The sequence below is a fragment of the Sinohyriopsis cumingii genome, chromosome 12, assembly GCF_028554795.1.
Source record: "Sinohyriopsis cumingii isolate HCF-2022 chromosome 12, ASM2855479v2, whole genome shotgun sequence".
NCBI classification, from domain to species: domain Eukaryota; kingdom Metazoa; phylum Mollusca; class Bivalvia; order Unionida; family Unionidae; genus Sinohyriopsis; species Sinohyriopsis cumingii.
Window position 1 is genome coordinate 68,123,503 of NC_142972.1, and position 72,089 is coordinate 68,195,591.

Here is a 72,089-nt window from a genome sequence, read left to right on the forward strand (position 1 = left end):
GCTTGTTTTGAGAATGCAGGTAGATAGCAAGTGGTATGCCCGTGCATTTGTTTTAGGTTCCTTCCTTTCCTAAATATACATAAATGGTATAAACTCCAGGATGAGTTTATTCGCTGATAATCCCGTCATCAACGCTTATAACCTCAATTCTTACTTGGGAAAAAATTCTCATTGGGTAAATACTTGGCTTCTATGTTCAAACCCTTCTAAGACTTAATCCCTGATAATTTCTAGGAAAATCAATGAACCTTATGTCCAGGACTATATACGTTCAACTACAAAAATTAAGGAAGTTGACGCGCACAAATATTTTGAACCTTTTGTCTCTCAGATGAATGCTCATCGCACAAACAAATAGACTAAATAAAGGACACGGCATGGTCAAAAAATTAATGCTTAAACCCAAATTTAAAATTTTATAATACATTTTAGAAATTATAATTACCACTCTTATAAGACCCTTTCTGGAATATGGTAATGTGGTTTGGGACAACTGCACATTACAACGTGAAAGAGGATGGGTAAGTCTTGAATCCAGACGACAAAGACACCAACATAACACTCTTGTATAAAATGAAAACTAGTTCAAACCCTGCTATCTTACATCGCTGATTAAACACCAGCTGTTAGTGATGTTACTCACTCTGACTTAGGTCACGTAAAGAATGTATTGTTAGTGCAGACTAATACAAGTAAGTGCAGACTAATACAAGTCTTTATTACAACTCGCTTCTTCTCAAAGTTTTCAAACATACATCGCCATCGCCACTGTAAAGACTCGCTCTAAAATGGAGCATTGTTCACCTTTTCATCTTTTTATATGTTCCTTTCTTTTAAATGTATTTTCCGCTTTCTTTCGTCCCTGTTTTTTTTTCTTCAAATATGTGCACAATGGTTGACATATTTTAACTGAATGTATATCATTTTAACTCCATTCTTTTCTTTTACCTCGTCATTCACTCACTCCCTGTTGTTCAACCACTTGTTTAATATGCCTTGGCTGAATGTTGATTTTAACCAAGAGTCTCTTCGCGTTGACATTTAAATAATTTTGTGTCATTAAAAGTTAGTATCGTCCGCCATCTATTCATATATATTTAAAATTTTGATATCGTAAAAGGAGAACATGATATAAACCATTGACTTTCGTATTTTTTATATTGTACCGCTTGTAATGACCAGGTACAAATTTATGGAACAAACCATATTTGAGCTTCATCTATCTACTAAATGCTCAATGCGCATATCTTAAACAGGCATGGTTTTGGATGTCATGGTTACTAAACCGTTAGTCAGCATGTAAATACAATAGAGAATAACTTGCAATCGTCATCATCATCATCATCTTATTATTATTATTATTATTATTAGTGGATTATGGATAAATATGACCTTTCTTCAGAATGGAGTACAGTGATTACCGAATGTTTCAAGGTGGCTACCCTTAGATCATTTGTGAGTAATTGACAGGATGACCACCACAGCATGTGACCATTAGACTTGATATTGCCTACTGGATGATGAATCGACGTGAGAAAACAAACAATTGAAGACAATATAAGGAATGGCCACTCGGAAGGTAGGGTGACTGTAATTAATCAGCATATAAGTGAGAGGAGTGTTGTAGTGATAAATATCGCGCCCTCACTGCCAGATATTGTGTGTTTCAAAACATGTAATTTGAAACGTAATTTACAGTTGTACTATGCCTTTTTGGTTCAGGTAAAATCAGAATTAATGAAACTTTGATGCAAATGTTAAATTTTAGGGCGAACATTACGATTATGGACAAGTAATCTTACGCACACACAAAACAATCCATATGACATTCTACAGTAGAGCTGAATAAATTAGTTTATATATGATAAAACAAGTTTTAATTAAATATATACACAATACACAGTTGCCTGTAGTAAATCTGAACTCTGTTTAAAGAGCAAATATATGTATTTGTATGTTATACAAATAAAATATATGTACAGTATGTACGCTGTATCAATTATATACAACTCGTTGAATGAATTTTTCATTACAATGAAAGTCGTATACAGCTGTCCTGTAGAATGTCATACGGATTGTTTTGTGTGTGCGTAAGGTTACTTGTCCATAATCTTAATGTTCCCCCTAAAATGTAATATTTGCATCAAAGTTTCATTAATGCTAATTTTACCTGAACCAAAAGGGCATAATACAACTATATATATATATATATATATATATATATATATATATATATATATATATATATATATATATATATATATATATATATATATATATATATATATTATGTACGCTGTATCAATGATATACCACGAGATGTATAAATTTTTCATTAAAAGGAAACCAGGCTTGCCGACTTTATTAGTAATGAAAATTCATTCAACGAGTTGTATATCATTGATACAGCGTACATACTATACATATATTTTATTTGTATAACATACAAATACATATATTTGCCCTTTGAACAGAGTTCAGATTTACTACAGGCAATTGTGTATTGACCGAGTGAATGAACTCTCACATCGCCGCCGAGTGTGTCCGCTACAAAATATACAAAATATAGTTCTATGACTTTTGTGGCTATTCACAATTACTTTTGCATATTGATATGTTGATTGTTTTCTTTTCTTAGTTTTTGTTTTTATTCACATTGATTAAATCAATATAATGCAAGCATATGATTTAAACTTAAAAGATGGTTTTAATGAAAAATGTAGAACGCTATAAACATATGGTTAGCTACGCCATTTACATGAGCGCTCAGGCATTCACGTTTCGGCGCATGGAAGTTAATGTGAAATAGAAACTAAGCGACAAAACGAAGTAAGAAGAGGTAATTAAAATATTTTAATATATGTACAGTTCATCTAAGTTATTATTCTGTTTCAATAACAGTACTACCGATCATAAAACTCTCCCTCTCTCTCTGTCTCGCGCCCGCACCTCTTAGTCGATTTAACTTAACTTTGACCATTATTCATAATGATCTATATAGCTCTTACGACTATTATTTCAAAAATATTTGATTGCATCATACTGCAAAGATGTGAAGTCACAATCTCCGATAGTCAGTTTGGTTTTAAAAAGCAGCATTCAACAGATTTATGCATATATGCTTTTAAAGAAACTGTTAGCTATTATGTAGAATATGGCAGCCCAGTGTTTGCATGCTTTTTAGACGCTAGCAAGGCATTTGATAGGGTAAGTCACTGGATAGTCTTTAAAAAGTTGATTGATATTAAAATACCTGTCTACATAGTTCATACTTTAGTTAACTGGTATGGCAAACAGTTGTATTGTGTGCGATGAGGAAGTGTAATATCCAGCGCTTTCCGTGTAACCAATGGGGTGAGGCAGGGGGGTATTCATTCACCTGTGATATATATATATATATATATATATATATATATATATATATATAGACGAGTTAAATCGTAAGCTCGGTCAGTGTTACGTGGGGTTACGTCTGCCACCAAATGCGTTGTTTCTTAACAATTTTAGTTTAGCTAATGATATGTCATTGATAAATCCTTCTAGAACAGGTTTAAGGAAATTATTAAAGATATGTGAACAATACGCATTTGAGAATGATATCATCTATAATATAAAAAATCAGTATACATGGTCTTTCAGCCAACTTCTTTCAAATTACCATCTCCTCCCCCTGTGCATCTTAACGGCAATGCTCTTACTTATGTCAACAGTTATACCTATTTGGGTCATATTTTGAAATCCAATCGGTTGGATAATGAAGATATGATGAGACATTACCGATTTGTGTGTACTCGAACAAACATGCTTCATAGCAATTTTAAGAATTGTTCATTGAATATCAAAATTAGATTATTCAAATCTTATTACTGCACTATGTATTGTGCTCATCTGTGGGCAAACTTTAGTGAATGTATGAAAAGAAAACTAGTTATTGATTATAATAATAGTCTTCGTTTTCTATTAGGTCTTCCTAGGTGGAACATGTTTGTAAGTTATAATGTATTCAGTTTTGATGAAGTAATGAGAAAGTATGTTTTCTAAATGATGACAAGAATATCTAATAGTAAAAACTGTATATTGAAATCTCTTTGGAACTATGACATTCATTTAAATTCTCATATTATTAGTAGATGGAACAAATTACTCTTTAATTGTGCCATTTAATTTCATTCTTAACAATACATGGCACAATTAATTGTTGCAGATGTATCTGTATACTTGTATGTATGATATATATCTTCTTTTATGTTTACAATGTTTTAACTTTATAATTATATATTAATTTAGAGATATGGACTTTGTAGCCTGAACTAAAGAATTCTTATCTTGTTATCTTATCTTATCTTATAAGTCCAGAGACATCGTGGGATGACACAATCGGAAAATCCTCCGCACTCTTCTTTTCGTAGATTTTGCCTGTATCTGGCTACGATGGTCCACACAGAGAGAGAGAGAGAGAGAGAGAGAGGCGGCTTTTTGACATTTTCATATTTAATCAATAGTAATCGATTTTTTAACATTATAATATTTTTAAGAAACAGCAACAACAAAATATTAAATGTATCACAGTCTATGTGTACAATGTAACCGAGAAATTTACCGCATGTCGACAGGTTTTCAACTTTGTATCATTGATGATATAACATTGTAGATAAATCCCAAGTAAAGTGTACACATACCGTTACGACGACCCTTACGTATATGTAAGATAATAAAATGAGTCGTGTGTTTAGAACTTGAAAAATCACACTGCATTTGTCGAGTATATACATCGTTTTAGTAATTTATTTTATAAACTTCCATCTTTCATCACACTTTGTTTTGTTGTCATTTAATCCAAGCATCCATTCAGGTCAAATGCTGTACCAGAGTCCGATGCAGTTTGTGATTTTTTTTTTAAAAGTCGAAAATGTATTCATTTTCCTCGGCGAAATTAAAAGCTGCAAAATTTAATTTAATAACCACTGTCAGTGTTTACCCTTTGCAAATGTTTTCAGGGTGACTAAAACATTACTGATCATTAGAAGCAATTAGATAATGGCGCATTTCACATATTTAATATCATCATCAATGATGAATCTGGAACACCGTAGGCCTGGACATAACCTTTTCCATATAACGTAAATAGTGTATATCACCTACATAATTATTGGAGAACTATTTCGTAAAAAAAAACCTGAGATTTTACCTTTAAACCTTGAGATAGTAACATCAGAGATGCAATACTAGGTCACATCATCGTCACTTAAACCTCAAAAACATCTGTATTAACAATATAGCAGATCCTGTACAAACGAGCTGATTTGTTGTTGTTGTTGTAGGTTTTAACGCCATTTTTTAGTACACGATAGGCTATAAATAGCGGCCAGTATTAATGGTGGAGGAAGAACCCGAGAAAACCCCCGGAAAGAACCACCGACCCACGAGAAGCTACTGGCAAGCTTTCTCACATATCCACAATAACCGAATCCGAGACTCGAACCCACGCAGACAGAGGTGAGATGGCAGTGACCCGTAACGAAGAGCGCTTTAGACCACTCGGCCACTCGGGGCCCCCCAGACGAGCTGATACAGCTAATACAGATCCTCTAACAGTAAACAGCTTCAGGTAAATCTATATGTTCAGGTAAATATATCATTCCAATCAGAACATACGGCTTAAACATAAACTGTATTGACATAAGTATATATTATTTAAGAATGTATGCTGACGAAGTCACTGACTTTGCCGTTGGATTAGTTGTGAACATCCAAAGTGGGTTTTTTCCCATCAGACATGAAGAAGAAAAAATCTGAAGATTGATTGAAGTTGTAAACAACACACGTAAAAGACGCATCTAAAAGAGAAAGTAATTTGATTTAAAAGTCTAACATATCCTTATAGTTAGAGTTCTTCATTGTGCACAGAAAATCCATCACATGGTTTAGGAAATATTAGCAAATTAAGAAACGAGAACGAAAACCAGTTGTGACCTCAAGGTCAGGCATGCATTTGGCCAAGTAAATAACTGTAGCCTCATAATGAATGATCCCATGTACCTATGACTAAAATCCATCACGAGGTTTAAGAAACATAAGCAAAGAAAAGAACTTGAACCAAAACCTGAACGCAAAATTTTAGAGCTTTTCCCCCACATGTTTTTGGTTCCCAAACGCAAAGTTTTGAACGAAATGATTACCTACAATTGGCGGAGTGTCACTGGTTTCATAGCATTGGTGATGTTTTAAAATCATTTTAGATGGTTTATTGATTAATAACATTCAAGACCGTATTTGATAAATGGGCTCCTGCTAGAGATGAATTGAGTAATAGGAACAGTGGACAAGAATGCACTCCTTGTGTAAACGTTGGAATTGAGTGCATCGGCACGGTAGGGCATCGGGTAGTTTCATTATAGGTTATTCAAGTTTACTACTCTTATATGAAGCGACAATCCTCTTAACTACTGTGCACTCGATGTAAACATTCACATTTTCAAGGGAAAACATTCCCTGTCCTGTAAAAACTCTTATAGGAAGTGCTCACACAATCAATCCTTTGTTAAACACCAAAACGTGTACAGATACAGCAATAAAACAAAACAAAGTAGGTTACATTTTCCTTTTTTTATTGTTGTTAAAGCAGTTTTCTTCAGCCCTTTGATTTGCAGTATTTTATATTTTCCTGTATAAACTAAAAGTTCTCATTTGTTGCAAGAACATTTTGAATAAGATTCACTCAGGACAAAGTCCGAATTTTTAGGGCTGGATGTTGTATCAAAGAGCGAGTTTAACTGTCACCATCCAGGGTCTCCTTGTCAAACATGTACTCCCCAAGTCCAGTTCCGACACGCTTCAGGTTAGTAATGTGGTCACAAAGCTGCTTAATGGAATTCACCTGTTCTTCTAGGAACTCGTGCTCGATGAAGTCCATCATCTGGTCGACATATAACAAAAAAGTTCACTGATTTGAGTTTATACAATTTCCTACACACTACAAGTATGAACTAAATTCAAAAGGACAAATGGAGTACATTGTGTTAGTCAAACCGGACACAAAATGTTCACTTCACCTTCATTTCATTTCACTCCATTTCCCCCAGCCAATTATGTTTTGATACAACGCATAATTAATAAAAGTAAAACAAGAACAAGTGGGCCAATTTCCCTTCACAAATGAAGATGTAAAGCCATAAACAGATCTTGTATCCTCGTGGTGAATTTTGGTGCTCGCCTAGGATCATAAATTGCACAAATTACACTGCTATTCTGCAGAAAATTCGAACTCGATGCCATGGATAAAAGGTGAACATTTTAAATTTTGAAGCCCAATCAAGAGTGGACTGTGACTCAATGTATTTAGGTCCAGCACTAATAGAGTTTAAATTAATAATTTTATCCAATACCAGACCCAACACACTGACAATACATCCTCAGCAATGCATTCCATATTTTTCTGCAACTTAAACCAATTTTCAGCAATGTGTAGTGAAATGTTAAGTACCACTATTGTCAAATTGGAAAGGTCCATTTAAAAAGTTCATAAGTTCTGATGTAGCTAACATTATATTCAACTAAAATGTTATTGAAGTACACTTCGACCTTACTGACCTCCATTTCAGTTTCAGTCCCAACCCCCATGTAGGTAATTCTTTATACATCTCTTCAAATCACACAATCTGAATTGTTTTGACTTTTTTCTTCAAATTTCGTGTGACAGCAAAAATAATCTCGCACCAAAAGCAATGCATGAATCGCAACCTAATGGTTAATAAATGCACCTAGGATAATTGTTGCCTTTTCTGCCATTGTTCGATAATATGAAAATTACTTTCTATTGTTTCAAAATTATAATAGCCTTATTGTCCTTCTCACTACCGTGAATTTTATGTTAGACGACATTTCTAGATATAAGCGGAAGCCCCTGCATGATAAATATAGGCATGTGCCCAAGGTCCTAATTTAAAACTGTTTGGTTCTATAAGCAACTCCGCCGAACCTAATATGAAGCCCCAGAAACATGCCAATTAACAACAAGCCAATACCCAGGTCGGACTGCAACAATCATATTTGTTCATAACTGGTGCTATTATTCCACAAGTTCATAATTTAAGGGTAATTTTTAGCAAGACTTCTAAGGGTCGACCGGTCTGCAAATACGTCGTCCTACCATTGTATTAAAAGGTGTTTTTTTCTTTGTCAATAATTGTATACTTTTTAGTTTATTGTAACCCGTTTCTAAGGATGCGGATTCCGACCGTAACTATATTATGCAACTACTTCGACGAAGCCAAACAAGTTTAGAGACTGCCATAAAAGTGTTGTTGGTAACATGCCTGTATTTTAATTATCTGACATGAAAATCTGCACCAAAAAACAGACATTTGAAGCATCTGTTTTGAACATTATAAAAATAGAATTTACAATAGGCTTGTTTCCATTTTCTTCTGGCTGGTTGGACAGAGGGATCAATTTTGCTCACATATTAAAGCCCAGCATGGAACGTGAACATGTATAGCTGAAAAGCATTATTACTGACCAAACAGCCATGAATATTTTCATCTACACAGTATAATATGCTAACTGCACAATGGAATTGTTGTACCTTACGAGTACAAATTAATTATCCCATGACTATAATCCAACATTTAAAGTATCATCCTTTTTTCAAGTGATCAAATCTACACGCTGAAATTTAATGTGAAAACTCATTAATTTCACTGATCACATTGTCACTATGACTACTTATACTGTGTCTTAATAGCTTCAGTGCATTTGCCGCAGACATGAAACTATCTACTGTGTGTAATTAATGGGGGGGGGGGGCTCGTGTTTTTTGTAAATACTCAAAAGTATTTCCTACTCACTCAAAGGTCTTGATCATTTATATACATGCTCAGCTCCACGGAGATCGTCTATATACGTGAACTACTCACCTGGGGGTCACCATGAGACTCTGCCACCTTGTGCAGGTCGAGAAGGGCCTGGTTCACGTTCTTCTCAAGCTCGAGAGAAACCTCCATTGCATCCAGTCCAGTACCCCACTCATCCCGATCAGGCTTCTGGATTCAGATTATAAAGAATTAATATATTTACGTGACAATGTGGAGTAAGTGCATATGATATCTTTTTAATTTTTTTCCTGTGCGTCATTTCACTCAAGTCCCCACGCCCGGCTAGACAATATTGCATTTTATCAAACAGCTCATCGTGCAAAAAGACAATGATCCCATCATAAATGTATACTGTATAGAAATCAGTTTGCTACGCAGCTAAATATGTGAAACGTTCATTAGGGAGGTCATTAGTAGTGTCTAATTGATCTAATTTAATCATTTCCTTGTCATTATGGGACGAAAAATTTCATTTCGTTGGACTTCAAACATTATTTCAAAATCAGATTGCAGTTTGTAGGCTTCTAACATGCGAGAAATCGTCCTGTTGGTTTGGGTTTGGGGTTCGAACAATTCCGTTCCTCACAGTGTAAGTAACAAGAAAGAATACCATTGTTTAAATCAGGCACATGCAACTTCCTCCAAGGTATGAGCCAAATAAACAATTTCTAAAACTACGTTATGTAAACAAGTGGATAAAATGACAAATGGAAATCATATGCATGTTTCATACTTCGCTTCTATTACCCTTTCAATCAAGATGTGTGCATATTCGTTCTATATACAGAAAATGTCAATGCAAGATATTTGAATCTTTTTCCTGACCTTGATATCCTGGAGGACGACGCGGCCACCACGCTTGTTCTGATACTTCATCAACTTCTCTGCATGTTCTCTCTCCTCCTCTGAGGACTTCTTGAAGAACTTGGCAAAGCCTTTCAGGGCCACATCATCCCGGTCAAAATAGTAGGACTAAATGAGAAACGGCTATTAAAATCTTTTCATATCTTTCTGAAAAGCAGGATTCTGAGTCTTAATAACTTAAATATTTGCCTTTTTAAAGAACTAATATCTGAGAGTCATTTTAAATCTTGTTTACATGTCTGTTAACCTTTTATTTTATACGTCTTGGCTCAGTTCAGTTAACAGGTATTGTCTTCAAGTACCCTTTTCTGTAAATGTGATGCATACAACAAGACTTACTGAAACGAGAAACTATTTGAAACAAGTTGTCATTTAATCTCTACTGCTCAATACTTCCATCACTAGAACTTGTTACTGAAAATTAACATGTCAAGCCTTTCTGTGCCCATCTCAAAATAATCAGCCTACAAATGGTTAAAACATTTCCGAGAATAATGGTTAATGCATAAAGAAGTCAGCTCTCTCTTTGCAAAAATGTCTTGAAACAATTTATTGCGCATAAATATAAAAAGTATAAGAAATACAGTTAAAAATGACCATGAACAATAGTGCAGAAAACGCTATAATTTAGCAGAAGTGGCTCTCAAACTACATAACACTTGAAACTTGTGTTGTTCTTTAACATCGCCCTGGCAGTCATTTTATTTGCAACTCACCATGGACTGGTAGACATAGCAGGCATACAGCTCCATGTTGATTTGCTTGTTGATACCGGCTTCACTTTCGGCATGGTAGTTCTGACGTGGTCTTGTCTCTGCCATTCTTTAGATGGTAAGAAATTAGCTTGATCTTCTTTTTTAGAAAACAAAATTAAGTTGGAATGTGTATTTGCTTGTACGTTCACTGACGCAGCAAAGCAAATAGCACAAGAATAACGAGAGACTGTCGAGCTACTGCGTTTATAAGACCCTGATGTTTACCTTATCATCATATGACTGGATTATGCGATAATATCCAGGCTCAAGATGAGCACCTGATTGATTAGGATGTCCCAGATTCTACATTGCGACCGCAGCTTCAGGGGTACAGAAAGGTGGAAAAAGTTCGATTGATTTAACCCGAAATTCTGCTATCTGGCCCTTCTTTAAGAATTATCCAACTTGAAATATTAATGCATGATGATAGAAAGTGTGATAAAATGTACCTTTAAGAACCCTTTATATCACATCTGACAGAAACAAGTAAACTGTAGCAACACTGCATGAAAAAATTTGGCATTTTCCCATATGCATGTAAATAAAACGTAAGCAGTGGAGAATTAGTTGACTTTTGGCGGGTATCGTGTTCTGCTTCGTTCATAAATATGGTATAAACTTTCAACACACGCATGACTCCGATTTGGCGTACTTAAAAGGGACAAACCAAAAGCAAATGCGTATTGCTGCCGTTTTTTACATATATTCAATTTTATAGCTTGCGTTCCAAATAAATTTGAAAGTTCTACAACTGAATTAGAGAACTCCATATATCAGTTATAGAACTCGAACAACTGGAGACCTCTAATTTTCCCGCAATACTTTTTCTGATTTGTAGACCACTGTAACATAATTAGAGATCTCTGTATCATAACTAGACGACTTTATAATCTAATTAGTGACCACTATAATAAAATTAGCAACCTCTGTGATATATTTAGAGACTATCTAATTTCATTGGAGAAATCTCTCTTAAGGTAGTAATTCGTCAATCCTCAACACTGCCGGCGTCTAACGATTTTCTCCCGACACATCATCAGCCAGTTAGGAAGACGTCTTGTACTTGATTGAGTCAAGTGACGCTAAAATGACACCCAAGTTTGTTAGTCATCGTACGATCGTTTGACACTAAAAAGTATGCTAGTCATTGTTGGATAAATAATAAGCCTGTGTGCAATATAAATCTGAAAATATTACCAGATGTAGTGAAGTGTGTTGGTGCAGCTTAATCAGAGAAGATATCCCAGCCAAAGAAACAAACCTTGCGCTATACTAAGTTGAACAGTAAAAGACAAGCTATCGCCATCAAAGGTATAGTTCTTCAAATTACTTGCTTGTCAGCATACTTCGCTGCAAACGAACGGTTTGATGTCTAGCCAGTGATCTGTCATTCGTCCATCAGTGTCTCTTGAGGAAACTGTTATAAAGTCTAATGTGATTACAGCTTATAATACAGCACCTGAAAAGCTTATGACGTTAGGTGTTCAAACCAAAGACAAGTATATAATCTAAAATAATACTGATGTAGGAAAAGCACAAGGTGTCAGTGATAAAGAACTGAGAATTTCAAATTGAATGTAGGCATTTTCTTGTGAATTTTGGAGAAAAAAGCTATTGAATAAATGCCCCCACCCCCACCCCCGCATCTTATTCATTGGTAAGAAATTTATCTGCAATAAATCCCAGAAAGATACTTTCATTTTTGAAGAGTAGATTTAGGTTTAAGAACTTAGCGCCTAATACTCGGCAGGATAGAAGATGCTTGTGACTTGGTCTTTGATCAGGTATAATCAGTTTGTGGATGGACTATGCTATATTAGTCAGATAGGTTCTCTTAGGTTGATAAACGTCTCCCAGAACATAAGCAGGTGACACGAATTGCGACGAGCAAAAACAGACATTAAAATTTTTCAACACACATGCTCACGAGATCAACTATAACATGCCACTAGAATTTGACCAATCGGCGGTTGATAAAATCGACACGCCTTCAAGTTTGCATAGGTGAATCTCTGTTATCAGACTGACTGTATTTTCACATACGATTCGTCAGTTTTCTTCTTTTTGGACAGATTATTTCCGGATTATCACGGCAAGTTTTCTAGTAACTGTACTTACTTAAATTTACTAAACTGTCTTTGGAAAGATCTATCGGTAAAACTAAGTAATCAAATAATTTGGAAGGAAAATTGAATGGTATGTTAGAATCCATGAATAAATAAAGTGCTGAGATTAGGCATAGCTTGAGATATAAAATGCAATGAATTGACAGAGTACACATGCAGTGGAGACTAAGTACTATGCAAATTGTATTGTCTCTGCCATTATTGTATATATGTTTCTGTTCATATTTCAAGACAATTTTTCCACAGTTTATTTTATAATTTGAAAGATGGGCTCAATCTTCGACTTTAAAAGTGTGTAAGTTAATTTACGAAAACATTTGGAAATGGCATTTTGAAGTCTTAAGATTTAGTCCTGAGATTTTCATACGAACCATGTCTTATAAACAGCCGCCGTTCTGGAAGATTTTATATTTTTATTAAAAAAAAATTATTGCAAAACCTGGAAATCAGGATGTACTTAGTTTTTTTGTCTAAGCAGGCTAGACAAAAAAGACGGGAACTCATAGCATATTAACGAATACAATTTTAGATCTATTGTGTGTATGTATGATTTGGATTTTTAACGTAGCTTTAACAATTTTTCGGTCATATCGCTACGATGCCTGCAGTGTGACAGTTTACAGTGATGTCTAGCACTGGGGTATCATGTCGCAGACATGTAGCATGATGTCCCACCCAGTCACATGATCCTGACACCAGGCCGACCATTCCTAACACTAACCTCTTAATGCAGAACTCCAAGCGAGGCAGCTGTTGGTACCATGTTTGTAAGTCTTTGGTATGACTCGACCGAGGATCGAACCCACGACCTCCCGCCTCAGAGGCGGACGCTCTAACCACTAGGCCACCGGAGCGGTCTATGTCGATTGTAATATTATATTAAATTTTCGATTTAATGTAGCTACTGACGTACAATACGCAAGGCAAGTTTTAAAAAAAAATTAAAGCGAAACTTGAATATTGTTTTGGTGACGCAGCAAGCTCTAGGCGTAAGACCATAAACTTTACGTCTATAGCGATTTGTCGTTTTCAGCTGAATGTATCACTGGCTTGGAAGATATGTGACTTTAAAAAACTTTATTGCAAAATATTAACCTTGTCCACTGTGATGCGAAGAACACTTAGCATAAAACGCATAAATTTTAGACATGTAGTAATATAATCCCAAACGTTCATTATATTATAGTGATTTAAAAAAAAAAGAATGTAGGCACACCACCATGACACGGGCAACTAAAGTTTATTCAGAACTTTAATAATTAAGACTTGTGCTAGAAATTCTATGATTATGTGGAATTTAATTCGCAGTACCAGAAAGTTCGTTTAACATTTTTCACTTTGTATTCTAGGGAAGTAAATTATTTCTTGAATTTTACAAAACTTGTTGGTTTTTCACTCTTTTCTATTATCTTGCTTAAGACAATACAGTCGTGACAATATATATTTGATTTCACGAGGTATTCTCACCACGTTACACATGTATTCTAATCATTAAAAATAAGAACAATGAAATAAACGAAGAAACGCCACGAAGACAAATGTGAGACCAAGACAATCTGATTATTTAAACTTTAAAATTGAATGTCAGTCGATGGTTAACTTACTGATCATATTTTGTATACCACTGGCACAGGACATCAATTTCAATTTTCACTTTCGCCATTCAAGACTTTCAAATTCATTGAACCTTGTTGTTGTTGTTGAGTTTAATTATAGTGGCGTGCGCACAATTGTGCATGTGCCACTTTTTTCTGACTGCACCGCAGCCTGCTAGTTGTTCCTGGGGAAGGGAATGGTGCCACCTCCCCCATGCTTTTATGGGTTCATGGAACCCTGATATTTTGGCCTCATTCTGTGGGTCCATAAAGGTCCCTTACAATTGAATGGTTGGCTGTCTTTCGTGGGAAGGAGAGCTCGGGAACGGTCCTGGTTGCTTCACATCCCAGGTTTCATGTTGCATTTGCCTGGTGTTTCTTGCGTTTTTTTTTTTTTTCGTTTTTTTTCTTCTTCAAAATGTTCTGAAAAGGGAGGGTGTTCTATGCTGTTTATAGAGGTTGTTAGTAGAAATCATGTATGAAGAGTGATTTTCAAGGTTATTATGGTATAGTCGAGTAGTCGAGGTGTTTAGGGAGTGCTTCCTACGTTATGTTATTTCTAAGTTTTTAGATATTGCCTCTTTAAGTTATTTTTTTTTATTAATGTTTTTAGAGATTGAATGTTATTTATACTTTATTTAGCAAGAGACCGGAGTCCTAGCCGATTACTCGGTTCGTTAAGGACATCTAGGACGTCCGATTTTGCGGTTTCCTTAGTTTTTGATAGGTGCTTCGTAAGTGAATTATTTATTAATATTTTTATAAAATTGAATGATATGTTATGGATTTTTATGTGGGGGCTTCTAAATTTATTTAGCTAGTTACTGGGTCTTTTGGTTTTGTGGGGATAGTAATTATATTTTGTTCCTAAGTCCTGCTGTGTCTATGAATTTATTTATATTTTTATATGCTGATTGTTTATGTTTTTATTATAGTCCATCCTCTGGGTATGTGTGTGGTGATCCAATCTATTTTTGGTATTTGATAAATATTTTCCTAGCGGGTTGATATTTTGGGCATATATTGAATACGTGATGTAGATCTTCTGTGGTGTGGCAGTTAAAGCAGTTAATGGTTCCTGGTTTGGGTCCTATAAACCTTCCAAAACTGCTTGATAGTTTAGTTTTTCCAGTTATTATCCTGTTTATGGTTTTCTGTTCTAAAATAGGTACCCATAGGTAGCTGTATGTTCCTATCTACGGTTTTTTGGGTTTCATGGTGCTTTTCACCTTTAGTGGAGGAGTTCCAAAAATCTTGCCATTGTTGGTCTATATATGTTTGTGCAAAGCTTAGTGCTTCTGTAGAGCTATAGTTAAGCTTGATCGAGTTTTGATCTCCTAGTTTGGTTTGTGCAACTTTATCTGCTGTTTCGTTGCAGGAGATTCCAGTGTGTGACGGTATCCACATGAGCTCGACTAATTGATGTGCTGTGGTGATATCGTCGATTAATTGGCATCCTCTGTCGAGGATTGTTCCCTAGAGTGTGTATTGCGATTTTGGATCGATTTGATAACGCTTAGGGAATTGCTTATAATGACTGCTTTAGGTAATTGGTTGTCTTTGATCCATTGTTGTGATTCAAGTATAGCCCAGAATTCAGTGGTGTAAATGGAGCAATAGTCAGGTAATCTGGATCCCGTTTGTATATTGAATTCAGGGATGACTATAGCTGCTGCTGTTCTTGGTGGGTTGTTTGTTTTTGATCCATCGGTATATATTTTAACATAGTCCGGGTATTTTTGGTTGATTTCGTTTACCAGTACAGGTTTTAGTAAGTTTTCTTGTCCTTCTTTATTGCCTAATTTGGTAGCTTCAATGTCAATCCTTGGTGGTTTTTGTAACCATGGTGATTTGTTCTGGTCTGTATTGTTTGGTACCTGTTTTTTTAGTACAGGTATCTTTTCTCTTAGTTCAAGGATTACTTTGCCACTTGGTGTGGTGGGTATGATTTTGGGTTTGAAGACAACTATACACTTGTTTATAGCTATTTTGGTGGGATGGTTGTCTGTGTGGGTATCTAATCGAATGGAGTATCGGAGGAGCAGTTCTTACCTAAGTAATTTTAAGTGTAGTTATCCTGTTAGTGTTTGTAGTTCTTCTAATGATGTTGAGGGGAGTGTTCCTGTGCATAATAGTAAGGCTTTTCTCTGGATAGTGTCAAGTTTTTGAAGTACAGGTTGCTTAGCCGAGTTATATGCTTGGCAACCGTAGTCCAGTTTTGATCTAATTAGGGTTTTATATATCGTGAGGAGGGTTTCCTGGTTGGATCCCCAGTCAGTCCCTGTGATGTTCCTGAGTGAATTGAGATATTTGTTAAATGTTACAATTCTGGGTGAGTTGTTCTATGTGCTGTTTCCATGTGAGGTGGTTGTCAAAGAACATTCCTAAGAATTTTACTACTGTTACGTATTTGATTAATTGATTTTGTATATAGAAGTTTGGATAGACTAGGTTGTTATTTCGTTTGGGGGTGAATATGATTGCCACAGTTTTTTCATGAGATACCCCATTTGTCCGCCCATCTCTCTATGTTGTCTAGGCTCTGCTGGATTTCTTTAACTAATGTTTTATTGGCAGGATTTCCATTCCTCCATATACCACTATCATCTGCAAATTGTGACAAGTTTATTTTTGTGGAGGCTGCACTGAGGTCAAGGTCGTTTACCATTAGGTTAAATAGTAGGGGACATATTACACTGCCTTGCGGTGTTCCATTTTCAAGTGAAAATTCTTCCGAATGGGTGTTGCCTATTCTTGTGGTAATTTTCTGGCCTGTGAGGAAATCGCCAATCCAGTTGAACAAGCGTCCATTTATTCCAAATTGGTTTAATTTGGTCATTAGTCCATTGGTCCATACTAGGTCGAACGCTTTTTCTAGGTCTAGAAAAACGGCAAAGAGGTTGCGATGGGTTTTCCTATGTGCGTTAAAAGCGAGTTTGATGTCTGCTTCCAATCTGAGAAGTTGGTCAGTGGTGGACCCTTTGTTTCGAAAGCCACATTGACTTATGGAGAGTAGGTTATTGGTTTCTAGGTGGTGTTTTAACCTATTTACGATTATTGTCTCCATTATTTTGCAAATATTGTTTGTAAGGGAGATGGGTCGGTACGAATTTATGTTGTTGGGATCTTTACCTAGCTTGGAGATTGGTATTACTATGGCCTGTTTCCATTTGGTGGGTAGTTGGCCTTTATCCCATATCCTATTAAAGAGTTTGATTATGGCTATTGTTATTTTGATAGGTTGTTTTATTTTATTTTTATAGATAATGTAACCTAACTGATCCTTACCAGGGGATGTTTCGTTTTTTGGATCGTAGGGCTATCTCCCATTCATGTCCTGTGATTTGGCTATTTAGGTGAGATTATTTTGTTCCTTGGTCTTGAAACAATTGAGGATGGATTTCCTCCATTAGTTTTATGTGTTCTTGAAAGTTTTTGGTGTGGTTATTGTTGCTACTCATGTTCGAAAAATGCTTCGCTAGGAGGTCTGCCTTAACTTTGTTTGTTATGGCATTCTTAATTTTTGGGGCTGAGGTAGTTGCTTTTCTTTTTATGGCTTTTATCTTGTCCCATATTTGTTTTGAGTTTGATTTTAGACTCAGTTTAGAGCAAAAGGTTTGCCATATATTAATTTTAGCAGTTTTTATAGCAGTGCTTTTTCTTTATCTTTATATTGCTGGAAGTAGATAGAATTTTTGGTGCGTTTATATTTATTTAAGGCCCTTTTATGTCTCTATATGCTATAGTACACTGTTTACTCCACCATGGTAGAGGTTTTTATTTTGGATATTAGTTGTCTTTGGGATGCATCGGTTAGCTGCCTCTATAACTGTGCATGTTATGTTACCATAATACATGTCAATATTTGGGCTTTCTAAGTTATTTGTATTTACTATAGCAAGTAATAATTGGAATTGGTCCCAGTCTGCCTGTTGCTACCTCCGTTTAGATGGGGTTTCGTTTGGAATGTGTTGAGTGCTCCCAACTAACTAAACATTTTATCTTTAAACAACCACTAATAACAAAATAAATAAATTATATACATAGTGTGATAATTAAAAGAAAGCGACTACCTGGAGGAAACAAATATGGAAGGAGCAAACTTCCGAATTGCTTCAATCAATACTAATGGATTAGATAAAGATAAAGTCAATAAATTAATAAGCTTAACTGAGTATGATGTAATCCTTTTACAGGAGACACATAATAATTTTACCAAATAATTTATAGCCATGATATAAGAACAAATGGACGTAATTGTAATTTTAAATAATTTTAAGCAAGATGATATACGAGCAGCGGTAGCCACAATCATTAAGAACAAAAATGGTTTCAACTGGGAAAGAATAGAAGAAGGGGAAAATTTGAAGGGAAGGGCAATACATATACTTTTAAATAAATTACATATAATCAATGTATATTGTCCAGCCACCAGATACAAGAGACATGAATTCGTCCAAAATTTAAATAAACATATCAACGACTACATAATGGAACAATTAGTTATAGGAGGTGATTTTAACTGGGTGGGGGAGAGTGTAGACAGAACAGGGGGACTATCAACAAATGATTACAGTTTAAGGGAAATAATGGAAAAACTTTTGAAAGACCACAATCTAGTGGATATATATAGAAGATTAAATTTATTAAATACAGAATACACACATGAATACAAAAACAAGGGGGCTAGTAGATTGGATAAATTTTATGCTACTGAATTTGAAGAAAAAATACACAAAAAGGCAGAAATTATTGATTTCAAAATTTCAGATCACAAATTAGTAAATTTAAAAATGAATTTAAATAATAGGAAAACATGGGGGTAAAGGGATCTGGAAACTAAATAATAGAATACTAGAAGAAGAGGCTTTTGTGGGAGAAGTTAAAAATGAATTAATCAAAATAAAGAATGAAAAAGGGGACATTATAAGTAATATAATATCAGATTGGGACGTACTAAAAGATAAAATTAAAAAAACAGCAATTTATCACTCAAAGAGCGTAGAAAAATACAACTAATGGAAAAAGAAGAATTAAAACTAAGACTTAAAATTAAAACATTAACTGATGAGAAAAGAAAAACATATACGGATAGGTTGACTCAAATAGCAGACGAAGAAAGAAAAAGTTTAGTGATAACAGCAGGAAAGTTTAATAAAATTTATAAAAAGGCAGAAGGTCTGTATAAAAGGGAGGAAATGAGAAGAGTAGGAGAGAAAACTATAGATAAATTAAAAGATAATGGAATAGTAATTAAGGATAAAAAAGAAATAATGGGGAAAATAAGAGAATACTACACTAACTTATACACGTCTCAAAACATAGATACACAGGTAATATTAGATTATGTAGAAGGGGTACCATGTGAAATGATATCGTCAGAAAACAGAAACCTGTGTGACGATTTCATCACAAATGAAGAAATAATATCCACCATTAAAGAACTAGCAAAAGGTAAATCTCCAGGGAGAGATGGACTCACTGCGGAATTCTACAATAAATTCCAAAGTGAGTTAGCGCCTATTCTTGAATGTTTATATAATAATATACTTTAAAAAAATGATATAATGTCTAAATCCATGAGGGAAGGGTTAATAACAATTGTATACAAAGGGAAGGGTGACAGGGAAGAACTTAAAACTTGGAGGCCCATCTCCCTCCTAAATACAGACTATAAAATATTAAGTAGAATTTTAGCAAATAGAGTTAAAAAAGGAATGAATGAAATAATAAATATGAATCAAACTTGTGGGGAGAAAAGTAGAAACATTCAAAGTAACATTTTAAATATAAGAACTATAATTGACTTTGTAAATGAAACAGGTACGAAAAGTGCTATGGTACTTTTTGACCAAGAGAAAGCTTTCGACAGATTGGAACATAACTACATACAAAAAGTATTAGAGAAATTTGGTTTTGGAACAAACTTCCTAAACTGGACGAAAATCCTGTATAACAAAATAGCTGCAAGTGTACAGGTCAATGGAGCTGTAACGGAAAAATTTGACATAGAAAGATCAGTGAGGCAAGGTTGCCCACTGTCAATGCTATTATATGTAATAGCAATAGAAATTCTAAGTATTAAAATCAGAACCAACAAAAGAATAGAAGGTATCAAAATTCCAAATTTAAAAGAGGATTTTAAAATGCTCCAACATGCTGATGATTGTACAAACTTTATTAAAGATTCCAATTCCTTTAAACACTTGGAAAAGGAATACGAATCTTTCGGAAAAGCGTCGGGGTCAAAAATCAATCATGACAAAACTGAATACTAAAAATAGGGAACTGGAGGGGAAACCACCCGGGTTTACCACCACACTTAATTAAAGACAGGGTTAAAGCCCTAGGAATTTTTTGGGGGGAAAAAATGAAGAAAAGGAAAACTGCAAAAATATAAAAATGAAAATAAATGAAAATATCAAAATCTGGACACTTACGCCATTATGCATAATGGAGCGAACACAAATTGCAAAAACGTATTTATATTCTAATTTGAATTATCTTTTAAATTACGTAGATGTAGGGAACAATGAACTTGACAGAATTGATAATGACATTATAAAATATATATGGAATTTTAAAACACATTATGTTAAAAATTCTACACCATATAGGGTCATGAATAGGGGAGGGCTGGCCTTACCAAGCCCAATTTTAATTAAATGTTCCAATATTTTAAATAGATTTCAAAAGCTAAATAACCAACCAAAAACTCATTGGGAAGCGTTATATATTTATTGGTTTCGTTTTACCATTAGGAATAGAAGTGATATATACAAAAATAATAAGTTAGTCAAAAAACTGGAAGTACCAAGGAAATTTAGGAATATAAATGAACTTTTATGTAAATATCTGGATGTTGATGAACTATGGGGAATTGAAACGAAGAAAACTTATAATTGGATAAGGGAAAATTTAACCCTAAGAATAAAAAGTAAAGTAGAAGAAGAAAATATCTCCGTTAATTGGGATAGACTTTGGAGGCACTGGGCCAACATCAGCTCACCCAATATTCAAAGTATAATATTCAAGTACTTACATAACGCATGATTAACTAGAGAAGTCGCACTACGAAGAATAATGATTAGAACAATTGTTAAATGCCCCATGTGCAAAAAAGCAAATTTTACGAAATATCATGCTATAGCACAGTGCGAAGAAAGGAAAATTGAAAGAATTCAATTGATAATGGAAATCTATAAGAAGGAGAAATACAGAAAAACTCAAATCCTATATTTAGACGGCAACTTCGATAAAAATTTAATAAGGAAGATTACGGATTATATAACTACAACAATGATGGCATGTGGCCAAGTCATAACAATTACAAAATAATAAATTATAAAAACTAAATTAAGGTTCATTTAAAGATTTGTGGGGCCTGTGGACTGGGGGTGAGGAGAAGGGGACTGGAGGGGGCGCTTCGGAGGGCACTCCTTATGCATGTCACCTTGAAACGGACCGGAGATCCCAATCTCGCTCCCTGACTCTGATGCTCTCCGGGCCGTGAGGCAACAGGAATCTCTATATGTGTTTTAAGATTAAAATAAATGTAACAATTCTAAAGATAAATAAAAAAATCAATTTAAACATAGACACTGTGTGTACCTTAAAACTATCTTTTTAGATTAGGGAAAGTTTTAAATACTCTAAAAAATATAAACAGGGAGGGACATGGAGCCTTAATGGGGAAAGTACGAGATAAGTACGTCATGGAGCTGTCATATGGCGCCACGCGAAGTGAACATGCCTATGAAAGAGTTTTGGAAAACTACCCCATGTAGGAAAACTTGCATGCATAGCATAAAAACAAAGACCCTCGTGTAGTTTTCTCTTCTATTTCTTTCCTTCAACTGTACAGCTCCCGTACTGTACAGTTAATCCCCTTTGTGTGGGAAACTTAAACCCTCTTGGAACTTTGGCAATAATCCAATAAATAATTAGAGGCGGCCTAACTCGAGTTGAGAGAAATACAAATGAATAAAGAAGGAATGTATGGACCCCAACTCGAGCACAGCCGACCTCAATCAATAAATCAGTTATGCGAAGAACGACACATATTAATACTCACATGAAACAATAGGGAATATTTTTCTTTCTTCAATCAAACCAATATTACACCGTTACTTCGCCGAAATTCAAAATTCAAATGAATTAATGTATAAGTAAAGTTTTGATAAAATTATCATCTGGATCCCAAGACAACTGGGGACGATTTGACAATAACTGGCTATCCTTACACAAAAACTATATATACAGCACACATACAATATAGCATATACTCATATAGCACACACGGGATATAGGCGACCTTTAGCCAAGGTCTACATACATATACATATATATATATATATATATATATATATATATATATATATATATATATATATATATATATATATATATATATATACATATATATATATATACATATATATATATATATATATATATATATATATATATATATATATATATATATATATATATATATATATATATATATATATATATTCTTATGTCGCGTGTTTAGGTTCGAATAAACAATAACACAATAATGAGTGAAAACAACAAGCTTTGAACAATTTTACAAATTATTGTTTTACCTGGAAATAATACTGTAAAAATGAAAACTTAAGAACTTAAGGTTTTAAGAATCAAATCCAAAATTAATCCAAGAATAATCCAGAATTAAATTTTAGAAGTCCTAATAATGAAATGTTCTAATGAATACAGCTTCAAGTCCCAACGAAGAATCCAAGATGGAAGGCGATGACGTATGCTGTATCTGGTACAGTGTTGTTGTCTATAGGTCCTTGTAGAAACACAAGAAATTACACTCCGGTGTTGGAAATCCAAATAAAATTTTTAAGAAATGTCTTTGTTCAAAGAGTTCTGTGTGAGCACATATGTATTACAAGGAAAAAAGAATCATTTTGAATCCAAATAATTCGAATTAACATTAAAATAATTGTAAACTGACAACAAAAGAACAGATTGAAATCAAGCGTTTTAGCCCAGACTGAGTGATCTCTCTCTAAGAATCACTATCAAAACTAACTAATGCGCAATTTCGGAAATGCCTGAGTTGCGAAATAGATGGTCACGGATCATGTTTACATACGAAAGATCACGTAGCCCGGTATGACCTTCATAAAAACCAATTATTTTACTCCGAGAATAAAAAAAAATAAAAAGTTCTTTACTTCAGTAAAACTATTTACAAGACTAGGATCACGTATCCAGTACAGCCCCGATCTCACTTTTTTATACCCACAATAAAATAAATTTAAAACAAATTAACTTGTTCACTTGATTGTTACTAATTTTTTAATTAAACTCAGAAACTAGGCCAGCCTTAGGTGTTTACAATTAGAGTAAGGTCAAACAGATTTTCTGAGAAAAAAAAATCAAAATCACGTAAACAAGATTATATCATAATAGCATGTAATGGAACAAAATAAAATTAAAGCTGAGAAACAAATAAAATTAAAATAAATACGAATGAAATCAGATATGCGTAACACTCTCCCCATAAAGAAAAGGAAAAATTTATATTATAAAGCTTTCTTTTTACCATAGATTAATTATACATGATGTTAAAACATATAAGAAGAATTCTTATGAATTATACACAGTGTACATAAAATATTACAGTTCAACACACGGGAAAGTGTATCTGCTAATAAAAAGAATTTCCTTGATGTGCCTGATGTCAAGGTTATATTCATGTAACAACAAACTCTACCTTAGTAGTCTTTGATTTTTATTTTTCATCTTACCGATGAAAGTAAGGGGGTTGTGGTCACTAAACACAATAATCGAAGGAGGAGCTGAACTAAGATAAAATTCAAAATATTGTAATGCCAATATCAAAGCCAGACATTCCTTCTCGATTGTTGAATTATTTCTTTGATGCTTATTTAATTTTCTTAGAAAAATAACACACTGGATGATCAATACGATTTTCTTCATCTTGAATCAAAACTGCTCCAACCCCAATATTACTTGCATCAACAAACAGTTCAAGGAATTGGCTGACATTTGGAGCTGTAAGAACAGGCATGTATTTAAGCATGGCGTTTAACTTGTCAAAATCCTCCTGACATTTTTCATTCCAAAGGAATTTATTTGTGTTTCTCAATAAATTTGTCATGGGTACAGCATTTATAGAAATATTGGAACAAAATGTTTGATAGTATCCGGCCATACCTAAAAGTCGCATCAGTTGCTTTTTATTTACAGGCACAGGGAATTCAGAGATAGCCTTAACCTTAGCATCTATATGTTTAACTTGTCTATGTCTCACGATATGTCCTAGAAAAGTTACAGTAGCACGGCAAAATTCACTTTTGGATATATTAATTGTCAAACTTGCATCTATGAGTCTGTCAAAGAATTACCGAATTGTCGCTAAATATTCTTTCCAGGTGTCGTTGTAGGTGATGACATCATCAATGTAAGCATCACAATTGTCAGACCAGAGGTAATCATATTCGTAAGACGTTGAAATGTAGTTGGCGACCCTTTCATCGCAAACAGTTGTTGTTGTTCTAGGGTTTAACGCCATATTTCAGCACAAGATAGGCTATACATGGCGGCCAGTATAACTGGTGAAGGAAGAACCCTGGAAAACTCAGGGAAGAACCACCGACCCACGAGAAGCTCCTGGCAGGCTTTCTCACGTACCCACGCTAGCCGAGCCTTGGACTCGAACCCACGCAGACAGAAGTGAAATGGCAGTGATCCGAAATGGTGAGAGCTTTTGACCACTTGGCCACTCGGGGCCCCTCATCCCAAACGGCATAACTTTATACTGGTAAAGTCCATCTGGAGTCACGAATGCCGAAATTTCATTTGCTCTTTCCGTTAGTGGAATTTGCCAAAATCCTTTCAGAAGGTCAAATTTGGTGACATTCTTGGCATTCCCGATCTTATCAATACACATCGATTCTTCGTAATAGGAATGAATCTGTTTTTCTCACACTGTTAACCTTCCTATAATCAGTACACATACGGAAAGGTTTATCTGGTTTTGGAACAATTATGCATGGTGAACTCCAGTCACTTTTACTGGGCTCTATAAAATCATTCTTCAGCAAATACTGAATTTCGTTGTTCAAGTATTCCTGTTTGAGAGGGTTCATTCTGTATGTGTGTTGTTTCACAGGTTTGGAATTTTCAATTTCATCGTCATGGAAAATGTTGTTCATTCTTGTAGGAACATCTGGAAATAAGTGCTCATATTCAAATAATAACTGAGTTCATTTCTTTCTTGTTCTTGCAAATGTCAAAGTTTCTGGTCCAGGTCTTTTATAATTTCTGAATTCGGAAGATTTGTCACTCCAATATCAGTAGAATCTGATGGCATTCCTTCACTTAAATCTTCACTGTGTGGGACAGGTACAACTAAATTGCATATTTAACCTGACTATCTCTTTCAATATACTCTTTCAGCATGTTTATGTGCCAGAGTTGTTTTTGTTTTCGCCTTCCCGGAGTATTTATGATGTAATTTAAGTCATTTATTTTCCTATCAACTGAATAGGGACCATACCATATTTGGCCTGAAGAGGATTTTGTAGTATAGCCAAGAGAGCCAGGACTCTATCACCAGGCTGCGAGCTCATTTCTTTCGAATTTCTTGACTTCATTTTTGATGGAGTAGAGTGCACATTTGCTCTAGCGACCTCACAACTTGTACTTAAAATTGGAAACATAATTAAGAAGATTATTTTCATTAGAAAGAAGTTTCTCTTTCATCAACTTCAATGGCCCACGCACAGAGTCCAAAAACAAGTTCAAAGGGACTGAAGCCTAGAAATTCTTGAACTGATTCCCTAACATCAAACAACAATAAATGAATACCTTCATCCCAAACTTTACCCGTATCAAAACAATATGATCGAGTCATACTTTTCAGAGTCTGATGGAATTTTTATAATGCCCCTTGGCTCTCAGTGTGGCAGACAGATGATTCGAATTGTTGGATGGCTAATAATACATAACTTGCTGGAAAATTCCAGACATGATATCTGAGCCTTTATCAGATTGGACAGATTTGGGAAGGCATAATTTATATAAAAGCTTTATCAAAGCTTTTACTATTGTTTTAGATGTTATATTTCTCACAAGAATTGCCTCTGGAAACCTTGTCGATGCACACATAATGGTCAACAGATATTGGTTACCTGACTTAGTCTTAGGTAAGGGACCAACACAATCTACCTTTAATCATTCATTTATTCAAAGGCAGGAATAGGTTGTAAATGAGCCTTAGGTATCTTCTGATTGGGTTTTTCAACCATTTGACAAGTAGGACAAGATCTACAGTATTGACCAACATCACTTTTGATATCTGGCCAATAAAAGTGAGTCAAGATCTTGTGATAAGTTTTATTAATCCCTAAATGACCAACCAACGGAGTTTCATGGACCAGACGAAGTATTTTCTGTCTAAGGTTTTGAAACTACAATTCGATATTTCACTGACAACTCATCACCAGCAGGTACCACGCGAGGTCTCCATTTTCTGATAAGAATTCCATTTTTTAGTGAAATAACAGACATGAACTTCAGTAGGTTCAATTTCACTAATGGCCCTTTGAAACAAACAGGAGATCTCAGGATGTTTCCTGTTCGACGACAACTGATTGTCGTTAGTCACCCTGATTAGAATAAAGAGAATGTGTGGCTAAAAGAGGAACGCTGTGATCAATACCTTCTGATTAATCCAAACAAGGAGTGAAAGTGACCTCATCAAAAGCCTGACCAATACACGTGTCAGCTAAGGGAATACTTTCCTTGTCAACATCATTCTCAAGAGCTTTCTTTGCCATAGCTCTGGTAACTGCACAAGCTGTAAATACATCAGGGAATTCTTTTTCAATTGGATCTACTTTCTGATCCAAACAAGGCATGTCAATTACTGGTGGATTAACCACAACCTTGTATCTAGTAGGTCGCTGCCTATTAATAAATGAATGCTCTCAACGGGTATAACATATTCTGTGCCGACTGTCGCGGGTCTTGAGACTAAGACTAGTGACTAATTTACACAATGGAGAGGAACATTAACAAAGCTGCACTCATCTCCCTAAATAAGAACACTCTCATTAGAAGAAGACTTCTCAGAAAAAGGCAAAATACCTGACAATAAAAGACTTTGAGAAGCTCGTGTGTCCCTTAAAAGTTTAATAGGGATAGCATTGGCCGATTCACCTAAGAGTGATATAGAACCCTTCGATATGAATGGTTCATAATTCTCCATAATAAAATCAGACTAGGGTTTATTAGCCCACACAAATGTATTACCTTCAATACATGACCGTGACCTTTACCTTTTAAAAATAAGAGCATTTGGAATAGGTCTGTCTTGATTCTGGTGCCTATTTTTCAATTTGTAGCAATCAGAAATAACGTGTCCTTTTTCTTGCAATAGGTACACGTAGGAAGAGACTAGGATCTTGAATAAAGCATATCAGAAGCTTCATGTTTAGAAATTGTGCCAGTTCGAGTTTTAGAAGCCTTATATTAGGCTGAAATACTTTTCTGCCAGAAGACTGTTGAATAGAAGTCTTATTTACAAAAGGAACTTTATGAGTTAAAGAATACTCATCTGCAGCTCGAGCAGCTTTTTCCAAGGTTTCGATCTGATGCTCGTCAAGATAAGTCTTAATGTCATTATGGACATAGTTCTTGAACTCTTCAACTAATGCAAGTTGTTTGAGACTTTCATAACCTTGTTCAACTTTCTTGGCTAAGAACCTTCTATCAAATAACTGCTCTTTTTCTCTAGCAAATTCGACACGAGTTTGTACATCTTCTTTTTTTATAGTTTCTGAATTTTTGCCGATAAGCTTCAAGGACTAACTAATAACCCTTTAAGATGCATTCCTTAACCGTATCATAGTCACCACATTGGTGAACTGGCAGTGTGAATGGTAAATACCACTAGATTTACCAACAAGTACACATTGTAATAATTGAGTCAATGCTCCCTTGGCCATTTCAAATTTTCAGCACTTTTTCAAAATAAGGAAAATATTGGTCTACAATTTTTTTCTCTAAATGGGGGCACTAACCTAATATTCTCTGAAACATCGAAAGTTAATTTTATTTGAAGTGTGAATATTCTTTTCACTGGCCAGTTCCATTTTTGTATTATACATTCATATTCCCTCTCTTGCTTCTCTTTCTCCAGCTGTAAATGCATACGCTCTTTCTGTAACTGTATTTGTTCTTTTTGTAACTGCATTTGTCTTTCTTTTTCTCATTCTTCCTTATCTAACTGCACTTGCATCTGTTTCTCTTTCTCTCTTTCCAGTCTCTCTCCTCCTCTTTCTCAAATTGTATCTTTATTTGTTCTTTTTGTAATAACATTTGTTCTTTTTCTTTCTGCTGTTTCATTTGTTCTTTCTCTTTCTCTAGTTGCAACTGCATTTGTTTTTCTTCTTTATCTTTCTGAAGTTCCAGCTTCCTCATCTCCAAGTCCATCTTGCATTTTAATTCTAATTCCTTTACTTTTGTGTCAGAGTATGATACAGACTTACTGATCGAAACCAAAGCACTATTATCCAAAATGTTCTTTTCTACCAAATACTGAACCAAAATATTTCTTATTTCTTATTTTGTTAAGGAAGCCTTCACTTCAGAAAGATCGTATTTTCTGGCAAGTTGAATTAATTCATCTTTTTTGAAAAGATCTACGTGTTCCTGGGTTAGGATTTGAAAGAAAGATTTCTACTTGTGATGACATTTTAGAAAAAGTTTGCCGATTTCACTAAAGATTTAAAAAAAAAACTAAGAGAATTCAAATTTCAAACAACAGTTTTCGGAAATATTCTATCCAAAGTTTAAATATCCGGGACGAGCAACCCAATCATTATGTTACGTGTTAAGGCTCGAATAGACAGTAACACAAAACAGTGAAAACAACAAGCTTTGAGAAGTCTAACAAATAATTTATTTCCCTGGAAACACACTGTAAAAATGAAAAAGATAAGAACTTTCGGTTTTAAGAATTAAATCCCAAAAATAATCCAAGAATAATCCACGAATTACATTTTAGAAGTCCTAATAATGAAATGATCTAATGAATTCAAGTTCGAGTCCCGGCGAAGAATCCAAGATGGAGGACGATGACGTATGCTGTATCAGGTACAGTATTGTCATCTCCAGTTCCTTGTAAAAACACAAGAAATAACACTCCGGTGCTGGAAATCCGAATATATTTTTTAAGAAATGTCTTTAAGAGTTCTGTATGAGCACACAAATATATCCAGAGAAACGAATCAATCTTTTAGAATCCAAATAATCTAAAGAAAAATTAATATATAACTCAAAAACTGGCTACAACAGAAGAAAACTACTTGACATCAAGTGTTTTAAGACCAGACTGACTAAATTCTATATAGACATCGGTGTAAAACATGAATACTGCGCAAAACAAATGCCTGGATGAGGGTCACGTGATCGTGTTTTTAATCACGTACTCTCAAAGTGGCCCTGACCAAAACCAATTATTTTATTCTTAGAATAAAATTTTTAAAAAGTTGTTTACCTCACCAAAACTATTTACGATACTAAGGTCACGTATCCAATACAGCCTCGATCTGACCCTTATTATTTCCACAATAAAAATAAATATAAAAGGAACTTGCTCTTGTAGCTGTTACTAACTTTGAATTAAGGTCGGGAACTATGTCAGCTTAAAGTGTTTACAAATGAACAGTCATTGTCAAACTATCTTCTGAAACAAATTTCCATATCACATAAACAACATTATAGTATAATAACATGTAATAGAATTAAAAATTAAAACAATTAAAATAAATATAAACTAAATCAGACATACGAAACAATAAATACATAGTCGTGAAATATTTGGCATAAGCATATGAATATAATTTGTGATCAATGTATAGCTGAAGTTAAAATGAAGGATACATTAACAATAATAATCATCATGGCGGTCCAGAAATACATGGCATAATATTGGCTTTTGCTTCATGATGGATTATCGGTTTATGAGCTCAGGTAACAAAGGAAAGGTGTGTGTGTTTTCACTGTAATCAATGATACATGCCAGAAAATGTTTGCTGCAATACCATCAGTCGATATTTTGCAAAATACAAATGAATAAACAAAAATATGTGCATCTCATTAAGGGTATTTATCTTACATGTAATAATGATATTAGTCTACACTCTGCTGACATAATACTTGATGTGTGTTATCCCATTAATAGGTAGCACTAGCTTTCACAAGAGCTTTAGTAAAAATCTGTATCTCATCGTCTTCCAAGTTTTGTAAGACATTATGACCACGGACATAATAATTGCTCATTTGTTTGCTGCTCAAAATATGTATGAGTTCCGCAATACATACATGAAGACACTGTCTCGTTTGCGTCTCAAGCCACTCGTTATCGTCTGGTCTTTGGTCGTATTGATGGAGCATAAAAGTGCGTAGGTGGAAGGATGAGAGATGCGGCATCATTGCTGCTTTGCTATCTTTACAGTCCTCCAGAATACGTTTTAGGATCTTTAGAATATGTTTTCGGCAAGTAGGCATTGAGCCGTTACTGTCTGCGCTCAACCATAACATCTTCTCCGTCCTTGAAAACGATAGCCGCCAGAGTAACTCCCCTTGGCGTAACGTCTTGGCTATATGCATGGGAAAACAAATGTTTTCATTGAAAGCAGTAACTTCGAGAACTAGGTAACTGTCTGGCTACTAAATGATAGATTTGGTTCTGGCTTTCGATAGCATTGTTCCATAAACTACCACAATAAATCTGAAGAAGGAAATGCTTGATTCATATCATTAGTCCCCTTACCATATATCTAAAACACTTCAAGATAGAAATCTAACATTGTGTGGTAACTTTGAATGCATTAAGTTAGAAATAGGCAAGATTTATATATTTCAAAGTGCTAATAATATGATTTTCTTAAAACAGAACATTACAAAATGCGAACGGAGAATATGTAAACATTAGAGCGAGATCTTATGTTGCTAAGAGTAATACTAAAGTAATACTAAACGTTTCTACACTTAAAAGTATTCTCAACTCTGATGTGACAGCGCCCGGTGGCCTAAATGGTTGGGGTGTCCGCCTCGGATGCGTGAGGACTCGGGTTCGAACCCCGGCTGCGTCATACCAATGAATTATAACAAAGGTACTCGCAGCTGCCTTGCTTGACGCTCAGCAGTAACCGGATAGTGTTAGAACCGGCAGACCCGATGTACACAATACTGTTTCCCATTTGCATAACTATACTTTACGAACATTAAGTAAGCCAAATTGGACAAATTAGATAGATTCGGGTGGTATTACAATCGTTTCCAATAGTTCGTAACAACACAGAATAAATTATTCATATGAATTTAAAACTCAAGGTGGGAACGAATGCAGCTTTAACGTCGGTACTAAATAATCTGGAACATCATCAATAACAACAAACAGCAGGAACAAAATAAAGAGATTTCGAAGGGATATAAGGACCCACAAACCTTACCATTTGGATTTTCTCTCGCCACAGCGAAATAGCCTTTCTTTAACTCTTCTAGACTGTGTCTCTGTCGCCATCTCGGCTGCCAATCCTTGACTTCATCTATCTCTGGCCAGCCGTCAAAATGGATGGCAGGAACCAAATCAATATCATACACTTTGCCTCCACCGGCTGAATAGTCAAAAGTAAATGCTGGGCTTCCATCATCTCTTTGTTGTCCTGTAGATACAAGAATACTTGGCTGTGTTTAACATTAAATAATCACATCACATAGGTTCAATATATACACTGTTTCGAGTACCAGTCATAATGTCTATTATAAAAATGTTTATACCAGTGCTAACCAGTTGAACATATCGAAATTAATCACAAAGGTGTGGAAAAACAATCCATGAAAGTAGTTGGTTTCTTTTACATATATGTCCATTTATTTACGATATATTCATTTCCGTTTCGGAGACATTGTATCATAAGGAAGTACCGTTTCCTTCAATCCATCGTGTATTGAGTCAGTACCCCATATATATATATATATATATATATATATATATATATATATATATATATATATATATATATATATATATATATTCTAAACTTGTGGGCATAAACAAATTCAGCTCTATCGATTAAATATACATTACAACATAACTATCTTAACTATCTTTTAAAGCAAAATCTTCCTCTGCCAATCCGATGAACAATGCTTATCACCCGGTTCAAATGCAGGTTATAATAAACTTTGATGCAACATTTTCAGGTTTAGTACCCTATATTATAAGCTGCACGGAGCTGGCCCAAACGTTCTGAAGAAATCAGAATTTAACTTCTAAATTTGTTCAGACACATGCGAGAGAAATAAGGAGAGAGGCATGTGTGTTTCATAGTATTTCATGCACGAGGAAGTAATGCCTTTGCTGTCCTAAATTAGTAGTCATAAAGTAACTAACCATGGCTTAATAAATAAGCAAAGGTTGTCGAAAATTTCGTATAATGCGTAAAGCCTATGTTGGTAAGTACTATAAAGAATGTATTGCGATAAACATTAACTATGTTAAATTCCACGTTCATTTCTGGATTAATCTGTTCAACCGGTTTGTAAAATTATATTTAACATCTTAAGTCTATGATTTACTACGACATACTTATAAAATAAACATGGAACATGGTGACGATAGAGGTATAGTAAATTAAGCAGGTATGAATAGGTGTGGTGTTACGCTATGAAAATGAACTGTGACTGGGCCAAGTGATAACCAAATTTCATCCCTTATCTTGATTACTCGATTAGCGACAACTCCCAACATTGGTGTATTACCTTAGAAGTTACTGGGGATTAATAGTGTGGTAGCAGGTTTAAAGGCCAACGTTTCCGTTTAAATCTGTTGGAAGAGGCTGTGTTCAATTCAAGTAGGTCAGACAATTATTACAAAATATAATTGTTTGCGGCATGTTTATTTAGATAACTTTTATTTCGAAATAAACGTTAACGTAGTCTAAACTTACCTTTATTAAGTCTTGAAAAATTTCAATATAATTGTTATTTTGCAATGTTTTATTGCGTTTAGAGAGACTGAACTTTTGTTTAGTTTTTTGTGCCAAATTATTCTCAAATGAATTAGCCACGTTGAAGTTTCACGGGGGGTGACAGTAATGGCGGCTATATGTGGAACTTAGTAAAGTGGGCTTTGTTGATTTTGACGGTTATAAATAGTTGGTTTTTTTAACAGTGAAATGGTTCATACTTGTTGGGATGATGTGTGAATATTCAAGGAATGCAGGGTATAGAACATTACTGGTAGATCATAATCAATTTTGAAAAAATATGTTTTTCCACTGAAACTTTTATTATGATGGAGTAGAGATGGAAGTTTAGTGGTGCAGTTTTGAGACAGTCCCTACCTGATTTGTTTGACTCATTTACTTATTTCAGTGTAGTTTCATGTCCATCTGTTGCCTTCAATTGTAAGAATTGTTTGGCACATGGTGAGTAATAAATGTCAGTGTCACAATTGAGTAGTGAGAAAAAATTAGTCCAAACAAGATTATCTACAAGCATGAGTGGAAAGAAATATCAAGGCAAGCAACAAATGAAAAGTAGATTACAGAGTGGTGCCCTGATGGAGACCTCTGACACAAGTATGAGTGAATCAAGCCTGAGTAGAATTCAGCTGGATGAAATAAAGCAAAGTCCCAGAGGGAGCATTTCAAAAGCAGATTTCACATCTGCTATTGCTGACTTGTTGAAAAAAAGATGACCTAAATGAAATTGTCTCAACTATTGTGAAGAAATTGTTAGAGAATGTGAAGTAAGATCTGAGAAAGGAGATAGTTGTAGAAAGTGAAAGGGTAGTAAAGGAGAGGACAGGAGAGTTGATGGATAGGGTGGAGTCACTGGAATTCGAAAACCACCAATTGCGAGAACAATTACAAGAGGCAAAGAATGAAAATGTAAAATGAGGAGTGACGTGAAAGATTCTGACAGGAGATCAAAGCAAGCAAGTGTAGCTTCAAACCAAACCGAACAATATTCAAGGAAACTGAACGTTAAAGTTTTAGGGCTGGAGGAGGAGGAAAATGAAAGTCTGAGAGAAAGAATTCCGAATTGGTGAAGGAAGTCACAAAGATTAATTTGGACAACAGGGACATAGTGGCTGTGCATAGGACAGGGACAACCAAGGCCAGTGATTGTCAAATTTTGGAGCCTGGATTGTAAACTTCCAATTATCAAGAAGTGGAAGGATTTTAAACAGTACAAAGGAATTAGACTGGTAGAGGATGTGACCAGGATGAATACTGAACTTATCAATAAATTATCCAGGCATCAAGAAATTGACAGTGCATGATACTTTAATGGATCTGTGTATGGTAAAACCAAATCAGGAAAAAGGATAAAATTTGACATCTATGATGAAATTGATGAGAAAATTAGAATATAAGTGTAATATGCAACTCTATGAACTTATGAAATTGCCCAAATAAGTATGTGAATTTTAGTTTTGTTCCTCGTTTTTCTACTCTAATTTGTTTCAATATTTATTTTATATAAGACATTTCTTTCCCTCACCAGTTTTGTCCTTAATATATTTGTTTATTCGCTTTTCCACTGTGTCATATCTCTCCCTAATCAATTCACTCACTAGTTCATAAATCATCTTTCACTCATATACACATTTACTCAGTCGTTTACTCATCTTTTTCAACGTTACTCTTCCACGTTCAATTTTTCAGTTTCCCATTCCTGCTCATTCATTCAATCACCCACCACCTCCATGTATGCGCTCATTCATACTTTCTTGTTCTTCCCTTTTACCCCCTCTTTCATTCATTATTTTGTAATTTACACTTTTATTAATCTGTGCCTTTCGGTTTACAAAATTGTCTTAGCTCCGGAAATGTCTGTCAGAGGTGCATAAGAGTTATCGCAAATGGAGTTGCTTTTCTTGTTGTCCATCGTATACTGTATAAATGTTAAATGCAGCCAAATCTACAGCATGTACTGTAACACCATGGATGATTTTAGTATGGACGTTTGTATTTTGTTTGAGTATGAGTGTGAAAGCCATGCATATGATAAACTCAAGGTGATAATTACTTCATACATTCCTGTACAAGAACATGTATATGTAAAATTTCTGCTGTTTTCATGGATAATACCATAAAAATTATATCTATTAATGTTAGAGGCTTGCAAGGTTCAGTCTTTAAACGAAGGGATATTTTCCACTAGGTAAAACAAAAGAATGTATCTATAGTATGCTTGCAAGAAACTCATAGTACAAAGAACGATGAAATATATTGGGCAGCTGAATGAGGATACAAATGTATATTTAGCCACTGCTCTAGTAATAGTGCTGGGGTTGCAGTATTTTTTATAAATACTTTTGAATTTATAATTCATAGAGAAAGATGTGACAGTCAAGGGAGATTTATTATTTTATACATTACAATTAATGGCAACAGAAAAACCGTCGTGAATTTGAATGGTTATAATGATGATAATCCTATCATTTTTAGAAAGTTAAAGGAGGAGATTTTATTTTTTGAGAACTCACCAATTATAATGTGCGGAGACTGGAATACTGTTCAAGACTTAGATTTGGATACTTATAATATTTTACATGACAAACACCAACACTATAGGGCAGCGATTCAAGACCTGTAGAACGAATTGGAATTAATTGATCCCTGGCGAAATTCCAATCAAGACTTAAAGATGTATACCTGGAGACAAAAATCTCCCTTGAAACAAAGTAGATTAGATTACTTTCTTGTATCGGTGACATTCATATGAATGCAGCTGATGCGTGTACCTTACCAGGGTATAAGACTGATCATTCAGCTATTGTTCTGAGTGTGGCTTTTTCAACGTTTCCAAGGGGAAAAGGATAATGGAAATTTAATGCCCAACTGTTGAGGAACAAGGAGTATACTGATTTGGTCAAAAAGTGTATAACTGACACTGTAAATGAGGGAAATAAAGATGTTTCTCTTTCCTGTAATGATCAAATGTTCTTTGAAATTTTGAAAATGAAAATAAGATCTGAAACTATATGTTATTCTATTAGGAAAACAAAAGAGAAACGGGGAAAATTGAAGAAAATTGAGCAGGAAATAATAGAAATTCGGGGGTGGGGTGGAGTGCTGTCGAATAACATAGATGGGGAAACTCTGGAAAATTTCGAGAGATAAAAGCAGAATTAGAGGAATCTAGGAAAAAAATACATAGGTGTTATATTAAGATCTAAAGCTAGATGGTATGAATTTGGGGGAAAAAGCACAAGGTACTTTTTAAATATTTAAAAAAGAAACTGTCAACAAGACAATAAAGGAAATTATTTTAGATGATGGGACAAATATATCTGACCAAATAGATATTTTAGAAGCTCAAAAACAGTTTTATATGGAATTGTACAAAAGTAGAATTGCTCAGCTTGATGACGAGGCTACTCAAGAAACTAGAAATAGATTTTTTAATCAAAATATTAAACTTAGTCAAGAGGAAAGAGTAATCATGCGAGGGTCTGCTTACAATCAATTAATTCGTATGTCTCTAAAACGGATGGAAAATGGAAAAAGTCCTGGCTCGGATGGATTCATTGCAGAGTTCTATAAATTCTTTTGGAAGTCTCTTGGGGGATTAATATGTAGATCAATAAATTACGGTTATAAAGTAGGAAAACTTTCAGATTTTCAGACTCAAGGAGTCATCACATGTCATCCAAAAGAAGAAAAAGACAGAAGATATTTTAAAAACTGGAGACCTATATCACTTTAAAATATTGCCTATAAGATTGCTTCGGGAGCCACTGCAGCTAAGATTTAAAACATTCTTCCATCAATAATCAGTGATACTCAAAAAGGATATATGAAGGGTAGATTCATTGGAGAAAACACCAGACTATTATATGATATCATGGAACAACTTGAGAATGAAAACAGATGTGGTTTATTATTGTTAATAGACTTTGAAAAAGCCTTTGACTGAATTAACTGGGTCTTTGTGGAAGAAGCTCTACAATCTTTTAATTTTGGTGATTCCGTTTGTAAGTGGTTTAAACTGTTTTGTAATGACTCTAAAAGTTGTGTTATAAATAATGGGCATATGTCATCTTTTTGTAGACTTGAAAGAGGATGTCGTCAAGGAGACCCCCTTGTACCTTATTTGTTTATCATTGAGGCTGAGATTTTAGCTATAACTTTAAAGCAAAATGTGGATGTATGAGGACTAATCTTTGACGCCAGTGAATATAAATTTGGTCAGTATGCCGATGACGCTTTTATTCTTCTTGATGGATCTCATTTTTCTCTTGAAGCAGCTATGAATATCTTGCAAGTTTTTTTTTTCTATTATCTGGACTTAAATGTAACATAACAAAAAACAAAAGCTATTTGGATTGGAAACAGGAAATTTTCTAATGAAAGAATATGTCCCGAAATGGGCCTAATTTGGTCCTCATCTAACTTTACACTCCTTGGCATATAATTTTCTCCAGATTTACAGCAAATGGTTGAAATTAATTATATGAAGAAACGAATAATGGTAAGCTGGAGTCAAAGACATCTGTCAATAGTTGGTAAAGTAATTGTTGTAAAAACTCTTGTTCTGCTCATATTCATACATATTTTTTCAGCAGTTCCAAACCCATCAGCAAATGTTGAAGCAGAACTAAATCGCACGTTATTTAAATTTGTATGGGGTGGAAAAGTAGAGAAAATAAAATGCGATTTACTAGTCTCCCCAGAAAATGAGGGAGAACTAAATATGAGACACATATTTTCATTCATTAGGTATATTAAGATAAGATTTGTTAAAAGATTGCTGGAAAAGGAAAATGGAACGTGGTAGAACTTAGTCAATACAACTATACTCAGAAATAAAAAGGATATTTGGAATTTAGGGAAAAGGAAATTAGACGAATTTTGTAAGTTCATTAAAAACAGTGTTTGGAGACATGTAATTTTTGCAGTATCTAATTGGAAAGAAGAACCGCAAAGTCCTAACCAGTATCTATCCATGAGTACTTTTAATTTTGTTCCCCCTAAAATGTTCTATCAATACAAATCCTGGACAGAACCGGTTTTGAAATTCTGAATGATCTAGTAGATAATCATGGTAATTTAATACCTTTTGAAATAATAAAACAAAAAACTAGAAGCGATGATTTCTTGAAATACTTCTCCTTAATATCCAAAATTCCAAAAGCATAGAAAGATGCCATAAAAAACCATTTAGTGCATAATAATTTTGATAAGCAGGGGGATAAAATAATGAACTTGCGAAAACAAAAGTCACTCAAGTTTGTTTACAAAGATCTTTTACAGGAAGCTAAAAGACAACACACTGCGAAGCAAGAAACTTGGATGCAAATATTTAATAGAAATATACGTACTGAGGAGTTGTCTGAGATTTATAGCCGGGCGAAATGCTGTACCAAGGATACCAAGTTGATCTCTTTTAACTTTAAATTAAACCATAGAATAATCGCTGCTAATGATTTTCTGAAAAGAATTCACATATTAGATGACAACAAACGTACTTTCTGTAAGAGTGAGAATGAAAGTATTGAGCATCTCTTTTATTATTGCAGTATTACTTCACAGTCTTGGTACCATTTTATTGAAGTTTTTGCACCTTTTTGCACAAATATTGTACATCTGTCCAAAAAAGAAACATTCTTAGGAAGTGAACAACTGGACAGTTTGTGTAATTTCCTGCATATTTTGGGAAAATATTATATTTATACTTGCAGATTCAATATGAAAAATCCTTCTATTTTTGCTTTTAAGCAAATAGTTGCAATGCATAAGAACATTGAAAAATACACTGCTAAGGTAAAACAAAGAGGACCAATTTATTCAAAAATGGACCTCAATAATGAACATGTAACATGTATCTGACTTGAGGGTAAACAGGAACAAAATACTTTAATATCACAAAGTCCATGTCACCTAGATTGTGTGCCATATGCATGTGTGCATGCGCGCGCGCGCGCGTGTGTGTGTGTGTGTGTGTGTGTTTTCTTTCTTTGTAGATTATATTTTTTATCCCTACATTATCTGATAACCAGAAATGTTTGATTGTAAGGTGACCTTGAGATGGTTCCCTGACCCAGTGGTCAGCCTGTTATGGGGTTAATAAAAAAATATGAAGAAAAAAAAAGAATTTTCACTATATATTAACACTGACTTACGTTTCATTCGTCGCCCTTTATGAAAATCTACATCCAGTATCACTTGCTTAAACTGTTTGAATGCCATTTCTTTCACTAAGATTGGGTCAAGATAGATGCCTTTCATCAGCGAAGATATCTCCTGAGGAACATTGCGCCCAGGATTAGGAACGACAAGGCAATAACCCAGCGTACTCCGATCATCTAGATATTTCACGGTTGACTTGATACCAAGAGATACGATGAAGTCGAATTCGTTGGCTGCTTTGATCTGAAATAGTGATATGATAATGTTTGTTGATGCTTTATATGTATTTCTTTGAAGGTATAGAAACATATAAGCAAAGGTAAAACAATGTCTTTCTTACAAAATGCAAAATGTAATATTCGTTTAATATAACAGTCGCTACAAGCTACATTCTCAAATAGATTACTTCCTGTTATGGGTTTGATCAATATCACTTCAATTTGTTTTCGTTTCATTGAATACCAGTAATTAATGGATTCATAGTTACTATCTATATTCTTTTATCTTCTACTGTACTGGACCCTTTTCAGTACAATGTGTGGATTCAACTAATTTACACACTTGTAGTCCAGCTACAATAGCAGAAGAGATTTGGACCTTATTATATATATATATATATATATATATATATATATATATATATATATATATATATATATATATATATATATATATATATATATATATATATATATATCAACAAAATAAATCGTGAACCGTTTCGTATAATTCATTGAAAATTAGTAAAATAGTTAAGGATGCCATCAGAAAAATATTGCTTGTGTCTACAGCTAATGGCATAGTCCAGAAATAATTGTGTCAAAGAATACATACAACTAATGTTATTAGCTTTGGTTATTCGGTTCTCGTCAGCTTTTATCGACATGCAATAAAAAATAAATAAAAAGCGAAACAGTTTCCGTACTGGTGAAAATGGATATGTTACCGGCCTAACGATGGAGTTGCTTCTCTTTGAAAACCAATAAGATACGACTGCACTGAAAGAGTAGAATATGAGTATTCATGCCGACATAACCCCGTGAATGGCCGAAACTGGTATCTCCAGCTGCAAATTTTGGTGGTTTTAATTGCAAAACAAAGTTTATTTTATATGCATTTCAATTTATGAAATAGAACTCACCTTTGTTTCGTCAGAGTAGGATCCTGTTCGAAATATGGTCCATTTGAAACTACTGTTTTCATTGAGTTTTCGAAGAAAGTGATCTTCTATCTCTTTTACAACTTTTTCAGCCTTAGAAATCTCCACTTCGTGGATTTTGTTTCCAGCTTGAAGTCTATCCAGTTCAGCTTTTGGATCCTCGCTGTATGTTATATCTGCCAAAGAAGGCACGTTAATTGATACAGGTGCATGCAATGCATTTCGTGACATTAAATAGCCGTTAGTTGTAGGATCGTTTTGGTGACTGTATTGTCCTTCTGCATATTCCTCTTCGACAGCGGAAGATGAAAGTTCCACAGAGTCTCGCCCTTCCAAAATGTTTTTTTTTTGCTCGGACGATTTCAACTGACATTTTTTGTGCTGCGCCTGATCAACGGACTCAGAATGCATGTCGTTTTTATCCATGGCAGTCGCGCCAGATCGGTTACTTGGGTTTTTCTTACAAGAACGCAGGTGCTTTTGCACCTGTTTGAATCCTTCCCCACAATATGGACAACTTGTTAACGCTTTACCTTGGTCTATGGATGGTGCGCGTTCCATATGCTTTCTTTGAGGGGTTAGTTCCAAATCCTGCAATTCTAGTCCTTTGGATTCAATACGCCCGTCCTTAGCCCGAATTTTGCTTTCTCTTTCTTCCTCTGTCTCACGGCGTTTGGTCAGGCTGCCAACAGAAGGCACCCTTGTCTCTTCATTTTCTTGGATGCCCAAATTTTGTGTTCTTCTTTGTGTCATTTGACCCATTTTCAGGTCATCTGCTCCCCTGTTTTCATTCCTCATTTTACATTTTTTATGGTTAGCTAAACATTTGAAGGACTTTCCACAGTCTGGGCACGTTTCAGTTCCCTTTATCTCGCTTTGCTTCGGTATAGGTTTTAGTGTGCTGCCAGAACTTTCTTCAAAGGAAATACGTTTCCATTGTGTTGTATGTGTTTGCAAAGGCATACATGATTTTTCACATTCTGTGCTTAGCTTAGGCGTTGTTGCCTTCATGAGTGCCCCATCTGGGTCTTGCCTGTCATCTAGCCCTGCTTCGTTTCCAGGTATTTGCTTGCATTTATGTCTAGAGAGTTGTTTGAATACTTTCTTGCAATAAGGACAAGTCTGTTGGCCCTTTTCTTTCGTATTGCTCGCCATTATTTATCGTTATTTTAAACCAGGAATGACCCTTTTTTCCTCGAACAGCTGAAACATCAAACTATCAAATAATTGGTAAGATTCAAAACGGAATTTCACCGTAAGGATGAACAATGCCAAAATTCGCTGTCAGGTTCATCGTAATATCGTCTCACAGTTTTGAAATGTCATGAATTTCAGTTTGTATTTACATTGCAAACTTTTGACAAGAAATGTCATAGGAGCTATATACATTTATTATCAAGAGACAAACAACAAAGGCAATAGTTCAATATTTAAATGAATACTAATGCTAATGATAATCAGACCTTTAGTAAAAAAATTTAAATTTACTCAAAGATGACGTAAGAATGCAAGATATCCTTCTTTAATGGACTATTTCTAACGACACATTTAGACATAGCTTACACAGGAAAATATATGTTTATTTTGTTGGTTTCGATATCATTTCAGTCGTGTGTTTAGCACGATAATATGATGTAAAATTTGACACTATTTATATTGCTTTGTCCTAAGGATATCCTGTAAATACAGATTATCTTCCTTAACGAAAGCAAGACTTTTTAGTAAAGCTTGATGGTCGTACATTTTGATTTTGATCTGAAATTCTCGACTCTTCACTCAGATGTAAAACATTATATTAAGAGTTAACACAGTAACTCTTGGTTTATAATAGAACTCTGTGCATCTTATTGTCTTTGAAAACAAAGTTTATGTATTCATCAAAGTTTAAGAAATCCGCAATTTTTCCTCAACATTAAAACATTGTTTGATGACAGTGGGCAATTGTATCTTTAAGCATAAGGTTTCCCGGCATATCAGAACATTGATGGCTGTTGAGTATGTTCTAAAAGTGCAAAGATACAAATTAGCAAATATCACGTTTAGCCAAATAAACCCATCCAGAAAAAGATAACATTTAGTACTACAGTACAAAATATAGTGTGGTTTCTTTCAACGGTATGTTAGAACAAAATATACGGCACAACAGTTTGCAACCCTTACAATATAGAATTAAAATTTGTCTTATAAACCAAATCCCACTTCCGACTCCAAGCATTTCTTTGGTGGTTCATCATCACATACTTTATTTATTTACTTCACTTTTTTTAAAAAACTACAGGCTAATAGAATGGAAGATGATACTAAAAATAAGAAAGTGTTGCATTGTCTGTGGATACTGGCAAGGTATGAATGCCTATTCTGCATTGAAAATTCAGCATATAATGAAATCCTTTCACTGATAAATGCATGATGTATATTCATAGAAACTTTCGACGTTGCCGCTCATAGACAAAGAGTAGTATAATACTTGAGAGTTATGGCCACTTGAGTAGTAATAACCCTTATCTATTAGCTCGTCACTTTAAGATAAAAAAGTAAGAGAAAGATATTACAACACTATATTGAAGCAATTTCATAAAACCTGCACAACTTTAGCCATTGGTTTTTAAACTGTTTTTTGAACAATTGCTGTTGCCATCACCATTCTGTCCTCCATATTATTCAAAGAAATTACCTGACTACTTTAGACACTGGGTTTCAAAATTGTAGGACTCTTGGACATCATGCGGATTCTGGGTCACTTAAAATGTGATCTTAACAATAGGCCGTACTTTCTTACGACTTGGCCTTGTACTCCGAACCTCTAACCTTCGTCCTCACCTACCTACCTAACATTATATAATATCGACAAGGACCCGGGTCCAAAATAACTGACCGCTAAACGTTTTAACTCAACGTTTCAATAGACATCCAATTTTTTTTATGTTTAGATTAGTATTTTTTATATCAACAGGACATCCACACACGTAAAATATAGAAAGTGCCAGAGATTTTCTCCCAGAACTAGGAACGTATGAATCCTATTTCAAATGAGGTTATTAAACTAGCTATATTTAAAAGAATCATATAAATTTGGGTTTAGGAAATCTAAATCTTATTACACCACACCCTTGTCCTGCAGTCTAAGGTTTTGCATAAGATGATAAAGGAGCATCAAATGTAATTAACGAGATAAAATGATACTGCACAGAGAATAACTAATTTAGATAAAATCACATAACGTCTTCCAAACTTAATCATTAAAATTTGACTGTAAGGACTCAGTGAACATTATGATTGAGGTGATTCATGGAACAGATATAAAGCATGGTGGGTTATACTATTTTGGCAAAATCAATTACAATAGAGAGAATGGATTGTGCGACCAGGATATGCAATATCTTATTTCCATCTGATAATATTGATCCTCATTGAAATAAACATGTCATTTGTATCATGTCATTCATTGCAGGACATTTCACAATTTACTCTTATTAAATGGAGTTAATGATAGAAGATTAATTAATTTTTAATAGAAGAAAGACTTTATTACATTTTCAAAGAAGGAAATAATTAAAGCAAGAATTAGCATAATGGCATTATTAGCTAAACAATACATAATACTACTGGATAACGTGAATCGCCATCTTATTAAGATACCAATGATATCATCCTATGATATCAAAGTTTATATGATTAGGTCCAGAGTTATATAACACCAATAGCTGAAACATTATGGGCAATTGATACTCCGTTTTCTTTGAACAGATGTTTTAACTCTAGACCTAAAGGTAAATTCGTTTTTGTTTAATTCAGCTTCTCTAATGTTGTGGGGTGAAGTTTGTAACTATCTGTGTTCTTGTACTTTCATATATTTTTCATACAGCATTTAATTTCTCATATGTTTACCTAAATTTTCAGCAATATTGATTTCTTTAATTGTTTGGATCTTGTTGTCAAGTGAATCATGGTATGCTATCACTGAGAATATTTTTTTAAATAAAAATTACATTCATCAAAAGCACTCGTATATCTTCTTAATTATCTTTCTAACTGACCAGTATGCAGTCAAGAAAAATACTTGTCTAGTCCGAGATTATTGCATGCCATGCTTATGTAGGTTTTCAGTGTCTCAGCAAGAGATGAATACCGTTGTAGAAAGACACTAATACTAATCATTCCCGCCACGCACATTGTGAATATCACATGCCGAGTGGCGAGGAGTATGCGAATGAATTTCCAAAGCTGCTATTGCACTAGAAAGATCTTACGAATGATGTCAGTGTGCTCATTATTTCTATATTGAGTACTTGCAGGGGCATATATGTTAGCTTTGCTATTGTGGTGTGAAATAAAACATTGTTATTTGACCACCTTAACTGTCATCAAAAACCATCCGAAGAAGTCCCCGTAGATTTATATCAGAACCATGTCGCACACAAGCATACCACAGAGTGTTGTCCTTCATGGGGAGTGATCATAACGTTGATACAGGGAAGCGGATTTCTCAGGAACAGTATATATCTAATTACTCGATTTAAACTTCTTTCTCGACAATCTGGATTTGTTCAGAGTGTCCGTCCTAGATCTGCATTTGCGATCCCGCATTGGTGCACTACTGGCCAGTGGATCGCTGAGATATTATTGGACAAAACACAACTTTGGAACTAATGAAAGTCGTGTGTGTGTGTGTGGTTTGGATTTTTGACGTTGTTTTAACAATTTTTCATTCATATCGCTACGATGTCTGCAATGTGGCAGTTTATAGTGATGTCTAGCACTGGGGCATCATGCCGCAGATATTTAGCATGATGTTCCACCCAGTCACATTATCCTGACACCAGGCCGACCAGTCCTAACACTAACATCTTAATGCTGAGTGCCAAGCGATGCGGCTGTTAGTACCATTTTTGTAAGTCTTTGGTATGACTCGGCCGGGGATCGAACCGACGACTTTCCGCATCCGAGGCGGACGCTCTAACCACAAGGCCAACGGTTGAAGGTCGTTACGGTTGCAATCCCGGATCAATAATGACCTGTGATTAAAAAAAACAACAAGTGCGTGCGTGTATAACAACATGACATACACAAACGCGTGGGAAGGTCACTGTCGCAAAACCAACTTTGACATTTCAGATACGCCGCGCGCACATACAGGGGTAACCTTGTGACTGTTCCACTAGGCTGTGTCTGGCAGCCGGACAATTAGCTACCGTTCACGGTGTCACAACAGAACTAAATCAATGTGGCCAGACGAGAGCTCACAAAATGATGTACGCGGCATAAGTTGTTGAGATGGCCAATCACTTGTCTTATTCCATGTAATTAGGGGTCTGATCGCAGACTTTGACGTTTCATCCAACATGATTTCAATGATTGCATAATTATCAGAAGAAAGAATACGACATTTATAAAGGGTTATTTAGCCGGTTGTGTAGAGTTTACATTGCTGACTCCGGGGATCGAAACGATGCAGAAAGACATCCATAAATATCCATAAACTGAACAATGGATCGTCATGATACCCGGAGCTAATATTGTCCTAATTCACGGAGTAAATTTCGCACGAGCAGAAGAACAGAGAGTACTACCTCCAGTGCCAAATCCGCTACAGTATTTCTTTCCAAGAATGCGAGCGTTGAATTTTACGCGCAACGTCACGTTGGCCATGTGGACATTATTGCCACCCCCAAGAGGATTGCACACGCCGAAACAACCGTGTAGTGGACAACTGAATCGGCCATTGATAAACTCAATGATAGAGAGCTATAATTAGTTTGTTAAACCCAAGTCGAGTCTCGTGAGACAGGAAGAGCATCTGATCCAATTACAACTGACCACGTCGCTTATCAATGAAATATCCCATTAGACATCTATGAGCACCGGTGGAAAAACACCAAAAAGGGCCTCCAAGTTTCCATCATGGACGACTATGCCGATTTAATAATAATAATAATAATAATAATAATAATGAGGACTTTTTATAGCGCCTAATCTTTAGAAGCTCTAAGCGCTTTACAGCATTAGACAACACCTATAAGATAAGAAACATAATGTTATTACAAAAACAAACAGCATGAAATTAGAAAAACATTAAAAATAACAAACATGCTGAGAATATTTCAGATAGGAAACATTATTAGGTCTTTAAGTTTGTTCTTGCAGTTGAAATAAGTGAGTTTTGAGAGCCCTCTTGAATGTGATCACTGTGTCTTTGTGTCTAAGTTCATTTGGCAATTCATTCCACGTTGCCGGGCCTTGGTATGCAAAAGAACGCTGTCCATATGACATATGTTTTCATAGTGGGAATAATGAGTATACGATTGTCAGAAGAGGAGCGTAAGTATATTGCTGGTGTGTACACATTGGTGAGGTCGGATAGGTATGTTGTACTAGAGTCCGACAGTGAAACGTAGCACAGAGAACAAATTTTGTGTTTGGTTCTGGATCGAATGGATAGCCAGTTTAGGGTACAGAGCAGCGGGGAGGTGTGCTCTGATCATGGTACTCTAAGTATGATCCGAGCAGCTGTGCTTTGAACTTTTTGAAGTTTCTGGAGTAGATACTGAGATGAACCATGGCAGAATTGAGTTACAATAGTCCAGTCTTGAAAGTACTGATGAACACACGAGTGTTTTAGTGTCATCAACTGAAAGATATTTGCGAATTGAGCTGATGCGTCTCAGCTCAAGATATGCAGCCTTGCATATGTTCATGACATATTGGTGCAATGTGAGAGTACTGTCCAGAGTAACACCTAGGTTTCGTACTGATTGTGTAAATTTAATGTTGGCGTTGCTGATATTTATTGTTTGAGGTAAAGGATGTGAATGAGAAAGTCTTTGTGTGGTGATCAAAATGGCCTCAGTTTTATTATCATTCATCTGCAGCTTGTTACAAGTCATCCATGATTTCACATCAGAAATGCACCTCTCTACACCTTGGATGGTAGCATCAACTTCAGTTGGGTGGCTAGATTTGTATATTTGGGTGTCATCGGCGTACAATTGGTGAGACACTGGATGATGATCTATGACACTTGAGAGCAAGTGAGTGTACAGAATGAAGAGAACAGGTCCAAGAACAGACCCCTGTGGAACACCACAACATAGATCAACTGGGCTGGAGTGTATTCCTTTTGCAGATACAATTTGTGTCCTGTTGACCAAGTAGGACTTGAACCACAGTAAGGCTGTATCTTGAATGCCAAATACATGCTGGAGACGGTGAAGTAATATATCATGGTCTATTGTGTCAAATGCTGCAGACAACTCAAGGAGAGTGAGAACTGTAATCTTTCCGCTATCCAACACAGAGAGAATGTCATTAACTACTTTTAGAAGAGTAGTTTCAGTACCGTGGCAAGGGCGATATGCAGATTGTACATTGCTAAAAAGACTGTTTGAATTTAGATGAGATACAAGCTGGGATAGAACAACCTTTCCTAAGATTTTTTATATGAATGGGAGATTAGAAACTGGGTGGTAGTTCTTTAAATCGTTATGGTCTAGTGATGGTTTCTTCAGCAGAGGCTTTACAATGGCAGTTTTGAAAAATGATGGGAATTCCCCGGATGAGAGAAATAACATCAGTTAGTGAAGGCAATACTGGATCTAAGCACTCAAACAGCAGTGATGTTGGAATTGGATCAAGTTCACATGACTTTGGTGCACTCTTCATCACGATTGTACGTACGAAATCCATAGACAGGTTCAAATGCTGTTAATGGTTGCCGCTCAAATTCTGTATCCCAACTGTATGGTGACGACGAGTCAATTGAAATTGTGGTGTCAGGCTTATCTCTAATGGTTTGTACTTTGTCACGGAAGAAATTTGCAAAAATGTTTGGAAGGTCGACTGGAGAGAAGGTAGTTGGAAGTGGTGTCGATTTGTTCCTTGACATTAGCTTGTTAGTAATCTCGAAGAGCTCTTTGCAGCTGGTACTTTCTATGATCTTAGTAGTGTAGTGGGCTGATTTCGCTACATGGACTATATCTGTGACATTCTTCTTAGCGACTTCATAGATTTGCTTATGAATAGTGAGTCTGGTGGAAAGCCAGAGCCTCTCAGCTTTACAGCGGTCTCTTTTAGCAGTGCGAAGCTGGTCCCTAACACTGCTATACCATGGAGAATACTTTTGAATTGATACTCTGCACTTGGTAGCTGGGGCATGTTTGTCAAGTAATGAACGCAGACAGTTATCGAGTTGTTCTGCGGTAGGAGGTAAGCAAGTTGTTTGGTTAGCTTGGATGTCGTGCATTAGTTTGGTTCTATTTATCATTCGGAGGTTTCTCTTAGTAGCAGATAAAGGTGGAGGATTAGGGACTGATACGTCAAGATGGCATATAATGCAGAGGTGATCTGATGCAAGGTCATGGGATACCAGGGAGGACCGTAGAATGTTATCATCAGGTCTATGAAGAATCCAGACTAAAATGTGACCATGTTTATGGGTGGGTTGGTTAACTGACTGTTTGAGGTTGAAAACATTAATGGAATCTATGAGTTTTGATGTATTTGAGTTTCCGGGACAGTAAAAGTGAAAGTTGAAATCTCCAAGAATAATCAGGTTGCCACCTATTGAATTTCCGTAGTCCAGGAGATTCGGAAACTGCTCCAAAAAGAGAGTCAGCCAGCTTGTTTTTCTACTAAGAGGAGTGCGGTATAGGCAGAAAAAAATGGACTGACCTTTGCTCCAGTGTGAGTGTGGTTTGGACTAGTGTAAAGACTCTTGCCGAAGTTGGCTCGGATGAGGTTGTTGTGTTTCAGACTCAGTTTGACCAGCCAGCTGAAAACCAGCAGCATCAGGTGGACTGACATATTCACACGACTGTTATGATCCATGCTGAGAAATATTTCCCGATATCAATTAGGTTGCTAACTCTGGAATTTGAGCTCTTTGTCGTGACGATTTCACTGGTCGTACTCGCATGACAATTTTGCTCTAAAGGCTTTAGACACCACTAAACAGCGGCAGCAGTGTTTCTGGTCCACATTTGGTGCCGTCTTTTATTGCTGAAGTTATTTGACAAATATGTTCGGATGACAGTGTGTGATGACTGTTGTCACGTCATAGTTCTATACATTGAATTCTCTGACGAGATCCGTTCACAGCTTGGGGTGAAGTTTATCAGCAATTTCAAATAGAATTTCATAATTGGATCAACCAACCAGAGTTTAATCCTCTCCATAATAATTAAGAAAAGAAAAACAACATTTTTACTATCGCCGTTATTAAAACCTGAAATATCGGGATCAACATTGTTAGGTCACGGTACAATATACCCACAAAAACAACTCATGTGAAGTTAACTGCGTAGATTCTCTAACACATAGCATACCCCCACCACGTATACTAACATAAAAAGTAATTTATAGTAGCGGTTTGACGCTCTCACCGTTTGAAAATACAGATTTCTCTTTATGTTGAAGGTATTAAGATTAACTATTTTCGAGGACACCTCAGCGGAAAATATGCTGTCTTTTCTTTGAGATTTAAAAAGGCAAGCTGATATATCATGCATTGTTGCTATGATATACGTCTCACTCATTCAGCAGCGAACTAATGAGTCACTGACTGACTGGTTTATTGCAGTATTACGATCGATAATATGGGGCTCTTACGGAGGTTATAGTTACTGGTAGTCTTTTCTGTGGATCTGGATAATTTTTGAAGTCGTGGATTTTAATAGGAACATTGCTAATACGACCTTAGCATTGAGTAAAATAATCGATGGGGCTAAAATAGGCAGTATTTTTTCTCCCCAAGAATGCGAGCGTTGAATTTTACGCACAACGTCGCGTTGGCCATGTGGACATTATTGCCACCCCCAATAACATTGCGCACTCTGGAGTAAAGACTTGAAGTTGATCCAGTTAATTAAAGGTTGAATGATTATAAGTCACTGTTAGGTACATTTGTGGATAAACAACCCGGAAGTGTTTTACCTTTTCAATTTAGTTACACACCAGGTTTTTTGTTGTTTTTTTTGTTGCCACAACAAAGAACGATATGCTTATTCAAGAACTAAAAAACATAACCTTTTACAGAATTTAATTTGTTATTGTGGTTATTCTCTCGTTTCACAACTCTCTAGACAATAACTACCACCTATTGAATCTGCACCCCATATTCGGCCTCACTCCAACAGATTTATATTTTAACTATTTACATTTCAATGATTTAAATTTATGTAATTTTTAACGTTTATAGATAAAACTAAAGATAAAGGAAAGGGAAGAGTGGTACAACTATTTGTAGTAGTCGACTCGATATTATGGCTATTTTCGTTTTCTAGCCATCGATTTTCCTGTACAACGATGTTGTGGTTCGAGGAACTAGAACAGTCACTTTTAGTGAATTTCTTTTCACATTTGCAACTCGTGTTTTCGAAATAAAGAGCAATTATCATATACATGTGTGTTTTATGAAGGTGTCGTACGGTGTCAACAGGTACGCGAACCTATTCTGTGTACGGTATCTGATATCAAATACCTGGTGTTAATTTAGTGTGTCACTGTTGGACGAAATGCATTATGTAGCGGATTTAATAGTCAATTTGATACCTACCGTCACACAGAATATTGTTTTTAAGGCAGAAAATCCTACATATAAACATAATTTAGTTACGAAAGCGCACTTGATGTATTTGCAATCTAGACTGAAAAGAAATGAAGAAAAAAAAATACAAACTGCATTAATATTTCAACACCTCGATAAACAATGAAATGTAAAGTTTTTCGGCAGCGATAAATGGATGTTTGTGTTGTATATCGCACTGTCTTAGTATCATACTAATTTTTATCACATTGGCTTTGATATGTAGCGGCGATTGCCTTAAGTTTCATTTGCCTGCTCCGCCTCCACTCAGGGGCCCCGAGTGGCCGAGTGGTCTAAAGCGCTCTCCGTTACGGATCACTGCCATCTCACCTCTGTCTGCGTGGATTCGAGTCTCGGATTCGGCCAATGTGGGTATGTGAGAAAGCTTGCCAGTAGCTTCTCGTGGGTCGGTGGTTCTTTCCGGTGTTTTCCCGGGTTCTTCCTCCACCATTAATACTGGTCGCCATGTATAGCCTATCGTCTGCTGAAAAATGGCGTTAAACCCTACAACAACCACCACCTCCACCCACTGCCCTCACCCCAACACGTTTGCACGCAGGCATACAAAGAGTCTTGTTAGGAGTAAAAGTAGAACAAACGAAATTGATTCTGATCTACCGTCGCAATTTTTCGAATTGATACTAGAGTCTGTTTTCTATATACTCGGACTCGACCTATCTGTTGTATGTACACTAACTTGGTGACAGAGGTAAAAACCGATTCTATTAACTTGCATGCGGACAGGACAAACACACATCTTTATACGAATGCAAATGTCTTCGAATGGAAAGGTGAACAAAAAATCGAAAATACATAATACTCACAAAGTGCATGCAGACGACAATGCTCTATTCGTCACTGATCGATACTTGTCTCAGGTGTGCATCCATTTGCGTTCTCACTTTGAAAGATATCCCATGTTGGGTTAATCCCACCCGATATAAGGCTGTCTCGTTTTGTACTAATAGCGCATGGGCAATATCGACGTTAACTCATTTCAGAGAAGGAAGTTCATGCTATACTTTCACTCTACTTTCATTTATTAAGGTAGTAATTAGTAGAGGAGTGCTTAATGCAGAACATTTTTTAAAATACGGGACCACCTGTCGAAATTATTATTTGTTGAAATTCAAAATAGATATTGCAACCATATAGTAAATTAAAATTTTGATACACATGGCGGCCAGTATAAGTGCAGGAGAAAGAATGCGGGAAAACCCTGGTAAGGTAAGATCCGAACAACTTCGAGTCTGTAGTTCAACAATAAGTATGTTTCAGGAGTTAACATTGCACTGTGCACAATATAACCAGCAATCAGCACCAAATTTACCAAAATCAATATTTGTTTTTTGCCACTAAAATTAAAACGCATCACAATGTACATTAACGATATTTACTGCGGACTCGAAGTTGTTCGGATCTTACCTTTCGGTCAATGGTGAAATCCAAGACTATCCGAATGCAAAACGGCACTTCTAGATGATATTTGTCCCAACGTCCAAATCGGCGAACAAGTAATGCATTTTCTCCATTATGTTACAAACTGAACTAAGTGTGTCGAGCTGTTTTGAAAATTGAACTATTCTTGATTACGACTGGCTTAAGTTGGAAATTAGCAGACGCAGTTAGGATAAACTAGCAGTGTTGGAACTACCGAGGGGTGCGGATTGGTGTTTTCCCTTGTGCTATATTGTTACAGATTAGAACCCCCATCCCTTGATTCAAGGACGGATACTCCAAAATTTTCTTTGTAACGAGCCCCTGTGATACTGGGTAAACAAATCGTGATTGTGCCCGGCTAAATTGTCTATAAATATCAACGTCATACACGATATTTGCTATCTAGTATATGTTAGTCAAAAATCAAGACTTGTTCATGTACACAAGTTTTAATATATACATTTTTTAAATTTTACTAGCAGAGTTGAAATAGAAATTATTATGGTATCAATTATCTGGTTTTATGCTTTCGCCGCGAGGAGTGGTTCCATTATGTCCTCAAAGACGAATGCGCTACTGAAATGACATTGTGAGTCGAAATGCAGCTGAATTAAGAACAATTGAGCATGTGATTAAGAAATCATTAAAAGCGAGACGATGGTATTTACAAAGTAGGCAGAATCGTAACGAAATATTGTAATGATAAAGTCCTGACATGTTTATTATGTTTCAAATACGTACCAAGCTCATAGGGAGACAGCCTTAGGTTACGTTGAGTCTTCATCCTGATTCTCATTCTTGAGAAGTTAAGTCTGTTTTATCATCGGCAATGGCACGTACAAAGCAAACAGTAAGAAACTCCACCGGACCCAAGAAGTGAAGATATATCTAAACTATGGAACCAGAATGCAAATTTAAATTATTTTTTTTTTTACAAATCTACAAGGATACAAAGCTATAAATTGACAAGAGAGAATAATATTTTTGCAACGTTTGAAAAGAACTCAGTGGCACGAGCGGCACGCATTGCACGAGAAAAAATGGCGTCAAACAAGGAACTCTCTAAACTCGAGAAATACTTTAATACCAAGCGGACTGAGACAGAGGCTCTGGAAAGTTGTTGTTGTAGGGTTTAACGCCTTTTTTCAGCACACGACAGGCTATACATGGCGGCCAGTATTAATGGTGAAGGAAGAACCCGAGAAATCCCCGGAAATAACCACCGACCCACGAGAAGCTACTGGCAAGCTTTCTCACATACCCACATTGGCCGAATCCGAGACTCGAACCGACGCAGACAGACATGACTATTCGTATACAAAGCACTTTATAAACCACTACATTCATGAACATGTTTAACTTTTATTAAAATAGTTAGGGATAGAATGTAACTTCAGAGTGGTAACTTTATCTTTGGATAGTCCATTTCGGAACGGCTGCCGCAGAGCTTGAACCTTTATCCAATATTCATAGTTGTTGTTGTCGTCATCACCATCATCGTTTCCTTCTTCTCCACTAATACAGATTATCATTAATGTCGTAGTAATTATTATATTTTCCTCATAAGTTCTACTTTCCATAATATTTAATCGTCGTTCTTGTCGCCATCATCATTATCATGTTATTATCTTTGACTTTTCCATAGTAACAATCATTTCACAAATGTTCAGGATACTGAAGTTACTTCCTTATGTACTGTTGTTAGCTACCTCAAGGGTGTGACTATTTGTTTTTATCATATTGCCATTCTATGTTTCTCTGTCTCTGTCTTCTCTCTCTCTCTCTCTCTCTCTCTCTCTCTCTGTTCAAGGAATATCAATGTAAACTAGTTGTGTTGTCATGCTTCGTGTACAATGGAAACACGCCACTCACCAGTTCCAATTATAATTTCTTTACACTTCCTCATGGCATTTCATTACTTGTCATTCTCATTTCCAAAAAGTCCTAATTCTTCTTCTTCTTTAGACTACAAAGTTTTCTTACTTTTCCATCATGACAAGTACACATTAACCTGGAACACATATACTTATTTTCTTGTTGATGTTATCTATTTCAAATCTTTTCCTTACATTCTAGTTTATGAAAAAGACAAATTGAAGGCATTTGAAATGTAAACATCCATCATTTTTGTAACTTTCTTTCAAAATTCGAAGAGAAAAAAAGTTACCTTGCCACGGATTGATTGTGCGTGTGTGTGTGTGCGTGTATGTGTGTGTGTGTGTATGTTTTGTTCGTTCCATATTTAAGACAATTTTTTATCCGATGATTGTATACGTGCTGGCAGTAAAAGTAAGCTATTTATTGCCAGCAAAGAATGGGCTGTTTTTAAAAAAATCCAGCTTCAACCTTCCCCCTTAGATCAAGCAGCTTGTGCCCCAATTCAAGTGACAATCTGCGCTAGGTTTTATTTTGTGTGCTCGTGTATGTATTTTACCATGCTCCTTGATTTCTTCTTAACTAATTCGAGAAGAAAGGAAGAAGGAAAGACATTTAATAAAAACAAAAATTGGAATCGAAATTGATGTAATTCTCTCATTGTATTGACATATAAATATAGTAAGATGACCAGTCTGTATCCTTGAACTGCAATCAACGTGTTTAAATCGAGACTGTTCTGTTCACACGCGTCATCATATCACTGTTTGCAAACGGATTCTGATATCAGGATTTACAGATCAAAGTCCGTCCCGATAGCCGATATGCCACATCATTTCGAACGTAAAGGGGCGTGAATAAAGTACAATGTAACGTGCGTTGAGGGTAATAATAATAATAAGAAGAAGAAGAAGAAGAACAAGAAGAACAAGAAAAATAATTCTTTATTTAAAATACAAATACAAAATACAAGTATTTTAAACATAAAAGATCATAGATATCTTATGTACAAGTATACAGACACATTTACAACAATGGACTGTGTACTGCATTGTTAAGAATGAAATTAAGTCAGACATTTAAAGAGTCATTTATTCCATCTATATATAACCCGAGAATTTAAACAAATATATTAGTTCCAGAGATTACAAGATACAGTTCTTACTATTAGATATTATTGTCATCATTGTAAATATTTACTATCTCATTACTTGTTCAAAACTGAATACATTGTAGTTTACTCGACATGATATAAGAACTGTTACAACCTGAAAGGCTTAGCAGAACGCGAAAATTATTATTATAACCAATAACTAGGTTTTTTTCATACATTCACTAAAGTGTGTCCACAGAGAAGCGTAATACGCTGTGCAGCAATAAAATCTGAATAAGAAGAAGAAGAAGAAGAAGAAGCAACATCAAACCATCATCAAAACCAACTGTGTTCCTCACTTTTCTAAGAATTTCATTTCCCTCAGTCCAGTACCTCTAATCCCTAGCGCACCACCCCACATGTGGCACGAAATCCACGGAGCATTGTGTATATATACTTTCTCCATTTCTATCACATTGTACTAACTGAAACCTTGTCGTACGGGACAGACCTTTACATTTTCAGGGGTAGGGGTGAGTGGAGGGCATGGGATTTTCTGTTGAACCAGGATAATTTTCTTTTCTTTTACTTCATGATAATTAGTTCAACCAATATAGTGGATTTAACACAGTATCGCTTTGCTGTAAATTAAAAGAAGACTACTTATGTAAAGCTATTTTAGAGCCTTTCGTCTAATCACAGCCCCCACACCACATATTTGATGGTCCGTCCCTAAACAGTGTAGGAAGAAATGCGTGATTATACGATACGAATGCACAAGCATACGCAGAGATTACATTGTCTCCATGTTGACTTCGATTTACAGGATTATACGCATGCACAAGCATACGCAGAGATTACTTTTTTCCCGTCGTGACTTCGAATTGCGGGAGTATATGCATGCACAAGCGTACGCATATATTACTTTGTCCCCATGTGACTTTGATTTGCGGGATTATAAGCATGCACTAGCATACGCAGAGGTTACTTTGTCCCCATGTGACTTCAATTTGCTGAATTATATGCATGCAGAAGCATACGAAGAAATTACTTTGTCCCTATGTTAACTTCGGAATGCCTTAAGACAATATTAACTAACATTCAGGCAACTCGGCTGTGATAACCCTGAGGCAGATTCAGTTCCTACAATCACTTTTGTATACATGAGGCAAAATACCTGTAATCTGATCTGATGTTTGAAGTTTCTTGGTTACAAATTGTGGGAAGAGACATCTGAGATTACGAACGCACACATGGACAAGATCACAGAGACTCCACCCGTTATAGCGTACGCTCGCATGGGCATGATATCATAGACCCCGTATTCTCCTCTTCTTGTAAATAATAATAATAATAATAATAATAATAATAATAATAATAATAATAATATGATGATGATGATGATGATGATGACGACGATGACGATGACGATGACGACGATGATAGTTATTATTAGTATCATTACAATAATCATAACGTCAGCATTCCCAACATTATCATCACCTTAACCATTATCCTCATCAACATCACCCATGACAGCCCCGGCAAACAAGAATAAGAATAATACGTGTAGACCGGCGCATGATGATCACTATCCTTGACTTGATCCAAGTATTTTAGTTCAACTGAGAATAAAGAATAGTTTATGTAAACTATCGCCAATGTAGTGCGATTAATTCTTCTTTTGTTATTAATATCATCTTTCACGGGGCTTCTTGAGTGGTTTATGAGAACACTTACTATTTTTTTAAACAGGTATAACACTTATAAGCCGTTAAAGTTGTGAAGTAGATGAAATCGTTCGATATACCCTTGTGAAAATGGCCCGACATAATTTCTTGAAACTGGGGGTTTCTCTATCACGCTAGTTTCCAAAAACATGCTCCAGTGAGTTGGATATTCGGATAGATTCATCATGGATTACAACATAGGAAAATCTAGTTCGAGAGAATAAGATTTATGTTAGTGACGAGGCTGGTCGAATTACGGGCCCTAGGTATGGTTCCCGGGGATTGGCTTTTGCTACAGTACCAAGACAGAAGAGGAAGATGATATTTTCTCATCCACCACAAACCAGATTTTCAGCATTCGGCTTCTATGCGCGGACATAATGTTTTAATTGCATGAGCAGTTCATTGGACTGGAGAGCGGAGTCAAAGGAATATCAATGGGACGTGCTCCAACTGACACAATGCGCTACGACATCACCGGAATATGAAAAGCAAATCACAATGTTTCACTTGCAAAGAAGGAACACATATGGTATGAAAGCCATGCAAATGTTCATTGTTTGTCGTACATTGTTCGTTCGATAATGCAAATGTTCATTGTTTGTCGTACATCGTTCGTTCGATAATCCCTTTTGGTGGCTTTACTGTTTTAATCAGTGGATGGATCCCAAGTTTGCAAAAATGCTAGTCAGGTTGAAACATAGTCTATTACTGCAAGTCGTAAAGGTTATATACATACATATGTATCAAAATGACTGAACGAACATTCTCGAATTTACTTCTTCCTCTAGAATACTGTATGCAGACATGAGCTATGTATACAGTATTCTGATATAATTGCAAACATCAACGAGAGAGAGAGAGAGAGAGAGAGAGAGAGAGAGAGAGAGAGAGAGAGAGAGAGAGAAACGATGTGGTGGTGTGGAGTTGGGGCGACTTACCACAAAGGCATCTATTCAGATACAGAACCAGATTATTGGTACTGTCAGTCGGTTATTGTTTTTGTTGATTATCGCTAAATATGTTAACAGGAGATAATGGCAATAGTATGAGCATGTTAGAGGCATTATACGTACAAAAAGCGGGTGTTCGTCAAGACCTTAATGGATTTAGAGATTACATACCATCGGGAACAAATGGTAGTCCTGATGGTACAATCTTACTTATATTTGAGTGACAAGTTTGTACTGAGCAATTAAGCGGGAAATGTCGGTATATGCAAGTAATGGTAAATTTGACAACGTACGTTAATCAGGATAAAGTCCGTCCTTTGTCATTGTCTATCTAAATAATCACGACCATGATAACAAATTCGTATGGGTCGGAACAAATCCGGTTATGTTGTCAGCATAAGGTACTGTATATGATATATTGACTTGTTTTCCTTTCTGTACAATTGAAAAATGTACAACTTAGTGACACATGTATCTGTTCTTTTTAAGATGTTAACGGTAGTTTTCTTGAAATTGTTTTGTAGATGGAATGTTTTTATCAGATAGCAAATCACAATTTTTTTTTACTGAGTTTAGTTGTTGTTGTTGTAGGTTTGACGCCATTTTTCAGGACAATATAGGCTATACATGGCGACCAGTATTAATGGTGGAGGAAGAACCCGGAAAAACACCGGAAAGAACCACCGACCCACGAGAAACTACTGGCAAGCTTTCTCACATACCCACATTGGCCGAATCTGAGACTCGAACCCACGCAGACAGAGGTGAGATGGCAGTGATCCGTAACGGTGAGCGCTTTAGACCACTCGGCCACTCGTGGCCCCCAACTGAATTTAGTTAACGATCAAATGCATGTAAAAGTTTGTAACCTTGGTTGACAAAGACGAATTGTCCAGTAATGGATAAAATGTTCCTGGATGAACTTTGGCTGACCTCTGTAACACACTGCTCAACGTCATGAGTAATTACTTTACATATACTGGTTTTGTTGTTGGCATTATGGAAGCCAAATGAATACACAACAATCGCCCACTGAATCTCAGACTCATTTGCATCTATTTTCAGATGGAATCGTTCATCTTATTTGCAAGGTCTGTCTCGTCAATACAACAGTTTTCTTCCTCGTGATAGGTATGATAAATTGCATGGAATCGGAATATCAACGATATGAATAGCTATATATATATATATATATATATATATATATATATATATATATATATATATATATATATATATATATATATATATATATATATATATATATTAATTGGTCATCATATGCCGGCAGATCATGATTAATGTTGTATGGTCTATTGATTACTTGTAACAAACTGCACATATTCAGATCTGCCGGCGCGTTATGTAACATCAGATATGGGTCTATTCAAGTTGCGTTGGAATAGACTTCAAATCCAATACTTTGGTATACACTGAGCTATACGAGGTAAACATCTTATTCGTTATCTGAGTATCTAGGTCGCATGTAAATATTATTTCATTTGAAATGCAACAGTATGACCACTGTTTGACCCTACTGAACAGACAAGTAAATGCTACTGGATATTTACAACAGGAGTCTTTATTGTTTATTTAGTTCCGTCTGTCGATCTGTCTGTTAGTCAGTCTGATTTGTTGTTTGCCTTTCTCTGTGTTTTGTGTGTCTTTCTTTCTTAAAAACAATCCTTAGGATATTTATAGGTTTCTAACAACGTGACCATATATTTTTTCACAGGTTCATAATGAGCAGCCATGTTACAAGCTCAACGTGTACAGTTTATATTCAATACACCAAAACGTCTCCACAAAGTCAAAATGTGGAGGGGGGGGGGAAGCATCCTGCTCCCGTGAATGTTTTTGTTATCTTTTCGCAAAGTCTTCTGGATTTTAGTCACAGACGTGCATTTTAACACCGAAAAGGTATATGTGCGGATTTGTTTTCGTAATCTAAATACACTGATAAACCTGAAATTTCTTTAGAATTATCACATTCGCTGCTTATTTTTCTTTCAAAATACTGTAAGACGAGGTATTAATTAAAGGAAAAAAATTCTGAAAAAATAATTAGCACTACCGATCTCTTTAATTATTTTCTATGAATGTGGTTTGTCTTTTCTGACTATGGACACGAGTTTTTTTGTGAGGCGGTGGATATCCGAGTGGTCTAAGGCGCTGGCTTTTAAAAACTCAATGATATCACACCTTCAGTTTGAGTCTCGGGCTCGGCCAATGTGGGTATGTAACACAATCTTAGAATAACTTTACGTGGGTCGGTTGTTCTTCCCGGATATTTTACTGGTTCTTCCTCCACCAGATATACTGATCGCCGTGTATAGCCTATTATGTGCCGAAAAATGCCATTAAGCCCACTGCAATAACAACAGTTTTTATTGGTGTTTTTCTTAGATGTTAAGTAGATTAACATAATCTTTCTTAAATGGCTCTCCGTTAATAGGTCATCTTTATATCTGACACTTTTATAGGCCGAAAAATCAGTTCCTTCTCCCCGAAACCTGTGCTGATACTGATGGACAGTTTTGCCCCCACCCCTCCCGCCGGCTGTCCATTAGTATCTGCATTTGTTTTATTGGTGAGAAAGGAGGTGGGGATCTTTATCGTCCTAGCCTTCTTATGGACACACGGTACTAATTGTATGAAAAAATGGGAACCAGCATGGACATGGGTGAACATAAAATAGGGTATATATATATATATATATATATATATATATATATATATATATATATATATATATATATATGGGTTTAGGTGGACATGATTTGTTGATAATGAAAATTATTTTGTAGGAAAAAGAATCTTTTGAAATCTTATCTTAGTTTTAACTGGAATTTTTTTTTAGAGATATTGTTTTCCTTATAGAATTTCAATCCTTTAACAGTCTTAAGCTTCGAACACTCATTACTGAAATTAGCACCCGACTCTTTGGTGCGGAACTGAAAGCACGTTTCAAACACATAAAGGTCCAGAAAATGCCGCGGCTCATATCCTTTTCTCCACACAGAAGCTGTCATCCAGGATGCATCTATACTGATAAATATAGGTTTGATCATGAGCACTCAGAAATTTAAAGTTATTGAATTTTTAGTATCTTGGTGTTTGCATAGGTTTACTATGGGAACTGAATTAGTACCGTGAATCCTTATGCTGCAGACTTTCGTGTTAGTCTATCGTCGTCCGTGATCTGCGTCGGCGCGCTTGGCACAGTAGCGGCCTTAACGAGGTGCGAACGCATCGGGCCCGAAAGCAAGGGGCGCCCTTAAAATTTGGATTTTGCTTAAAACAGATTACAATTGAAGCAGATTATTTAAAAATAAAATTGATTTTGAAAACAAACCTGTATTTTTTTAAAGAATATTTCTCAGAATTTCTTCAATGTTATAGCAATTAGATATAGAAGGCCTCATTTTACACCGGGCCCACACAGCCCTAAAACCGTCGCTGCTTGGCAAGTATTGCTTTAACCTTGTGTGCCCTTGGCACATTTGTTCATCTATAAACCATATACAGTATTTGTTAAGCATAAATAACAATATTTTACGATTTTACAATTTACGACTTTTTATTCATGGAGAACATCCCGACGTTATAACAGAGTTTCAATGGACGAGTGACACGCAATAACTGACAGATTAGAAACTGTCTTCACACATGAAAATTGTTCACTGACTAAAAGGTTGAAAACGGCAGAACTTAAAACAATCTTACGTAGCTGTAAGATCCACTTGAACGTGGTGCATCAAGATCTTAAGAAAACAGTAGGGACTTTGAAGAATAGAACTGACATCCTTGAGATTCAAAACAAACAACTCACTACCGTAAACATAAATTTTAGGCGTGCCTTGTTCCGACTAGAGCTCTTAGTAACAACTAAATTTGAACAATATGACAACATAATGAAAAACTGTCCTTATACAAACAAATCTCCTGTGTTGTTAACAGTAGAACTTCATATGGCAGTCAACGTACAAAACAATCCGCACGTGACCAATTTCAGAATCGTCAAACTAAAAGCAACGTTATACAACAACCTCAGCCGCCAGATGGATACAGATCCAGTATCATCATCTACAAGGAAAACGCCTAACTCACTACCACATGTTCAAGTGCAGCCAGTGTGTGATGTTTCACCAGAGGATATTAAGACTCACTGCATACTAGGCAACCTTCCAAATGTCAGCACGCGAGAGATACTCTGATACGATGAATACGACTTAGGCTATCAGCTCTGTTGCACAAACTCAATGCACAGTATCGGTTTCTTCTGCTGAAAAGAACTACTCCCAAACGGGCGTGTTCCTTCTCACAGCAAAACCTCAAGCATAAACTCAAGTATTGATACTACAAATGAACCACAAAATCAATGTCCTTCGTCTCTTGACATTGATGTACAATCTCCAATTAACGCAAGCTCAAAGGATAGTAATTCAAACATGAATGCCCATCATGTATATAAAGGCAAAATGTCAGTCCAAGAAAAACTCTGTGATTTAGTGTATGGAAATAATTCAAGTAATTTAACACGCTAATAAGCTCTCTGTCCTTGTATCACAGCAAACCGGGAACCTTATATGCACGCTTAAATGTTAAATCACAATATGACGAAATATTATAATTGGCTGATTTCTTCTGAATATAGTATCCTTTGAGATCACTGGAAATCTCCTGCTAATCACCTGTTCAAAACTTCAGGAATAGATAACATATTCCATTTCTTTATATCTCACTCACCTATTCTTAACGTGGGCTTTGAAATTGAAAGAATGCTCACAATGGCAATTGTAATTCTTTACCTGTGTAAGGTAGGTGTGACAGTAGATTTACATTTACTTTTATGGAATGTCAGAAGCATCTGCAATATGTCTAGACAATGTACTTGATGTCTAGACAATTTACTTGAAGTCTAGACAATTTACTTGATCAGTATGGCTATAACATTGCACTAATAAAGGAACACAAGCTTCGATCCCCTAATGCATCGTTTATGGATTACATAAATTCCAAATATGCACCTTTTATCCGTTGCGAGGAGACAACAGTTCCTTTCAGCCCCTCAAATGTGACAAATCTGCGGTCTTAACTGTGTAAAGTATTTTATCAATGCAAAATATAAACGACAGAATTATAAGCTCGAAACGTATTGGTTTCTCACAAACCTCTGTATTTACTCTATGTCTACATGCACCTCAGAGAACGATGTTAGGCACTACCGTGAAGGTCGAGATTCTTGACGACTTAGAAGAACATCTCTCAGAAGAGGAACATGCCACCTAAAAAGAAAATGGAAGAAACAGTTCTCGGCCAATATCCTTTTAGGCAGTGATGTACGAACTATTTGAGAAAATTGTGCAGACAAAAATAAATAATTTCTTGGTGACGAAGGAAATCCTATTCCTAGTCAACAACAGCAAGTCTTTCAAAAGAATCTAAGCTGCTTCACGGCCTATTTTAATCTTGAAGAGATCATCAGTTATAACTTTGACTGTTATGAATAACTATTCTACGTCTCTTGATACTCCAATGACCTTTGATATCGTTTTGCAATTTGGCGAACTGCTCTACCCTTGAAATTATATAATATTGTAATTCAAGGGAAATCTGGAAAATAACAGGGAATTCATATCAAAGTGTGCAAAGAGCAGCCGTGGTTAACAATTACCAGTCTCAATGGTTCGATATGAAGCGAGGTGTTAGACAGGGAGTCGTGCTGTTCTCCTTTTTGTATATGTTATTTATAGAGGCGTTGCTACAGCACCTAGCAAAAGGACAAATTTTTGTGTCAAGTTGGAAGTTTAGATTGCTGCTGTCGTACACTTGCAGATGGCCTCACGTGCATATCAAATTTTCCAAATAAATTAGCACAAATGCAAGATATTATTTCTGAATATTCACAAACAATGTAACTACAAACTAGATTCTACAAAAGCATATATTAAAATGTTTGGCAATAAAATAAATTAAAATTATTATTTGTCTCTAACACTTGACGAATAAATATTCCAAAAAGTTGACTCCCGTTAGTTGCTTAGGATTATGACGGGATTGGTCACTTTGTTCCATCAACTGCACCCTCAACCTTTGCTGAAAAGCAAAGCTGGTCTTGTTTGCTCTTGAAAACGTTGGAACGAGTACCCTAAACATAAACCCCAAAACATCCGAGAGTTGATATAAGAAAATCGTGATTCCAACCTTAACTATATGGCTGCCAACTATGAAATGAGCTTCAAAAATGAAATCTAACGGAGCTCAGCAAGATGCAACACTTTATAGCAAACAAGAAAGTCGGGGATTCCCTGATCAAAAGTGGTCAAAACTGATCGGCATAAACTTCTCTTCCCAGGTAAACTCTGCACCCTGTCCAATAATATCATCTCAAAACATATAGTCATAATACGTCTTCATATTAATTTCGATAGCAACCAATCTAATCAATCTGGTTTTATTCCTGATATTTGTATTAACTTCCGAACTAAGAGCTTACATATGTCCACTTCAACTTCATTAACCAATCAATTTTCCCCAACAAATATCAGTGGAAATGATTGGTCAAACATGACTATACTTGAAAGGGAAGAGACTGCTTGGCGAGACATATATTTTCTCTTGGTTTCGACGCATACAAGCACACATTCGCTCTTCCACTATTTAGTACATTGAGAAGAATAATTAGGAACGCAGATTAGTCAGATTGATAGCATCCATTAAAGCCACGTCATCATGTTACCCACTGTCAAGCATGTGGTTCACAGTATATCGACCCCATTCAGCATGTGGTCACATCATGTATCTTAACAAGACAAATTGCTAACGACTTTCATTGGTACTTGCTTGACAAGTTTGGACTTGAACTATACATATAATTTAACTAAAGTAACGACAATCAACAGTTATTAAAACTCGTAACAACTGACCTTAAAGTAGATTGAACAAACCCAAATACACCATTTTTAGATCTGTTAATTCCAGTTTATCGTCCTTGTATCACGAGTGTACTGCTATGACTGAAGACCAAACATTGGTCAATAGCAGAACTTCCCAGATCAGCTCTAACCAAAACTTGGCAACTAGAAGACTCTGTTTCAAAAGTTGTTGTTATTTTTGTTGCAGGGTTTAAAGCCATTTTTAGCACAAGATATGCTATACATGGTGGCCACTCTAAATAATTGAGGAAGAACCCGGCAAAACCCCGGAAAGAACCAACGACCCACGAGAGGCTACTGGCAAGCTATCTCACATACACACATTGGCCGAACCCGAGAATCGAACCCACGCAGAGGTGAAATGGAAATTATCCATAACGGTGAGCGCTTTAGACCACTCGTGGCCCCTACTTCAAAGGTAAAGTCATTAGCATTGATGGACCCCTACTATAATATTTGTTTGAATTTCAATTTTGATTTATTTACAATGTGTATGTGTCATTTTGTATGTTTGCAAATATTTCGTAATTTATTGATATTTCATTCTCCTCTGCAGAAGTTTCGTATGTATCACTTACGTTTTGGAATTTTTCTAAATCATCGATGTCGATTGTTAAATTCCTGTTTTCATGACTTGTTTTCTAGATTGTAAATGAACTCTCCTTATAGATGAAATAATGATTGATTGATTGATTGATTGCCTGTCTGCATGTTTGTATCATAAGGCCATCATTTTCTTTCAATCAAATGTATCGCATTGTCTCATTTATTTTACTCACATTGTTTCTATAATAATATTCAGAAGCGATATAGACTGAATGTTGTTCTTAGTAGAGAAAGGACTCAATTAATCCGACATTAAAAAATTTTGAATATAATGTAATTAAAAGAAAAGCTGTGGTTTCCATCATTACTGTAATAAATGTCGATTCTAGTCAAAGACCCCACCTGATTAGTCTTTGTGAACAATAACAACATCACACGATATTCAAGTGGGTAAAGGAGGAAGCCTCACTTCGTTTTTTGTTTGTATGGATGTTCGTTTTGTTTTTGTTTTTGTTTGTTTTGTTTTGTTTTGTTTTGCTTTTTGTTTTCTTGTTGTTGTTATTGTGGTTGTTGTTTAGTTTGTCTTGTTATGATAATATTCGCACGTAGAACCTTACCAAGAGTAACGTAATTCAATTGAAAAAGAAACTTCATTAATACCTTGTGATTGAAATTGTATTTGACCTGATTTATGAGAGAAATATTGAAATCACATTTTGTTTTTCATCAGCAACGCAGATTTACATTTCTATTACGACCTAACCTGTTTCAGAAGTTGATGGCAGACGTGCTAAACAAAGGGATGTTATTTTGTAACCCCGAGATGTGTCCTGTGACGATGTTTGAGCATGAGGTGATCTTGGACTTATCAATGGAGTGCACATTGAACTTTGCAATTTAACAGTTTAGACTTGTTTGGCTTTATCTTTGTTTTGTGTGCCTTTTCACAATTGAACTTATTTGACACTGTATAACATGGATGGTGTTGATTTTACATACATACATACATACATACATACATACATACAGACAGACAGACAGACAGACAGACAGACAGACATACATACATACATACATACATACATACATACATACTTACATACATACATACATGGTGTCCCGAGTGGCCGAGTGGTCTAAAGCGCTCTCAGTTCCGGATCACTGCCATCTCACCTCTGTCTGCGTGGGTTCGAGTCTAGGATTCGTCCAGTGTGAGTACGTGAGAAAGCTTACTGGTAGCTTCTCGTGGGTCGGTGGTTCTTTCAGGGGTTTTCCCGGGTTCTTCCTCCACCATTAAAACTGGCCGGCATGCATGCATACATACATACATACATACATACATACATACATACGTACGTACGTACGTACATACATACATACATGCATGCATGCATGCATGCATGCATACATTACATACATACATACATACATACATAGGAGTGTTGCAAGGGAGGTAAACGCTAGTGATAAATATAAAAATGGTGCATTTTACCTCCCTCTAGAATTGTAGCACTATTATTTCTCGTCCATTATTATTGGGTGCGTGTGTGTGATTAATATTTCTAACGTAGCTTTAACGATGTTTCAGTCAAATCGCTACGATATCTGCAGTGTGGCAGTTTATAGTGATGTCTAGCACTGGGCATCATGCCGCAGACATGTAGCATGATGTCCTACCAAGTCACATTATCCTGACACCAGGCCGACCAGTCCTAATACTAACATCTTAATGCTGAGCGCCAAGCGAGGCAGCTGTTAGTACCATTTTTGTAAGTCTTTGGTAGGACTCGGCCGGGGATCGAACCCACAACCTCCCGCATCCGAGGCGGACGTTCTAACCACTAGGCCACCGGAGCGGTCTGCCATTTGTAGAACCAGATCACTAATAACACACAGACAGACAGACAGACAGACCTGGGGTGAATTAAAAATGGAAAATGGGTGGTGCTGGTCATAACATTCGCGTGATTCGGCCATCCTTTCACACTTTGGTATCATCGTCTCTGGCACAAGTCTACAGTAAACGCTTAGAAAAGCATTAAACTTTAAGGACCTGAATATATGTCTAAATCATTTAATTATTAAGTTCATTCAATGGAATATACCCCATAATTTTAGAATCAGAGTAAAGACTTGCCTCATCACGCCTTTGCTATGATAATGTTCTTACGCGCAGTCTTGGCACGAGTAATAAAATAGAGTAGGAACTTGACTAATATATTCCAATTGATTAGTATTAGACGTAGGTAACGGATTTACGTTTCATCTCAAAATGTCAAAATGTGAAAATCTTTCATTTGGTCACCGATACGAGTTTAAGATCTGTTCAGATGGGACATTTTCAAGAGACTAATGGCAGTCTTTCTAAACTTTTTAATCTTTGTTTTCCAGTCAGATTACAAATAGAAAGCTTATCGTGAAACGAGAATTAAAACAAAAATTTATTTTGACAGAGGTCCGGTCCGGTCTGTATACACACATTCGGTTTTAGGACATTTTCTCTGTTTTACTTTTGTTTGTCTGTGAAAATGTGAAAGAAATAAAGGAATAGTGACAAATGCAGTATGGTAAAGATAAACAGGGTTAACCTTCAACAGAAAAAAGAAGAGGGAGATAATATTGTTATGTATATTCGATTCATTTTATATTTGATTTAATTTAATTGTTTGTTTGTTAGTTTTAAATTTTTTATTAAATTACATGCTATTGTAATGCAACCTTGCTTACTGGATTTGACATTTTCTAGAAATTAGTTTGAAATTTTCCAGAAATCAGTTTGACCTGACTTTTTTTTTTGTTTGTAAACACTAATAATATAAACTTTGTATCTAATGATAACCTAGTTCCTGACCTTGATTCAGAATCAGCGAGAATGAAGTAAACAACTTTTGTTAATTTTGTTTATTTTTTCTTAGTATAGATTCATGAAGTGAAATCGAGACCATACTGGGAGTACGTGATGTTAGTCATGTAAAGCTTCTACGTTGTTCTAGAAACATGATCATGTGACCTTCATACTGGAATCTGTTTGCGTCTTAAATAGAGAAGTTAGTATGTTGGGCTATAAACCATTGACACTTAAAGGTATTTTGTTGTGACCCGTCTGAGTTGAACTTCTATTTTATGAAATAATTCATTATTTTCCCTGGAGATATTTAAATGCTCGTAGAGAATTCTTGGACAAAGACATTTATTCACATTTTATTCGGAATTCGAAGCTGAAATAGTATTTTCTGAGGTTCAACAAGGAACTGTTGACACATCAGGATAACACTGACTACTGCATACGTCACCTGATTCCATCTTGGAATTTTGTATCAGGACTCCAACTCAGATTCATTTAGTACTTTTTATTCCTAGGACTTCTATTATATAATTATTGGATTAATTTTGGATTTGGTTCGTAAAGCGTAAGTTCTTCTTCTCATTTTTACCTTGTTTTTCTGGGGGGTGGGAATTTGCTAAATTTTACAAAGCTTGTTGTCTTCACTCTTTACTTGTTACTGTTTTAAAGAGCCTAATACGTAACAAAGGAAATTTGGTCGCTTGTCTTTGGGATATATGAATTTTGGCTAAAATATTTCAGAAAACCTTTTTTTCTAAATTTGAATTCTCCATGTTTTTAAAAAAATTTAATCCCAAGCATTATTTTAATTTTTGAAATATTTAGTAAAATCAGCAAGCTTTTTTTCGAAATGTCATCAAAAATGGAAATCTTTCTTTCAAATGGTACCCAGGAACAATTAGATCTTTTGAAAAAAGATGAATTGATTCAACTTGCCATAAAATATGATCTTTCTGAGGCGAAAGCTTCCTAACCGAAGCAAGAAATAAAAAATATTTGGATTGGGGTTAATAAAGCTTGAACTTCAAAAAGATAAAAAGACAAAAAAACAAATGCAGTTACAGTTACAGAAGAGAGAAATAACTGCAATTGCATGCGGAGAAAGAGGAAAGAGAGGGAAAGACAAATGCAGTTACAAAAAGAACAAATGAAGTTACAGGAGAGAGAGAAACAAATGCAGTTTCAGAAAAATAAAGATGAAACCCAAATACAATTAGATAAGGAAGAAAGAGACAGACAGGCAGATGCAAATGCGAAGAGAGAAGGAAGAGAGGAAATATCAATTGAGAATAAAAGAAATGGAACTGCCAAGCGAAGAGCACATTCCCATCTTGGATACAAATTCAAGTTTTGATGTTACTAAGAATATTAGGTTAGTGCCCCCTTTCAGACGAAAAAAGGAGACAAACATTTTCCTCGTTTTGAACAAATTGCGGAAAATTTTAAATGGCCAAGGGAGTATGGGATTGTATTATTACAATGTGTATTTACTGTTAAAGCTATTGATATTTGCTATTCACTGTCATTACTGCAAAGTGCTGATTATGATGTGGTTAAGGAATAAATTTGAAATGGTTATGAGTTAGTCCCTGAGGCTAATCGACAAAAATTCAGAAATTATAAAAAAGAAACTGGACAAACTCGTGTCGAATTTGCTAGAGAAAAAAAGCAGTTATTTCATAGATGGTGCTTAGACAAGAAAGTTGAACAAGATCATGAAAGTCTCAAACAACTTGTATTATTCGAAGAGTTCAAGAACTGTGTCCATAGTGACATTAAGACTTCTATTGATGAGCATAGGGTCGAAACCTTGGAAAATGCAGCTCGTGCCGCTGATGAGTAATCTTTAGCTCATAGGTTCCTTTTGTAGGCAAGACTTCCACTCGGCAGTCCTCTGGCAGAAAAGTATTTCAGCCTGATACAAGCCCTTCTAAATCTCAGTCTGGTACGACTTTTAAAACTCAAGCTTCTGACAAGCTTGCTCAAAAATCCTTACGTGTACCTTTTGCAAGAAGAAATGACACGTTATTTCTGATTGCTACAAATTGAAAAATAAGCATCAGAATCAAGACAGACCTATTTCAATTGCTCTTATTTCTGAGAGGTCAAGGTCACGTTCATGTGTTGAAAGCAATGCATCTGTTAGGTCCAATAAACCCCAGTCTGATTTGATTATGGAGAATTATGACCCATTCATATCGAAGAGTTCTATATCACTCTTGGGTGATTCGGCCAATCCTATCCATATTGATGTTTTAAGGGACATTTTATTGTCAGGTATTTTGGCTTTTTCTGAGAAGTCTTCATCTAATGAAAGTGTTATTATTCAGGGAGTAGAGCGCGGTTTTGTTAATTTTCCTCTTCATTGTGTACATTTGTTATCAGACTTAGTTTCAGGACCCGTGACAGTCGGAATGGTCTCTGTTTTACACGTTGAGAGCATTCCTTTATTACTAGGCAACCACCTATCTGGAGATAAGGTTGTGGTTAATCCACTTGTAACTGACAAGCCTTGTTTTGATCAGTTAGTTGATCCTATTGAAAAATAACTCCCTGATTTATACCCAGCTTGTACAGTTACTAGATAATGGCAAAGAAAGCTATTGAGAATGGTGTTGATTAGGAAAGTATTCCTTTAGCTGACACGTGTATTGGTCAGGCTTTAAATGAAGTCACTTTTACTCCTTGTTTGAATCAATCAAAAGGTACTGGTCACAGTGGTCCTCTTTCAACTACTCATTCTCTTTATTCTAATCAGGGTGATAAACGACAGTCACTTGTCGTCGAAGAGGAAAAGATCCTGAGATATTCTGTTTGTTTCAAAGGGGCATTAGTGAAACTGTAGCCACTGAAGTACCTCTCAGTTTTTTTCATTTAAAATTAAATTCTTATGAGAACATGGAGACCACTTGAGATACATGCTGGTGATTTGTGGTCAGTGAACTATCAAATTGTAGTTCCAAAACCTTACAGACAGGAAATACTTCGTCTAGCCCATGAAACTCCTTTGGCTGGTCATTTAGGGATTAATACGACTTATCACAAGATCTTAACTTACCACTGTTATTGGCCAAAAATCAAAAGTGATATTGGTAAATACTGTAGATCTTGTCATACTTGTCAAATCATAGGAAAACCCAATCGAAAGATACCCAAGGCTCATCCGCAACCTATTCCTGCATCTGACGAACCATTTAGCAGAATTATGGTAGATTGTGTTGTTCCCTTACCTAAGACCAAGTCAGGTAACCAATACTTGTTGAACATAATGTGTGCGTCAACAAGGTGTTCAAAGGCAATTCATATGAGGATAATTAAATATAAAACAATAGTAAAAGGTTTAATAAAGATTATTTTTTCTCAATTTAGCGTTCTCAAATATATCCAATCTGATCAAGGGTCACATTTTATGTCTGGAATTTTCTATCCATTTATACTTGAAAATGGCATCAAGGAATTCAAGTCAAAAGTGAAATTATGACGTGGCAGAACTGCAAT

At 35.6% G+C, this 72,089-nt stretch overlaps 2 protein-coding genes and 1 long non-coding RNA gene across 4 annotated transcripts in view; 1 reads left to right on the forward strand and 2 right to left on the reverse strand.

The window, feature by feature from the left end:
- LOC149786655 (uncharacterized) overlaps positions 1-4,812 on the forward strand; it is a 14,588-nt gene extending 9,776 nt beyond the window's left edge. The window contains exons 2-3 of the long non-coding RNA XR_016425001.1: positions 1,403-1,579; positions 4,352-4,812. This is a non-coding gene — a long non-coding RNA (uncharacterized LOC149786655). The remainder of the gene's footprint in view (positions 1-1,402; positions 1,580-4,351) is intronic.
- Positions 4,813-6,591: 1,779 nt separating this feature from the next.
- On the reverse strand, positions 6,592-10,677 carry LOC149786656 (soma ferritin-like). Its single transcript, XM_089977180.1, has 4 exons — positions 10,454-10,677; positions 9,699-9,845; positions 8,916-9,041; positions 6,592-6,916 (listed from the first exon to the last, which is right to left on the reverse strand). Exons 1-4 carry the CDS (start codon positions 10,556-10,558, stop codon positions 6,770-6,772), a joined length of 525 nt encoding a protein of 174 aa, XP_089833306.1. The 5' UTR covers positions 10,559-10,677; the 3' UTR covers positions 6,592-6,769.
- Positions 10,678-29,158: 18,481 nt separating this feature from the next.
- Positions 29,159-52,263, reverse strand: LOC149786657 (uncharacterized). Of its 2 annotated transcripts, none has more exons than XM_089977182.1 (5): positions 51,996-52,263; positions 40,575-41,808; positions 39,427-39,676; positions 31,739-31,951; positions 29,159-30,883 (listed from the first exon to the last, which is right to left on the reverse strand). In XM_089977182.1, the coding sequence occupies exons 2-5, from the start codon at positions 41,745-41,747 to the stop codon at positions 30,459-30,461; spliced, it is 2,061 nt and encodes a 686-aa protein (XP_089833308.1). In that variant the 5' UTR covers positions 41,748-41,808; positions 51,996-52,263; the 3' UTR covers positions 29,159-30,458. The 2 variants fall into 2 exon arrangements, with proteins under 2 accessions (XP_089833308.1, XP_089833307.1); XM_089977181.1 differs by having other exon boundaries at positions 40,575-41,795; positions 51,996-52,262.
- Positions 52,264-72,089: the final 19,826 nt, after the last annotated feature.

Excerpts from the sequence above, each read along its gene's own strand:
- LOC149786656 (XM_089977180.1), bottom strand. The coding sequence starts at position 10,558 with ATGGCAGAGACAAGACCACGTCAGAACTACCATGCCGAAAGTGAAGCC. Across the intron at positions 9,846-10,453 it reads GCTATGTCTACCAGTCCATG|TCCTACTATTTTGACCGGGA; the intron begins GTGAGTTGCAAA and ends TTTCTCATTTAG. Across the intron at positions 6,917-8,915 it reads AGTCTCATGGTGACCCCCAG|ATGATGGACTTCATCGAGCA; the intron begins GTGAGTAGTTCA and ends TATGTCGACCAG.
- LOC149786657 (XM_089977182.1), bottom strand. The coding sequence starts at position 41,747 with ATGGCGAGCAATACGAAAGAAAAGGGCCAACAGACTTGTCCTTATTGC. Across the intron at positions 39,677-40,574 it reads CCTACTCTGACGAAACAAAG|ATCAAAGCAGCCAACGAATT; the intron begins GTGAGTTCTATT and ends TCACTATTTCAG. Across the intron at positions 31,952-39,426 it reads TAAAGGGCGACGAATGAAAC|GACAACAAAGAGATGATGGA; the intron begins GTAAGTCAGTGT and ends TTGTATCTACAG.